General features: G+C 38.1%; 1 protein-coding gene across 2 annotated transcripts; it reads left to right on the top strand.

Moving 5' to 3' along the window:
• The first annotated feature begins 40963 nt into the window (after positions 1-40963).
• On the top strand, positions 40964-55521 carry LOC104215122 (COP1-interacting protein 7-like). 2 transcript variants are annotated; one of them, XM_009764869.2, is made up of 11 exons: positions 40964-41133; positions 42494-42577; positions 42658-42840; positions 42917-43016; positions 43106-43133; positions 43997-44039; positions 44126-44278; positions 49646-51884; positions 52021-53422; positions 54358-54441; positions 55041-55521. In XM_009764869.2, exons 2-11 carry the CDS (start codon positions 42519-42521, stop codon positions 55103-55105), a joined length of 4356 nt encoding a protein of 1451 aa, XP_009763171.1. In that variant the 5' UTR covers positions 40964-41133; positions 42494-42518; the 3' UTR covers positions 55106-55521. The 2 variants fall into 2 exon arrangements, with proteins under 2 accessions (XP_009763171.1, XP_009763170.1); XM_009764868.2 differs by having other exon boundaries at positions 42441-42577.
• The last annotated feature ends 16568 nt before the right edge of the window (positions 55522-72089 follow it).

Here is a 72089-nt window from a genome sequence, read left to right as displayed (position 1 = left end):
TTCTAGGCAATAGCGACCAATCTTGGTCGCTACCTGCCCAGATTTGTATTAAAAAAAAAATACAATTTCTGAAAATATAGCGACCAATGTTGGTCGCTTATCTTTAAAAAAAATTAAATTCTTGAATTTAGCGACCAACTTTGGTCTCTATTGTCCAGATTTTAAAATATAATATTTGGATTAGAGACCAAAGTTGGTCGCTTTCTAATGATTAATGATAAATTAAAAACAACGTATTTCATATGTAGAGACCAACTTTGGTCGCCAAATTTATATTATTAAATTAATATAGCGACCAAAGTTGGTCACTAAAGTCAAAATCAGAATATTTGGCCCTTTTAGGTTAGAGACCAAAGTTGGTCGCTAAATATAACGACCAACTTTGGTCCCTAAATAAAAGGGACCATCAATATAGCTACCAGGCGTGTTTGGTCGCTTTTTGGTCGCTTTTTGAGCCATAAGCGACCAACTTTGGTCGCTTTTGTCCGGATTTCTAGTATTGGTCGCTTTTGTCCGGATTTCTAGTAGTGGCAAGGAACTCCACGAGGAGGAATTAGTAAGTCTCCTGAACTAGTATTTAATTAAAGCAAATGTAATATGGTTTCGTTTAGTTCGTGAAGAGGATAAACAAGACGACTATATATGCAACACAAGTACAATAGCCAGAAAATTAAATCATGAATGATATTGTAATGTGTTTCAAATATTAAGAATTACGTTATGCGATATGTGTTTCATCTTTTATATGTTCTGATCAATGTAATTATATATATATATATAAAAAAATTATGATGATCAACTAAAATTAAAGTATATATACTACCGCGCACAAGAACTAACACTAGGTACTGATTACGTCTTAATACGTTTATTTTTCTTAGTAGAACTTAAATTACTAGAGGAATATGAAATAAAGGTGAAGAGACAACCAAGGATCTTTCCAACAGTTATAGAGTCATAATTTATTTTTTTTATTTTTTTTAAAAAGCATGCATGCATCCAGAGGCGGACCCACGAATTTAATGTCACGGGGGCACAATATTCTGTTTAATCAGTGCCCCCTAAAGACTTTTAGCGTTAAGGGTGCCAATTGATTTAAATTAATCATTTTCAAAATATATACATATACTAGATTTCTATCGAAGCTTACGGGGTCCAGTGACTCCTCAACCCATAGGTCCACCTCTGATGCAATCTGATAATTCATAAATAATAGTGTGCAAGTAGTTTTCTAAATAATTACAAATGATAAGCATTGAATACAATTTTTTTAATGAAATTGAAGTACAAAGTTGTGTATTCCTTCACGATGTAAGACAATAAATAGAAATATGACAAAAGGGGATGTAGCTCCAGTAAAGTGCTGTTACAATGCGCCCCATTTAAGTTTTTTCTTCTTCTTTATTTTTAAAAAAATTACGGACTTGTTACTGGTTTTCACGATCAATTTCAGGTAAAAGTAACCAGCAGAAAGCAAAGCTAATAGAGGAGCAATCATATGAACAAACTGCTTTGCAGCATTTTCTTTCTTCAACTTTTATTTGACGGATCCCTTTTCCCTAAACTACTATTTTTATTTTCTTACTGAATCATTTTAGTAATACAGCAGTATATATAATGTTTTCCGCATACGACTTACTTGACCAATATTTCTCATGACTAAAGGTTTTACTATGGAGGATTGTAGTTGGATGAATATGATTGTCTGCTTTTAATCAGAAGTATCGGATTCAAATTTTGAAAATAAAAATCATGGTGCAATGTTCCCTTTATAATGGACTTTATATGACGTGAATTCAGATTAGTCGAAACCTTAATATAATTACCTGACACCGAATGGCCGAAAAAAAAGGTTTCATTTCACGACAAAAATCAACGACATATATATACATGTGCCAAATGACTGATGAGTAATGACTATCCCAAGTGTGGCCAACTTTCTCTTTCGAAGAAAAACTAATTAAAAGAAACAAATCCTTCCCATCATGTGACAAGAATGCCTCATATGGTTTTACACTTGAAGCGTCGCACTGAAAGGGACTAATAGTGCTTCTTGAAACTGAGAAGCTAATAATATAATTGTGACCATCAAAGGATGTGGTGAGTGGATGAGACTGTTCTTCCCTTAATTAGAGCTCTCGAGTTCGAGCCCTGAGTATAGAAAAATCCTTGGTAGGAAGCGCTTCCTCCCGAATGAGGCCCTACGCGACGCGAATCCGGATATAGTCGGGCACCAATGCGGGTAACGGACACCGGGTTGAAAATAAAAAAAAAATATAATTGTGTCATACTTTGATTTATTTCGTGGTATTTAATCTACTAAAAAATTAGAAATGACAAAAAATGTTGCCGTTATTATTGAACTGCCTAAATGGTTTATAAAGTCAAGCGTATCTTTTTATTTTACGGGAAGCCGACTTAATCATCTTAAGATTAAACACAAACATGTTACAGACATTTCAGGGTAATTTCATTTTGAGACTACATAAAATTATAATGTCAAATAAGGTTTTATGTGAAAACATCAATAACTTTGACACGCAAAACCAAATTTTTTAACACGAGACAAAGTGAGGAAATTTTAAATTCATCTGATCATTTTGTAAATCTTCATCCCCTAACTCTTTCCATTTCATTTGAATGACCGTGGTGTATTGATAAAGTCTGGCTTTGACACATGGATAATTTACATGACGACACGATGCTACTTGGTATAAGTGTCATTCCAGGGATGGATAAATAGCGAAGTTTACCTTCACGAGAAATATCTTAGACTCGGTAGCTCCTTTTCCGGGAGATGGGAGCAGTGCTCGGATAAAACGCTCCAAAGACGGTTCTGGGGATTCATTGATGAAGCTATAATTCTGAGTCTACTTGATCTTTACTCGCCTCTAAAATATTTGTGATCCACTCATATCCACTACACCTGATGCCTATCCCACAATCGGCAGAGTATCTCGGTCACTGACAACCACTTAGAGGAACGTGTGGGAGCGAACTAGGGATGTGGATGTGAGGCACAGGCTATAAATGCATTTGGTTCTCTCACTTATGATTCATTCTAATTCCACTCTACTTACTCGCTATTATAAGCTATTTTGTTTCGCTCTTGTCAACTTGGGCCACTACTTTGTAGCATTGCGGCTCATAAACAATCTCAATAAGATTATTCTTTCTTTTGCTTCTTTATTTTAATCGCATTATTATTATCATCATTTATTGCTTATTTAGCCTAATAACCAAGTGTTTTATTCAACTAAGTGTATTGGGAAAAAACTGAGTTTATATTAAAGATGACGTGGCATGACACGTGGTTTGGTTAAATGGTCAAAGCGCAACAATTGACTAAGAGGCACGGATGGATACAGCCACGGGAAGAGGAATTTAAATAGGCACGAGACGAAGTGCAGATACGAGTCTCGTACCAATTCAAGTCATTTAAAGCCAACGGATTAGAAGGCATTAAAGACAAAGATCTGATGATAGAAAGGAGTCCAAATTCATTATTAAATACCTGATACGTTAGAAAATTGGTATTTAATAGGAATGATTGTATAACGGCTTATTTAATATCATTTATTACTCATAATTATATCATTAAAGTTGAGGCTTCATTCATTTACCTAGAATTACCTATAAAAGAAAGAAGTATCATCATTTGTAAGGACACGGAATACTATTGGGAACTTATTGAAATACAAAACTATTTGCTGTTTTACCATCATTCTCAAAAGTATTTTATTTTCGTCTCCTGATTATCAGTAACCCGAATTTCTTTTTAGTTTTGACCAAAGACTCAGATTTTTGGTTAAACAAATTGGTTTCGTTACCGGAAAACTGATAATCTTTTCTTTTAAGCTATATCTTGTCCATTGTCGTCACCATGTCAAACAACACCGACAATAATAGTAATAACACATTGGGAAACCATGAGAATCAAATACATCAAAATCAAAATGACGTGGTTCCCTCCCCTCCAGATTCACCACGTCAATCTCGTGAAGGCACTCCTATTACTGAATCCCGTGCTGATCAACAAGAACAATCTGAACACTTTGAAGGAGTTACAACTGAAGCTTTACAAAAGCTAATTGATGCACAGGTCGGCAAAGCTCTTCAGGCACTTGTTAGTCGATTGCCTGCTGCACCACCCACACCAACTCCTAATAATAATACATTGGAGAATCCCCGTTCTGGTCTTGATAATTCTGGAAACGGAGCAACCCCCAGTGAACCACAGGAAGGGGGACCAGGTAATTCAAATAATTCATATTTGCAAAATTTAGTACTAACCTTGCAGAAACAGATTAAGGAACAAAATGAGCGTATTGAACAAATTCCTGGAGTTCCGCCTGTAATAAAAGGAGTAGACATGGACAAATACTCACAACAACTATGGAAGCCAAGTGCTGTTCCCCTTCCAATTCCAATAAAGTTCAAAATGTCTGACATCCCGAAATATGATGGTACTACAGACCCACGTGACCACGTGACTGCATTTACAACAGGCATGAAAGGCAACGACTTGACCAAACAAGAAATTGAATCAGTACTGGTCAAGAAATTTGGAGAAACACTCACCAAGGGTGCATTAATCTGGTATTCTCTTTTATCTGAAAATTCTATTAATTCTTTTGCTGAGCTTGCAGATTCTTTTATTAAAGCACATTCGGGAGCACAAAAGGTTGAGAAAAGAATGGAAGATATTTTCAAAATCAAACAAGGGGATTCGGAGTTGCTTAGAAATTTTGTTGATAGATTCCAACGGGAAAGAATGACTCTACCTCGTGTGCCTGACAATTGGGCTGCAATAGCCTTTACAAGTAATTTAAATGACAAAAGTTCTGAAGCCACGAGACGACTCAAAGAAAGCCTTCGAGAATTTCCTGCAACCACGTGGAATAATGTTTACAACAGGTATAGTACGAAGCTGCGAATTGAAAAAGATACCGTACCTAAGTTTCATCATGAAGAAAGGGGTGGTCCTCGAAGATCAGAAACCGAAAAAAGATCAGGTAAAAACAGGTACGATCCATATATGGGACCTGCAGGAAAAGACCCACGGTCGAAACAAGATAGCCAGCAATATGATCAAAAATCGAGGAACATGGACTCTGGTTCTTCTTCAAAGTTCAGGAATGATCGGAACAGACAAGAATCACGAGATGATGACAGAAGTTTAAAGGCACGATTCGGCGGATATAATTTTAATGTCTCTACCTCCGAGCTCGTAGCTATTTTAAGAAGCATGGGAGATAAGGTACGGTGGCCAAAAGAGATGCGGTCAAATCCAAATAGACGCAATCCAGATCATTGGTGCGAATTCCACAATGATCACGGGCACAAAACTTTAGAATGTAGATTCTTGCAGAGTGAAGTGGATCATCTATTGAAGCAAGGTTACCTCACTGAGTTATTTAGCGAGAAAGGAAAACAAGCTTATATGAAAAACAGGCAAGAGCCACCACAACCTCCTTCACCCAAGAGGACAGTGAATGTCATAAGCGGAGAGAAGATATTCACGGCATAACCTACACAGCCTCCAACAAGGTTTCTAAGGTAACAATTACACATAGGAAACGGGTGCGGCAGGTCCTAGAAAATGAAAGTATTTCGTTCGATGACGCAGATACCGAAGGAGTGACAACTCCACATAATGACGCACTGGTAATATCTTTACTTGTACATAATACTAATGTAAAACGAGTTTTGATTGATCCAGGGAGTTCTGTAAATATTATATTACTAAGGGTATTACATGAAATGCAAGCTGAAGACAAAATGATACCCAAAGCGCACACCTTGTCAGGCTTCGATAATTCAAGTGTAGTAACAAAAGGAGAGGTAATTCTAACAACTTTTGCTACGGGTGTTATTAAAGAAACTAAATTTCAGGTAGTTGATATGGAAATGGCCTACAATATGATCATGGGGAGACCATGGATACACGATATGGATGTTGTCCCATCAACTTTACATCAAGTTATTAAATTCCCATCACCATGGGGAATTTGCCAAATTCGTGGGGATCAGCAGATGGCTAGAAGTGTCAACGCTGTAACAAGTACAAGCACCATAAATAAAGAAAAATAGCAATTACAGGAAACAGTTGAAGGTAAAAAAGATCAAACTTCAGCTGAACAAGAAAAGACAGATTTGGACTCAAGGCCTGACACAATTCAGGAACCTGAAGAAAATGAAAGCATCAAAACGACAATTGAAGAGCTCGAGGCAGTGATATTATTTGAGAAATGGCCTAAACGGAAGGTTTATGTCGGGGCCAATTTAAGCTTAAACATGCGAGGTATGATAATCGAATTTTTAAAAGCTAACTTAGACTGCTTTGCTTGGTCCCACGCTGATATGACAGGGATACCACCGGATGTGATGACTCACAAACTCAATGAGGACCCTTCTTTCACACCAATAAAGCAAAAGAAAAGAAAGCAAGGTGCTTTCAAGAACCAGGTGATTCAGGATGAGGTCCAAAAATTATTAAAAATCGGATCGATCCGTGAGGTAAAGTATCCTAATTGGTTAGCTAACAACGGTGGTCGTACCCAAGAAAAATGGTAAGTGGCGTGTTTGTGTGGATTATACCGATTTAAATAAAGCCTGTCCAAAAGATTCCTTTCCCTTACCGCATATAGACCAACTAATTGATGCAACCGCAGGTCATGAACTTTTAAGTTTTTTAGATGCATACTCGGGATATAATCAAATTAAAATGGATCCTGGTGATGAAGAAAAAACTTCTTTCATCACAGACAGGGGGACTTACTGTTATAAAGTAATGCCCTTTGGTCTCAAAAATGCTGGGGCAACCTATCAAAGGTTGGTCACCAAAATGTTCCAAGAACATTTAGGGAAAACAATGGAGGTATATATAGACGATATGCTCGTCAAAACCCAGCAATCTCATGATCATATTTCTCATCTATCTATTACTTTTGAAATTTTGCGAAAATTTAATATGAAACTCAACCCAGAAAAATGTGCATTTGGAGTTGCATCAGGTAAGTTTTTGGGTTTTCTTGTTTCTAACCGTGGTATTGAAGTGAATCCTTCTCAGATCAAAGCAATAGAAGAAATCCCTGATATCCTTACTAATAAAAAGGAAGTACAAAGATTAACGGGAAGAATTGCAGCTTTGGGGAGATTTATTTCCAAATCCTCAGAAAGGTGTTTTAAGTTTTTCTCTGCACTCAAAAAGCAAGATCATTTTGAATGGAATGAAGATTGTCAACAAGCCCTTAGAAATTTGAAACTTATTTGTCAAAACCACCGTTGTTGGCAAAACCAAAGGTGGGGGAAAAACTTCTCATCTATCTGGCCGTATCTGAAGTTGCGGTGAGTGTTGTTTTAGTCCGCGAGGACCAAGGTAAACAATCTCCTATTTATTATGTAAGTAAGTCCTTACTGGAAGCTGAGACACGATACCCACAGCTAGAAAAATTAGCATTAGCTTTGATCATGGCATCTAGAAAATTAAGACCTTATTTTCAATGTCATCTCATTAATGTAGTTACTGCTTTTCCGCTTCGAAATATTTTGCATAAACACGAACTTTCAGGAAGATTAGCAAAATGGGCTATAGAACTAAGTGAATATGAAGTTGTTTATCAACCCAGGACCGCTATAAAATCTCAAGTACTAGCTGATTTCGTGGCTGATTTTAGCCAGGGGATGCATTTAGAAGCAGAAAAAGAATTACTAGTTTTTAATGGTACAAACCCGGAGACTTGGGTTTTATTCACTGATGGTTCATCTAATGTAAAAGGGGCAGGCCTAGGGATAGTCCTCGTACCACCTGCGGGTGAGACTATTAGACAGGCTATAAAATGTCATTCTATAACTAACAATGAAGCAGAGTATGAGGCTGTAATTGCAGGTTTAGAATTGGCACGAGAACTCGGCATAACACAGATTATAATCAAGAGTGATTCTCAACTCGTGGTCAATCAAATGCTGGGGACTTATACAGCCAGAGAGACACGAATGCAAGAATACCTCGCAAAGGTACGTGAGTTAATAAAGCAATTCCAAACTTGGAAAGTAGTGCAGATCCCAAGAGATGAGAATGTAGAGGCAGATGTTTTAGCAAATCTCGCATCTGCAGCAGACGTAGCAAACGATACAAATGCTTCAGTCATACATTTATTTCATTCCGTTCTCGAATCTGATAAAAACGAGGTAAATTTTAATCATTTAACATGGGATTGGAGAAACAAAATTGTTGCCTTTTTACAGCACGGTACCGTGCCTAATGACAAAGGAAAGGCTCACGCGCTTCGCAAAAAGCTGCTCGGTATTGTTTATATCAAGGAAATCTTTATCGAAAGATGTTCGGTGGACCACTAGCAAGGTGTCTCGGACCCTCTCAAACAGAATATGTGATGAGATAAATGCGCGAACATTGTGGGAATCACGCAGGGGGACGGTCACTGGTAAGAACATTAATTCGCACAGGATATTATTGGCCTAAGATGGAAGAAGAAGCAACCAGTTTCGTGTCCAAATGTGATAAATGTCAAAGGTACGGCAACAATATGCACAGACCAGCTGAGTTACTACATCCGGTTATAGCCCTGTAGCCCTTTATGAAATGGGGAATGGATATCGTAGGTCCACTTCCACAAGCAGAAGGTCAGATAAAGTTTCTACGTGTACTTACAGATTATTTCACTAAATGGATAGAAGCAGGGGCATTTAAACAGGTACGAGAGAAGGAAGTTAAAGACTTCATATGGCGAAATATAATATGCCGCTTTGGAGCACCAAAGGAGATCGTGTGTGACAATTGACCACAATTCATTGGAGCTCAAATCACAGAATTTCTTCGAAGTTGACAGATCAAAAGGATAACGTCTACGCCATACCATCCAGTAGGTAATGGACAAGCGGAATCTACTAACAAAGTCATTATCAACAACTTGAAGAAGAGGTTACAGGATTCAAAAGGTAATTGGCCTGAGGTGTTACCTGGAGTATTATGGGCTTATCGTACAACGACCAAAACAGGCACTGGAGAAACACCATTTTCAATGGTCTATGGTGCGGAAGCCTTAATTCCAGTTGAAATAGGTGAGCCAAGCACACGGTACGATCAGGCAATGGAGGAATCTAATGATGAAGAGATGCGAGTCAACTTGATTTACTTGAAGGAAGAAGAGAAGCTGCATTGATAAGGATGGCAGCACAAAAGCAAGTAATTGAACGATATTACAATAGGAAAGCACGCCTTAGATTTTTCAAAATTGGGGACTTCGTGCTTAAAAAGGTGTTCCAATCTGCAAAGGCTGCTAACTCAAGAAAGCTAAGTCCAATATGGGAAGGACTGTACAAAGTCCGTAACATTGCGGGAAAAGGAGCATACCAGTTGGAGACAATGGACGGCAAAGTTTTACCCTCACATTGGAATGCCGTCCATTTAAAAAGATATTACTTCTGAGAAAGTACCCACGGTCAGGTATCACCATGTTAAAATTTCTCTTGAATTATTAATGTTTTACTAACGATTTTAGATGCTAGGCAAAAAACCCTAACTCGTGCCAAATGATGAGTCACAACCTGCAAGGCAAAATGGAGTATTCTTAAATTCCTAGCCCATGGTTACAATTATCTGATGGAAATACACACAAGTTAGGCAGTCTTCATCTATAATCGCACCTTCGGGTCCCGTATATCTTTCTGTTTCAGGAAAAGGGCCAAAGTAAAAGAAATAAACAAGTGCTCAAGGCTTCATACTTCACCGCTCAAACACTTGGGGGACTACATATTGTACACAGATATGTGTAGAGAAATATATACGAATATCGAACAAAAGTCGGGCACAAAGAGACAAGTGTTGAGTAAAAGTTACGAAGTCTTCAGCATTCATGAGAATAACAGAGTCATCTCTCAAAACTCATAAACAAAGTCACCTCTCAAACCCTTCTTAATATATAAAGATAGGGTCATGACTATGTACTGAAACAGGTTATGAAGAAAAACCTTGTTTATTCTATGTTATGTACAAATCTGTTACACAAAAAACAGTTACGAGAAAGTTGTAGATGTACTGTAATACATGTAATAGTCAAACACTTGTTAAAGTTTATGAATAAGAACTTGCCAAAGTTGTTTCATACAAAACATGTGTATTCCTATTTCTTTCATCGTATTATAACACCATTATGAAGTTGAGACGTCTTCTTCATTAAGTGTCGATAAAATAAAAGGGCCCTCTTTTATAAGCCTCATGTTGATAATCCATGAGAAGAATCATAAAGCATTTTAAAAGAATAAAAATGCTAAGCTATTCTATATGTCCTAGATAAATGGGCAAGAATAAAATATATGGAAGTACCAATAGAAACTTCTTAATATAAAAGACTAAGTACAAACTTAGTTAGCAAAATATTTGTTTTTTACAAATGCCCCATTATGATAACTGGGGACTTCGTCAAAAGATCCCTTAAAGTTGCCAAGGGATAACACCACCAAGTAATAAAAACAAAAACAACAATTTCATTTTTAGCTAGTCACTAAAGGGTTTGGAACATCAGGAGTTTTACCCTCGGGTGCAGGAATTGCAACCCCAATTGCTGTAGTAGCCACTTCTTCATTTAAAAGCTCTTCCGTTCTAGGAGCTTCAAGTACAGGAGAAGGAGTATCAGTAGATTGTTGACTTTTCTCGATAGTATCTACGACTTTGGCCAATTCAGACTGCAAGTCAAAGCCTTCCTGAGCAGCTTCCATCAAAGCATCACGGCGAGATTTTAGGAAAGCCCAACTCACCTCTATGTTGAAGTTCTCCTCCAGAAGTCCATATTCCTTTTCCCACATAGCAAGATCGTTTTTCAAGATTTGGTGCTCAGCTAAATGGGAATCAAGGGAAGCTTCAAGAGAGGCATGAGAACTCTTCAAAGCATGAATCTCGTCAGAGGAGGTCTGTAAGTCAGCTTGAGCTTGAGTCAAGCTTTGCACTAACTCTCCTGCATACTCTTCTTTCTTAGCCAAAAGTGCCTTAAGCTCCCTAACTTCTTCACTAGCCTTTGATAATTGTTCTAACAAATAGCATTCCAAAAGCTCTTTGTCTCTTTTAAATTGGCTTGAAGAAGCCTTGGCAGTTGCCATTTCAGAAGTCAAACCACGGTTTTGCTGCTCCATGAGGTTTTTATTTTCTTGCAACTCCTCTATGGTCCCTTGAGCATTCTCAAACTGTTCTTTCCAATTGGTTGCTTCAAGCTGGGCTCCCCTGGCTATTTCTTCGGCCTCGTGGACAGTTTTTTCAGACTCACGGGCTTTTCTTTCTAGAAGGAAAATTCTTCCCATTAATTCCGTACCAATGAAGTTAGCCTACAGAGACAACTCATAGAAATGAGGGATTGAAGATAATAAAAAAAACTTGTTAGTAAGAAGAGGAAAAATACCTTCAAAGTAGAATGAACTATGTCATTCATCAGAGTCAAGCAGCTATGGCTCTCCATCTTCTTCTTCTCAATATCTCCAATTAGGGGCTCGAGCCAAACATCGGCTCTACCAGTCTTTCTCAAGAGGCTATGGTTGGCAGGAACTTCAAGAGTAACACTTCTCATAGTCATACTTCCACTACTAGAACCCGTCTCTGTATGATGAATAGAGGGAAGAGGAGCAATGGAAGGAATGGAAGGAGAAGATGTAGAAACAGGAATGGAAGGAGAAGATGTAGAAACCAACGCAGGAACGGAAGCAAGTGCAGTAGAAACTGCCAAGGGAACGGACATAGGAGCGGTAGAAATTGGCAAAAGAACGGAAGTCGTCAAAACTGGTAAAGAAATACTTACGGTTGGCAGTGGAATGGAGGAAATAGGAACGAATGAGGAAAGAGGAGCTTCATCAAAAACAGGGCCGAGCTCGCCACTCTCGAAACCACTATCAAAAAGATGCTGAATTGACTCATTACTATCTTTTGGTTCGGTGTCCTCGTCAGAATGAATCAAAACAGGCTCGGTGGTTGAGGTTCGAGCAGGAGTGTCTTCAATTTCATCATCAGTTATTATTCGCCTCCTGACCCTTGGCCTGATAATTAGGGAGGTACCCTCCCCTTCCTCAGAACTTTCTTTTATAGCTTTCCTTTTTGGCAGCAAGGCTCGAGCCTTATCCAAATCAAGAGCAGCATTAGCAGACATACGAATGGCCATAGCTACTTCAGCTGTCATTCCTCTAACGCCAAATCCTAATTAAAGGAAGGATATACATGATCAAAATTGAAGAAAAAATGCTTAACATGTAAAAAGAAAAACACATATAAAAAGGGGCATACCATGTGTTTTCACCTTCCAGCCATGTAAGGAAGAAATCGATTTCCAAGTTCTTTGCTCCCTAGAAGCAATCTTCAAAATTGAGTCTACCCAACCACGGAAATTGGGAATAGGTTCCACATTTCCCATGGTTGCTATAAAAACCAAGAAGAGACGAGGTTAAAAACAAATTTCTTTTGAAATTCTCAAGAGTAGGTACGGTAAGTAAAAGGAAACCTACGTGCAAAATTCCACTTCTCAAGGAAGGGAGTATTTGTTTGGCCAATCAAGTCCACCGTACGAACAACAACGTAACAGATATACCATCCACGATCTTTGTCATCTTCAAGATTTACCAGAACTTTTTTGCTCCTTGCAGTTAAGGTAAAAACCCTATGGCGTATTAAGTTAGGGTGGTATAAATGAATGAGGTGAGAGAAGGTGAAATTGACATTGGCTTTGGAAGATAAGTATCTCAAACAAGCCACTGTTCTCCATACTAGGGGACCGATTTGGGCCAAACAAATTGTAAAGAAACGGCAAAAATCAAGAATAACTGGGTCAATCGGAGGATTAAAACCTAAAGTGAAGGGGTAAGTATAAACAAAAGAATACCCACTTCTAAAGGAGGAAATTCTCTGATTTGGGGAAGGAATTGACATTCGAAGACTATCCTTCCAGTTACAATCTCTTCTTATGGTGGGGATTGTAAGCTCGGTTACTATTGTAGGATAAGTATCGGCTTTTTCCAACTTTGCAATTTGCTTTTGAAGAGACGTTTTGTCACTTTCAAAAGACAACTCGCTGGGAACTATCTCATCAACTAAGGGTTCTTGAGAAGAATCAAGAATTTCTCTACTTCTAGAAGAGGAGGCCTTTGGGATAAAACTCCTTGAAGAAGAACCAGAGGAGCCGCCTTGAGTAGATTCTAACCCTGTTCGAAGCCTACCTCCTCCGCCTCTTCTGTGTCTAATAGGGGCGTTGGGGAATTGGTCTAGAATCAGAACTTTTTTATGGTTAGGGTTTGAAGATGACATTGTTAGGAAGTATAAGTCGAAAGAAAGTAGAAATAAAGAAGAAAATATTTGCTGAAGATTTGTGAAGAAGACAAAGGAAGAAAAAGTTATGTATATAATGGGAACCATCAAACTTAGAAGTGTAATGATGGAAAGCCTATAATAAAGGTAACTATCACTTCGTGAATAGTGAGAATGAAGAAGTCTTGAAAAAGGGTGTAAATAGCAGAATCAATCAGAAAATGACACATGGGCAGAACATTAAATGGAAAAGACGATTGAGGCGTTAATACTGTCATAAGCATTAAATGTGGCGAAAATTCCTTTTTTATGAAGATCCACTTCCCAATTATTTAATTGATAAATAAATGGAAAGTGGGGAGACTAACTGTATTGGGAAAAAACTGAGTTTATATTAAAGATGACGTGGCATGACACATGGTTTGGTTAAATGGTCAAAGCGCAACAATTAACTAAGATGCACGGATGGAGACAGCCACGGGAAGAGGAATTTAAATAGGCACGAGACGAAGTGCAGATACGAGTCTCGTACCAATTCAAGTCATTTAAAGCCAACGGATTAGAAGGCATTAAAGACAAAGATCTGATGACAGAAAGGAGTCCAAATTCATTATTAAATACCTGATACGTTAGAAAATTGGTATTTAATAGGAATGATTGTATAACGGCTTATTTAATATCATTTATTACTCATAATTATATCATTAAAGCTGAGGCTTCATTCCTTTACCTAGAATTACCTATAAAAGGAAGAAGTATCATCATTTGTAAGGACACGGAATACTATTGGGAACTTATTGAAATACAAAACTATTTGCTGCTTTACCATCATTCTCAAAAGTATTTTATTTTCGTCTCCTGATTATCAGTAACCCGAATTTCTTTTTAGCTTTGACCAAAGACTCAGATTTTTGGTTAAACACTAAGCTATGAATTAAACTGATTTTTTCAATTATTTTATCCTAAAATTATTTTCGGTTGACACAAGGTACCATAGATAAAATTGGTGTTAATTGATTTTGTAACTCTTTACAAATTGTTTTAAAAATTATGTCTTTTCTACAAGAGCTTTCAGAATAACATACAAAAGATATTTATAAAGTCACTTTCATCTATTCATATTGTAAAAGTTGACACAAGAGATCATTTCGTCATAAAAATAAAATTGAGCCGAATTTACGTGTAAAGACTACTTCATCGATGCATTCGGATAAACTAATATTCTCAAGATTGTACTACAAAGGTGTAGACATCAAAATTTTATCGGATCAAATCCTTATGAAATTTGGACAAAATCCTAAATTTAAAATACTACTAGTAGAATCCATCAAGGTTTCTTGGAGGCTACTCTACCTAAAACCCTAGCTATACTTATAAAAGAGTGCCACATATTCCCTTTGAAAGGATCTCGAAATTCCATAAAAATTCATGAAATATTCATAAAGAGATCAAAGGCATCAAATATTGTCTTTCTCAAAGCCGCCGAAGCGATCAACAAATGTTCTTTTCTTTTATGGAGATCAAATACATCCTAAGGAAGTTCGCATCATTCTATATTCGAGAAATACACTGGTTAAGCCCTCGAATCATGGAGTAATTTGTTGCAAATAAATTAGCATGTCCAGTGAGACAATCTCTACATCTCATCTCAACTTTTCAATCACCAAAATTCAAGAACATTGAAATGGCTTTAAAGAAAATCAACTCTAGTTCAACTTCCACCAAGGCTGCTAATTCTAGGTTCTATGCTGACCTCGATGTTACCTTTGGAAGATTTGGACCAGTTGCGAGGAGCAAAGCAAGCTCGTTAGGACAATAATCACCCCCAAGTGCGGTCTGTATTAACCCCTGTTTTCGGGTCTTCATCCTCAAAAAGAGCAAAATCTTCCACAAACACACCCAAAGAAGAAAGTGATGTTGCTGAAAAGATCAAGAAAACTCTTGCTCTGCTTGACCTCTCCGGATCCAAGTACTCTGCTGTGAAGGAAGATGATGATGCTTCAAGTGATGGATCCTCCTCACTTACACCACATAGCGTGAGCCAATCGAGGATCAATCTGTGTGACAATCCATGCTACTCTCCATCGTCCACAACAATCATGCAAGCCATGGTGACAAACACTTCATCTGTGGAGGAGCAGTTGGCAAACTTGACGGAAGCAGTCGTTGGCTTGACCAAGTGAATGCAAAATCAAGATGCTAGAATCGACAAGCTAACAGATAGGGTGGGAATCTTGATGGAAGAAGAATCCACCCACGCACCTGGCAAGCTCCCAAAACTTCTAGAGAGTGATTCTCCCCCAAGACAACTAACATCCGCTAAGACTATCCCTGTTTCATCTGAAGGGATGATTCCAATTGATCAACTGAAGAAGTTCATTGAAGGAACCATTAAGAACAAGTATGAAGTTGTTGTCGAGTCCTCCCTTATATATGCAAAGCCGTACACTGCAAGGGTCGATATATTGAAGATGTTTGCAGGCTATCAACCTCCAAAGTTTCAACAGTTTTATGTTAAAGGTAATCGAAAGTAACATGTGGTGCACTTCGTTGAGACGTGCAATAATGCTGGGACCTATGGAGATTACCTTGTCGAGCAGTTTGTCCGCTCGCTAAAAAGAAATGCTTTTGACTGGTACACAGACCTCGAGGCTAGATTTATCGATAGCTGGGATCAACTAGAGGAAGAGTTCCTCAATCCCTTTTATAGTATGGGATGTACTGTAAGTATGATAGAACTTACAAATACTCATCAACGAAAAGGTGAACCAGTTATCGACTTTATCAATCATTGGAGGAATGCAAGCTTCAACTGCAAAGAGAGGCTTAGTGAAGCTTCTTGCATAGAGATGTACATCCAAGACATGTATTGGGGACTCTGCTACATCTTGCAAGGTATCAAACCTAGCACATCTGAAGAACTTACAACTCGTGCCCACGACATGGAGTTAAGCATGGCCTCCGCTGGAAACGAAATACTACCTATTTATGAGCCTCGCAAAGGGAACGACAAGCAAAAAGTCAGGAAATAGAGCAAGTTTCTACCCAGGTCTGAAAAAAAAGAATCTATGAAATGTCGAAACATCACCTGTGAAGTTCACAACGAAGGTCAGCAAGAAGCAGAGTATGAAATCCACTTCTTTTCAAGATAAACCAAGTGAAAAGTTGACTCTAAAAGAAATACAAGAGGAGGAGTACCCATTTCTGGATTCTGATGTGCCAGCAACTTTTGAAGAGCTCCTCGAGTTAAATCTCATTGAGCTTCCGAAAATGAAGCAACCAAATAAAGCTGGGAAAAAGAATGATCCAAATTACTGTAAATATCACTGACTTGTAAGCCACCCTCTAGAGAAATGCTTTGTCTTCAATGATAAAGTTATAGACTTGGCCCGTGAAAAGAAGATCGTGTTTGAAGATGAGACGACAAGTGCGAATCAAGTCTCTATCAGCTTTGGCTCATTCAGTCTAGATGAGTTAGGTAGTTTAAAAGAAATCAAAGATTAAGAATTACTGGAGAATAACAAAGTCAAAGTAGACCACCATGATGATTATGAAGGTTGGATGTTGGTGACTCGCCGTAGGCGCCACAAAATGAGCCCACGAAAAGAATCAATAGAACAACCAAAAAGGAAAATGATGGTGAAAAGACCAACGAGATGGAATCCAGTTAAGCATTTGAAGAAAGCAAAAGTGGAGGTGCACCATCCTCAAAAGCCACGACATCCAGTGATCTTGGAAGAGTTCTTACCAAGTTGGTTTCGTATGAAGATTTCCCATGAGAGTATTGATGCCTCTTGTTGCCATGCTGACAAAGGGGAAGAAAAGAGCGATGACCTACCATCGACACTATCTTCAGAAAAGATCGTCGAGTTCATTCCTCAAGAAGTTAATGTTTGTGAAGAAAATTTTACGTTCACAAATGATGATCTTCTACTAGGTGACACTCCTCATAACTGCCCATTGTACCTGGTTGGCTATATGTGCGATGAAAAAGTAAATAGAATTTTGGTTGATGGAGGATCCTTAGTGAACATCTTGCTAATTCGCACTGTGAAAGAACTTGGTATTCTCAGAAACGAACTCTCAGAAAATCGTGTGATGATTCAAGGATTCAACTAAGGGGGACAAAGAGCCATAGGTGCTATCAAGTTGGGAATCACCATTGAAGATATGCAATCAAGTGCATGGTTGCATGTGATCGATGCAAAGACTTCATACAACGTCTTGCTTGAGAGGCCTTGGATACATGAGAATAAAGTAGTTCCATCTACCTACCATTAATGTTTAAAATACTACGAGGGTGAAGTCGAGAAGAAGATAGTTGTTGATGATGAGATATTCACCGAGGCTGAGTCATACTTCGCCGATGCAAAGTTCTACTTGAAGAACCGCATTATGAAGGAGCTAAAAGCTAATGATGCCATAAAAAGCAAGAATGAAAAGCCCACAACTAAAAGAGCTGAGGTGACTATTGGTAGAGCCAAAGTTGTTACTGAGGAGGTACAACCTAATTTGAATAAATCTTATAGAGGGGATATTGCGTCTTATGGCAAGAAAGTAACTCATGCGCTCCAATATGTCTCTAAAAGGAAGAAAAATAAAGGTGAATCATCTAACTCCAAACTAACATGATAAATGAGTTAATTCTTTCGGTGAAGCGAATTGAGGCAGTAAAGTTATCCTCAAAGCCACTTATAGGGTTTGTGGCCTAAAATCGTTTGCAGAATGTGGCACTCCCTACAAAGCAAACAGATGAAGGTTTTGATCCTAACGCTTACAGGCTATTTGCAAAAGCTGGATACAATCCCAATGAGCTGTCAAAGTTAGGAAAGCTCCTATCAGAAGCTTCGACGAGGAAACCACGTGAAGGTTTGGGATACAAGCAACTATCATCAGTGCACATCTCCAAAAGAAGGGTGAGCAGCAATTATATCACTGTAGAAGATGAATCTGCCACTTCTAACAAGCCTTCTGTTTTTTATCGACTTGGAAAATCGACTGTGAAAACTTCCGTGTTTGAGAGATTGGGTCCATTAAAGAAAGGGAATAAGTTCCAGATAAATTATCGAAATACAAGAACACCCGCTTCGCCCAAAATTTGGAAGATCTCTAAGGATTTCCAATGTCTGGTTCCTTCTAGAATGAGGCGACAAACAAAGTCAATGTTTTGTGTGATGAGATTGTCACACCTCCTTTTTCCGCCCCCCGCGAGGGGTGAAGGAGTTTTTTTCCAATTAAAGGACAATCGAAACGGGATTTGTTTGTTTATTTCAGAGTCGCCACTTGGGAGATTTAGGGTGTCCCAAGTCACCAATTTTAATCCCGAATCGAGGAAAAGAATGACTCCATATTACAGTCTGCGCACCAGAAATCCGGATAAGGAATTCTGTTAACCCGGGAGAAGGTGTTAGGCATTCCCGAGTTCTGTGGTTCTAGCACGGTCGCTCAACTGTTATATTCGGCTTGATTATCTGATTTTATACAAATATGAACTTATGTGCAAATTTTATCTTTTTACCGCTTTCATAATTATTATTATTATTTTTACAAGAATGTGAACATTGTTTAAAACACGTCTTTGGATTACGTCACATGAAATGCACCCGCGATCCGGAACACATTTTCATTCAATGTTTTGGGATTTGGATTTGGGTCGCATGAAATGCACACCCATGTTTAAGAAAGTAAATTATTAAACACGCGCCTAAAGAGACTATCATGTTATTATTATGGGAAGGCCGTGAAATTTGCTAAACGGCCCGTCCCGAAAACTAAGTACTTTAATATATACATTTAACGAGGGCCCCGCAATCTGTGCATTTTATTTGGCGAGGCTCGTCTCATTTTTATTTAAAAAGATGAACCTATAGTGACTACATTTTTTCTATTAGGTTCGTCTCTAAAATAAAAGAAAATCCCTCAATTAATTACATGCTGAAAAAGACGTAACTTATTAGTTATTAGTTTACGGTTAATACAAATGGAAAATTGCAACAGAGTTTATACAAAGAGAGCTTGCTTTGGTTTTATATTCTATTATTTAATAACACTGGAACGTGATATGGACGCACAATAATATCACAACAGCTTTGATTAATTTAAACTAATATTATTAGATGAAGAAGTTATACATATGCAACCCCATTACTCATTAATCAGTCAACTACATTTTTATACAAAGAAAGGAAAATTCTATTCAAATACAAATCTAAACAAGAGGAATTCAACAGGAACAGAGCCTGATTAATATTTCATTTCGCTTCAAGCCGAGAGTGTACAAATGTGTACCTGGAAATGGCAGTACAAGAAGAAAAGAAGGAGGAGTCAGCAATAGTAATAACACAGCAACAATAGATTTAGCAACACCGCAAAACCAGTAACGACCAGTAGACTAACCCAGTAACAGATTGAAAAATCAGCAATATCAAAGTGCAATCGCAGTCAAAGCAGAAGAGAGACGGATACAAGATGCAGTAGTTTACTGATTTTGAATAACACTCGAGGAAAGGCAAGCGGAAATTATTCAAGTGAAAGTTCAAATTGTCTTTCTCTTTTACTCTCAAATTCTGATTTCTCAAAATTCTTTCAAGTTCAAGTCTCTTCTCTCCTCTCCAGTTTTAGTCTAAAACTCTCTTTCTTTTTTAAGCTGCCCGTTTTTTTTCCCTCTCTCAAGTGTCAAAAGTCTGTAAAAGTCTGTGAAACTCCTAAGTGTAAAAGTCTGTCCCTATAATGTGTCAAATGACCCTATATATAACAAAACTCTTGTCTTGAATCCCCAACCCTAAATATTCCCCAATGCATGCTTTGCTTCCCACTTTCTTAAACAAATGAATTATTCCTCACTATTTTGTGTCTTGTCCCCCACTACATTAAACTAAAGGATTATTCCCAACCCATTATGTCTTGTCCCCCATGCCTAACATAAATAATTACAATATTCCCCCACTACATTATGTCTTGTCCCCCATTAAATTAAACAATTATATCAAACCTCACCCCATTACATTTTGTCCTCCATGCTTAACATAAAGAATTATTCAAAATGTTCAATTACCAAACTACCCCTCCGACCTTATTGCAATTACCATTTTACCCCTGAACATACTGCAATTTACCAAACTACCCCATCAGCTATAACCAATTCAACTAATCAATCTTAACCAAAATATAGCCAATATGACCAAATTATAAACAATTTCAACAACAAATCATATGAATACAGATGAACAACATCAAATTAATGTGAATAAATTAACCATATTGGGAACCAATCCTGGTTAACTTAGACTAAAAATGGATGAGCAAGGAAACAACAATACTAACAACACAATACATGATTCAAACTAAATCAACAGATCAAAAACCAAAACAAACTCAAATTAAATTACTGGATGAACTTCAAACAAAGAATAAACATGCATTAAAATCTATTTTAAACAACAAAACATGATGGATTCAAACAACAACAAAACGATTTAACAATTTCTGGAAAAAAAAAATACATAACAACACATGAAACAAACTGAAGAAATAATTAATTAAACTTCAATTTGAATCTAACAACATTAAACTAACAACTTCACATGAACAAACTGAAAAATTAACAAAACAATGAACATGAACAAAACAAAAATCAAACATTTACCGATTTTAGATTTGAGAATATCAAAAACAAAATACGGACAAAAGTGAAACTCAAAATCTACTAACCGGATCGAAACGACGAACAACGACTGACCAACGACGAACTCGAACTATGTATGGACTGTTTTGACGAGCCCAACCAAAACTCGAACAAACGACGGAGATGATCCTAAGAAGTAATTGAAAGAGGTGAAGTAAACGTGAAGCAACAACGATGGGGTCTGTTTGGACGGAGACAAGTGAAGCGAAGCCCCACGTCCATGATCGGAGCTCGGTAACTCGACCACTCAACTTGAGCTCAGACGAAATGAAGGAGATGAAGCAGACGACGCAGCAGTGGAGGTTTGTTTTAGCCTCAGCTGCTCGACGTGCACAGTAGGGTTGTTTGGCTGGGAGCAGCTGCTCGTCGAAGGTCGTTCATGGCGGAGCGACAGTGGAGCATGGTGGGTGTTCATGGCTGGTGGTTCTTCGGACTGAAGGAGTAGTGTTGGCGATGAAGGAGAAGAAACGCAGCAACAGCTGCTCGGCAACGTCGTAATGCAGTAACAGCTGCTCGCTGGACTGGAGCAGTGGTTGTGGTTTTCCGGTGGCGTTTGCTGTTGAGTGACAGTAGGGTCGAGGGGCAGTGACGACGGGGGAGCAGCATGTGAAGCTGAAGACCCGGCGACCAACAGCCATGCGAGCTCATGCTCGAGTTTGACGAAGCAGCTGAAGATGAAGCAGTATGGAGCTTAGCCATGGTAGCCATGGCGACGGGTTGACGATGATGACGAAGATGAAGCAGGGGGATCGTTCATGGTGGTCGAATCAGGAGATGAAGCAAAAGCGGGGTTTGGGCAGCCATGGATGTGTGTTTTGGAGTTTTTGAGAAGATGAGAGGGCGGAGGGGGCGGATGGATTTCTTAGGTTTTTAGGGTTTTGTTTTCTTTTTCTGTTTTTTGTTTTGTTTTGGGAAAAATGAAAAATGAAGAGGGGTTGGGTATTGGGATTATGGGGCGGACCGGGTCGACCCGTGTGGAGATGGACCGGGTCGTAGGGGAAGGTTGGGCATTTTTGGGCTTGTGGTTTACAATTGAAGAAGTGGCCCAATTTTGATTTTTTTGTATTTTTGCTCTCTTTTCTTCTTTTATTTTTTTAAAACTAAATTCTAAAAATCCTTAAATTATTATTAAGAACTAAATTAAGTTATAAAAGCTCAAATTAACTCCCAATAATAATTAACGCACAATTAAGCATAAAATTGTACAATTGGACATTAAATGCTAAAAATGTAAAAGATGCCTATTTTTGTAATTTTCAATTTTTGTAAAACAAACTTAATTACTAACAATTGTAGAATTAAATCCTACATGCAAAATGCGACATATTTTTGTATTTTTTATTAATTTAACAAATAAACATGCACAGACAAATACAAATAATTATCCAAAAATGTCACAAAAATTCTCAAAATTGCACACCAAGGAAAATCATTTTATTTTGAATTTTTTGGGAGTAATTCTTTCATAGGGCAAAAATCACGTGCTTACAGCTGCCCCTCTTTGCCCGAAGACACGAAGGGTTTTCGTGCAAAGATAAAGTGAGCGATTTTTGCCCATCCGAGTACTCCGTGTGAAGCATTTTTTTTGAAAAAGATTTAACCGAACCTTTGCTTCAAAGGTTTCCTACATATCCCTAGCTAAAGGGGAATCGGGTTAATGTAGTTCGGGAAGTTTTGGTAGCTGGGACTACCATGGGACTGCAATGTTACTGTTGTTGCATGCTATTTCCACTGCTTACCGATCTCCTCGTTACACCGTGCTTAAAAGAAAACAAGAAGCTAGGCTAGACTACGGATCATAAGATCTCATCTATGTTCAACTTGTTCGTGTTGCCTTGCTTTCTTGTCGGCTTGTGTTTCTTCCGGTGCGTTTCTTCCGAGAACTTGGGAATGACACTGGCCTTTTGCTTTTCTGAATACCAGTTTACATCATTTTGTTCGGTCTGCTGGGGATATGGCTTCCTGCTTTAAGCTTTTCGGTGGCTCCTCTGGGGATACGACTTTCTTCATCAGATTTGTTATGCTGGGCATAATTTAATGTTCACAAGTCGCTTCTTTCAAGACGCGTCTTTTCTTCCTTTTGACTCATGCGCTTGAATTTGTGCTGGGACCTCTTGTTGCAATCTTCTGCTTCCCGGTGCTGGGATTTTTGTTGCTTCCTGCTGGGGATTCCTGTTGTAACCTTCTGCCTTCCGATGGGGTTACTGATTTCAAAATCTGCAGTATAAGACTCAAAAGTATTCCTCTCATTATACAGGTGGGCGTTTGAAACATAAAATGTAAAGACTGAAAAGTATTCCTCTCGTTATACAGGTGGACGCCTGAGACATAAAATGTAAAGACTGAAAAGTATTCCTCTCATTATACAGGTGGTCGCCTATTTAAACTAAGACATAAAAATATTCCTCTCATTATACAGGTGGGCGCCTAATTAAACTAAGACATGAAAATATTCCTCTCATTATACAGGTGGGAGCCTATGTAACTAAGACATGAAAATATTCCTCTCATTATACAGGTGGGCGCCTATTTAAACTAAGACATAAAAATATTCCTCTCGTTATACAGGTGGACGCCTATTTAAACTAAGACATAAAAATATTCCTCTCGTTATACAGGTGGGCGCCTATGTAACTAAGACATGGAAATATTCCTCTCGTTATACAGGTGGGCGCCTATTTAAACTAAGACATAAAAATATTCCTCTCGTTATACAGGTGGACGCCTATTTAAACTAAGACATAAAAATATTCCTCTCGTTATACAGGTGGGCGCCTATTTAAACTAAGACATAAAAATATTCCTCTCGTTATACAGGTGGGCGCCTATGTAACTAAGACATGAAAATATTCCTCTCGTTATACAGGTGGGCGCCTATTTAAACTAAGACATAAAAATATTCCTCTCGTTATATAGGTGGGCGCCTATTTAAACTAAGACATGAAAATATTCCTCTCGTTATACAGGTGGGCGCCTATTTAAACTAAGACATGAAAATATTCCTCTCATTATCCAGGTGGGCGCCTATTTAACTAAGACATACAAATACTCCTCTTATTATACAGGTGAGCGCCTATTTAAACTAAGACATGAAAATATTCCTCTCATTATGCAGGTGGGCGCCTATTTAACTAAGACATAAAAATATTCCTCTTATTATACAGGTGGGCGCCTATTAAAACAAACTTAGGAGGAAATGCATCTCCTATGGGTAAAAACAAACTTAGGAAGTGCGTCTCCTAGGGGTAAAAACAAACTTAGGAGGAAATGCATCTCCTATGGGTAAAAACAAACTTAGGAGGAAATGCATCTCCTATGGGTAAAAACAAACTTAGGAAGTGCGTCTCCTAGGGGTAAAAACAAACTTAGGAGGAAATGCATCTCCTATGGGTAAAAACAAACTTAGGAGGAAATGCATCTCCTATGGGTAAAAACAAACTTAGGAAGTGCGTCTCCTAGGGGTAAAAACAAACTTAGGAGGAAATGCATCTCCTATGGGTAAAAACAAACTTAGGAGGAAATGCATCTCCTATGGGTAAAAACAAACTTAGGAAGTGCGTCTCCTAGGGGTAAAAACAAACTTAGGAGGAAATGCATCTCCTATGGGTAAAAACAAACTTAGGAGGAAATGCATCTCCTATGGGTAAAAACAAACTTAGGAAGTGCGTCTCCTAGGGGTAAAAACTCTGTCGAGGACTCGATGATCCGCTGGGGATAACACTGCTGAGGATAACTCTGCTGAGTAAATATGTTATCTTACTCCTTCCAAAATTACTTCCTTTTAAGTAGGATGTTTCATTCCTCTGCAAACTACTTTCCTTTTTTTTTTGTATAGTTTCTTCCTTCGAAGACTACTTCCCTTAAGAGTCGTTTTGCCTTTCCCCGAAAGGAACCGCTGAGGATACCGATTTTCACCAAACTTGTGTTGGACTCCTCGAAACTGCTGGGGATAACACTGTTGGGGAATTATTTACTTACCTGTTGGGGGATAAAATGTTATCAGCTGGGGATAACGCTGTCGAGGATAACACTGTTGGGGGATTCTGATTCCTTCAGAACTAGTGCTTCACTCTTCGGAAGGCTGTTGGGAATGATGCTGGCCTCTTACTTTTTCTGAGCTCAAGTTTCATCCCTTTGCTGGGGAACAACTTCCTCCGTTGAAACTTATTATGTTGGGGGCAACACTGGTTCTAAGACCACTTCCCTTGAGACTGGCTCTTTATTCTTCCCCGAATGGGTACCTGACTTCCAGAAAATTTTCTAAATGGAAGGAAAATTTTCTGCCCCAGTTTGATAATATCCCTTGTGGCAGGCATTTCTGGCATCAATGCCATTTCCTTTACCTATTTCAAATCAAACAAAATTTGTTAGTTAAAACATGGTGGTTGGTTATGATACTCCTACTGGGATGGCTTTTTCCCTTTCTCCTTCCTTGCTCTGCGTTCCACAACTTGTTGGGGATGATATTATTTGCTGGGGATAATCCCTTCCTGCTGGGGATATTCCTCTTCTTTTGTGGCATAGCTCGGAAACTGGCATTTCCCCGACCTTTTAGTCTAGTATGAATTTCCCAAATCATGCTCACTGCTTTCCTTGCTTTGTTCACGGGCCTTGGCCTTGAGGTTTATAACCTTTGATTTCGGCAAGGGTATCCCTCTTGACACTCGTCAATCCTTTTGTCAATTCCCTTTTGTTGGGGATATCTTTCTTGACACTGGCCTCGCGCTTGTTCCTTGCTGACTATACCACTTGGATGTACTAGCCAGATCTCATCTTGCATAATTGTAAAGCTGATGGCATATTTTGAAGTCAATTCTCACATGTTCTGACCAAACAGACTCTACTGGGGTATTTTTCTATGAAAGGAAAAGATAAAAGGGAACAAAATAAAAAGACAAAGGAAAAAGATGACTCTTTAACAAAAGAAACTATAAATAAAAACCTATCAAACACAGATACCGACTCTAATGGTCATGACATGCACCTGCGGCCTATCCTCCGCCGTCAATCGTCTTTCAAGACCTTCAATTGGCGATTCCCCATTTGATTCTCAATCTTATTCGACTTGTAGTGCCCGAAGGGTTTTCACTATCAAGTCTCTCTCATTTGTTTTCCCAGCTTTCATCGCCTTACGGTGTCCGTAAAGATTTTCACCGATAAGACTCTCTCATTTGTATCACTTTCCTGCTGGGGATTTGGAGTGTTGCCGGTATGACTCTCTCTGCTGGAGATTAGAGCACTTTCTGCTGTGGAACGGAGTGTTATGTTCACCGGTAAGACTCTCATTTGTCTGACTTGGCATCTTTTGAAGACTGATCAGAAGGTCTTTATTTGGACCGTAATGTGGGTTTTTGGATAGGCTAGAAAGAAAGGGTTTTAAAGGCTAAAAAAAAATCAATTTGGGGTTCAAAATTACAACATTCGGAACCAGCTTTCTTTACATCAAGCACAACTTCTGTCCCAGTTTCTTGCTTGGGTATTTTTATTTTTTGCTTTACACTATGTTACACTATGCACATTATGCACACTATGACCGAGCTGTGAGGCACCTACATATCCTTTTTGAGGAATCAGGTCAAACGTAGTTCCCAATTCCTCCGTTTTCTTCTGACTTTCTTTTGTTTTTTTTATCATTTTTCTCTTCTTTTCTCTTTTTCCCTTTTTTCTCTTTTTTTTTTGTTTCCCTGCCATGCTTGTGTTTTCTAGTCGTTGCTACTGATTCCGAACGAGGGGTATGAAAGAAAATAAATAAGGCTCAAAAAGGGGTAACGAAGGATAAAGTATTTAGGTAGCAGAACAAAATGCCTTCGTCATTCCAGTCTTCAAAACATGCCAAGTGCAAACAACACAATTAAACAAAGATTTGTAGCCTCTTCTGATGGTGCTGGACTTGACAATTATATTCACACATTTGCTTTTTCATTTGTCATTTCTAAAGCACCGTTGGGCGACACTCTCACTTCTCATTATCATGAAGACCCTTATGTCAATTTGGTGACTCTTGCTTTTAACGGTTTTCTTTATGTTTTACTTGCCCCAGTTCCATATGACTCGAGCTCTGAATAATCTCAAACCGTCCTTATTTTCTTTAAATGTTCTGATCACCTCTCCAGGGTTTTATAATTAACTTTTAAGATTAGGCCAGAACTGTGTGCGCATGTCATGTCACTAGAATCGGTATTGAACAAAAATGATAAAAGGACTAAACAAAAAAGATGACTGGAAATAATGAAAGACCGGATTTTGCATTAGACTATCGGTGAAATGGTTTGAATAACAAAACAAAACAAACCAGAACAAAACCCAAAAAACAAACTGGACAAAACTTAAACAAACCGCTATGACAAATGGAAAGATAAGAAAGTTTGACACAACCCTAAGAATAATCCGGTCAACAGAAATGACAACAAAATAAACCATCAAAAACTTCTCTTTTGATAACCAAGGAACGAAGCGCCCTCCCAATTATCAAACTTGGCATCTTAGCCACTAAGTTTTGCGTCGATATTGCCAAAACCATTACCAGCTTCAACATCATCAACCTTGGTCAGCGAGCTCTCAAGAGGATTCGCGTGCTCCATGTCACTGTCATTGATCATAATTGCCCCTCCCTGAATCATTCTTTCTATTTCTTTTTTCAAGGAATGACAGTCTTCAATGCTATGTCCTCTGACATTGGAGTGGTATGCGCATCGTGCTGCCGGATCAGAGTTCCTTGCACGTGGATTTGGAGTACATGCGGGGAGTGGCTCAATCAAGCCAGCATGCCTTAGCCTTTCAAACAGACTGGCATAAGATACTCCGATAGGGGTGAGAGCCTTTCCTCGTTTCAGCAACCTCTCGTTCCTAAATGCTTGATTGGGCCGGAAACCTGATCCAGGGGGCTTCCGGTAGGCTTGTGAGGGTGGATAGGCCTTCTGTGGAGCTGGGTATTTGGACAGTGAAGTCCGTCCTTGGGAATCTCGTGGAGAATAGTAGCGTTGGGGAGGGGAGTAGTGTTGATGAGTGATGGAGCTACTCGGGTAGCTGGGAAAGCTGCCATAAGTGGGTTGGGATGGAGAGTATGGGGGATCTTCCGTTATGGTGTTGGGTGCTTGGGAAATGACAGAGTTCAAGAGGCTTGGCGGTGGAGGGGGCGGTGTTTTCCCAGTTATCCATGCCTGATACATGTCTGCCACATGTTGTCTCAGCATTTTCACTTCTTCTACCAACCCGTTGTTCCGTTCGACCAATTGTTGTCGGTCATCAGTACTGACCCACTCTGTTCTGAGGTTGTGTGTCATTTGCTTTGCAGGGAGGAGTTACCACAACCAACCACTTTTCTATATATGAACACAGCAAAGGGAAGCCATCACGTTAGTCTTAGGGCATTTGACAGACAATCATATATCAGAGATGCAATGCACCTAAGCAGTTAAACCGTTCTATCAGAGATGCGATGCACTCGCGCTTTCCTTTATTTTTCTTTCTCTTTTTTTTTCTTTTTCAGTGGTGGTCGAATCTTATGGAGATTGCCTACGTATCATGACCCCGCATGAATCAGACCTTGCGTAGTTTGGACCAATAAAAGATAAACAATGCTAAATATTTTTTTTTCAATTTTCATATTAAAACAAACTGGGTTTCAAAGGTTTGAAGATGACCTACAAACTCGAAAATCAGACAACCCACATATTCTAATTAAAAGATTTACAAACTCCAAAAACAAATGGCCAGCTTCCTTTCTCCGTTTGACAAATGCAACCGAACAGTTATTTTTGCAAACGTGGCCCCTTCCCAATTTCTCATGAATTTTGAGGTCGGGGAGGATTATTTTATGATACTCTACAAACTTGTCCGTTCTTTTACGAAAATAGCCTTTCGACAACTGAAAGATACTCTAAGGCTATTTCGGCAAGAACGGTTCAAGACGTGGCCGAAGCTGGCTCGACTTATTTTTGACTAAAAATCAGAACGGTATTCACCTGACCGCTGACTCTTTGTTTTTTTTTTCAAATTACAATAAAAACCTGGTGTTGCAAACATGGCCCTTCTGCGCCTCGGGGATGAAGAGTTTTAAGGCTGTGTGGGTCAACTGGACCAAAATCCTAAAAAATGACCCAAGGTGGCTATTTATACAAAGTCAGCCCTCCGACGTCCCTTTCAGGAACATTCGGCTATTTTTGACAAAAACAACATCACCCGACTTATTTATGACTCTTTTTTTTTATCATTTTTCAAAAATAGAAAACTCAATATTGCAAACACGGCCTTTTAACGCCTCGGGGACGAAGATTTTTAAGGCTGTGTGGGTCAACTGGACCAAATCTTAAACATGACCCAAAAGGTGGCTATTTATGCAAAGTCAGCCTTCCGGCGTCCCTTTCGGGAACATTCGGCTATGTTTTGACAAAACAGCGTCACCCGACTTCTTTATGACAGAATTAAAATTTTGACATGTTTTTTATTTATTTATTTATTTTTGGCTATTTTAGCAAAAGGTGGGGTTGGACCCGATGAGGGTTGCCTACGTATCTCACATCCGGTGAGAATCAAACCCGCGTAGTTCGGGCCATCATAAATAAATAAACTGACTTCTTTTTTTAAAAAAATTATTTTTTATTTTCATTTATTTTTGAAGGAAAGACTTATAAAGAAGAATTGGAGCATTTTTTCAAAGAAGGATTTCTAAAAAAAATTGAATTTTGAAAGAGAAACTTCTAAAGAAGAAAGAAAATATTTTTTGAAATTTTATTTTCAATGAAAGAAATGCTTCTAAAAAATATTTTTGAATTTTGACTTTTCTTTTCAATTTTGAAAGAAGAATGAAAATATTTTCGGATTTTTTGGAAGAAATTCAAAGAATTTTTTTTTTTATTTAAAACAATTAAAAAGACTTTCTAAAGATATCAATAATGGAAAATATTTTTGGATTTTTTTCTTGAAAATTGGGGGTCTAAAAAACTTTTTTAGAAGGGAAACAAAAAAAAATACTTTTTGGATTTATATATATTGCAACAAATAATAAAACCACGTTCAACGCAAGACTCTTTTTATTTTCATTTTTGGCGTTTTCATAAACAACTAAATAAATAAAAAAATATTTTAAAAACAGGACTCTTTTTTCATTTTCATTTTTCATGGCAATACAAACTATTTTTCTTTTTCTTCTTTTTCATTTTGAAGACAAGACAAAGTGAAGATTTTTTAGTTTCAACAAAATGACCAACCTATTCTTCAACCTAAAAATAAGGGACTCTTTTCTATTTTTTTCTTTTGCTTTTTGAGCAAAACAAACTATATATACAAAATATTTTTTTCTTTTCTTTTCATTTTTCCCAAAATTTCGGCAGAATTTCGCCAGTATTTGGACATTGTTATTTTTTCAAAACAGAAGAGTAACCCTATACACTGCTATTTTCCTTTCTTTCTCTTTTTTTTTTTAAATTTTTTCCCATATTCAAAACCGGTCATCATGCAAGTTCAAAGCAAATAAATGCACAAGTAGTGAGTAGGATGCATCAGGATGGTCTTTCTGTTTCAGGTTGCTATTCCTAGACGGACCCAACCCCTGTGTTGAGTCCCCTAAGTCAAAAATGCACATGATGCAAATAAGCGTTCCTACTAGGGATCCGGCATGAAGTTGAGTTATTCTAGGTTCAGAACCTGGGTGTTTGTTCTAGACCTGGCTTACCCGAGCGGACAGCTCGAGCCGAGGAGGAGGCGGCAGTCCGGGAATACAGAAGCTTCACCGGCTTTGCGACTTATCCAAACCTCGTTCTAAATTGGGACTTGACACTATACAGAAAAGAAGTCGTACGAAGTACACCCTTCTTCATGATTCAGAAGACTCAGAGAGAAGATGGGTTTCGGCACAGTTTATATACAGTTCACAAAATATCAAAGCGGTAAAAGCAATTAGTTAGCACATTAAGCACAGATCATGTAACAAAATCAGATAAAGCTGAACATAACAATTTATTCTAAGCTCGATTTCTAACCCTGAACCAGTGGTTCTGGGTTGTCTCCCCAGCGGAGTCGCCAGAGCTGTCACACCTCCTTTTTCCGCCCCCCCCCCCCCCGCTAGGGGTGAAGGAGTTTTTTCCAATTAAAGGACAATCGAAACGGGATTTATTTGTTTATTTCAGAGTCGCCACTTGAGAGATTTAGGGTGTCCCAAGTCACCAATTTTAATCCCGAATCGAGGAAAAGAATGACTCCATATTACAGTCTGCGCACCAGAAATCCGGATAAGGAATTCTGTTAACCCGGGAGAAGGTGTTAGGCATTCCCGAGTTCCGTGGTTCTAGCACGGTTGCTCAACTGTTATATTCGGCTTGATTATCTGATTTTATACAAATATGAACTTATGTGCAAATTTTATCTTTTTACCGCTTTCATAATTATTTTATTATTTTTACAAAAATGTGAACATTGTTTAAAACACGTCTTTGGATTACGTCACATGAAATGCACCCGCGATCCGAAACACATTTTTATTCAATGTTTTGGGATTTGGATTTGGGTCGCATGAAATGCACACCCAAGTTTAAGAAAGTAAATTATTAAACACGCGCCTAAAGAGACTATCATGTTATTATTATGGGAAGGCCGTGAAATTTGCTAAACGGCCCGTCCCGAAAACTAAGTACTTTAATATATACATTTAACGAGGGCCCCGCAATCTGTGCGTTTTATTTGGCGAGGCTCGTCTCATTTTTATTTAAAAGGATGAACCTATAGTGACTACATTTTTTCTATTAGGTTCGTCTCTAAAATAAAAGAAAATCCCTCAATTAATTACATGCTGAAAAAGACGTAACTTATTAGTTATTAGTTTACGGTTAATACAAATGGAAAATTGCAACAGAGTTTGTACAAAGAGAGCTTGCTTTCGTTTTATATTCTATTATCTAATAACACTGGAACATGATATGGACGCACAATAATATCACAACAGCTTTGATTAATTTAAACTAATATTATTAGATGAAGAAGTTATACATATGCAACCCCATTACTCATTAATCAGTCAACTACATTTTTATACAAAGAAAGGAAAATTCTATTCAAACACAAATATAAACAAGAGGAATTCAACAGGAACAGAGCCTGATTAATATTTCATTTCGCTTCAAGCCGAGAGTGTACAAATGTGTACCTGGAAATGGCAGTACAAGAAGAAAAGAAGGAGGAGTCAGCAACAGTAATAACACAGCAACAGCAGATTCAGCAACACCGCAAAACCAGTAACGACCAGTAGAATAACCCAGTAACAGATTGAAAAATCAGCAATATCAAAGTGCAATCGCAGTCAAAGCAGAAGAGAGACGGATACAAGATGCAGTAGTTTACTGATTTTGAATAACACTCGAGGAAAGGCGAGCGGAAATTATTCAAGTGAAAGTTCAAATTGTCTTTCTCTTTTACTCTCAAATTCTGATTTCTCAAAATTCTTTCAAGTTCAAGTCTCTTCTCTCCTCTCCAGTTTTAGTCTAAAACTCTCTTTCTTTTTTAAGCTGCCCGTTTTTTTTCCCTCTCTCAAGTGTCAAAAGTCTGTGAAACTCCTAAGTATAAAAGTCTGTCCCTATAATGTGTCAAATGACCCTATATATAACAAGACTCTTGTCTTGAATCCCCAACCCGAAATATTCCCCAATGCATGCTTTGCTTCCCACTTTCTTAAACAAATGAATTATTCCCCACTATTTTGTGTCTTGTCCCCCACTATATTAAACTAAAGGATTATTCCCAACCCATTATGTCTTGTCTCCTATGCCTAACATAAATAATTACAATATTCCCCCACTACATTATGTCTTGTCCCTCATTAAATTAAACAATTATATCAAACCCCACCCCATTACATTTTGTCCCTCATGCTTAACATAAAGAATTATTTAAAATGTTCAATTACCAAACTACCCCTCCGACCTTATTGCAATTACCATTTTACCCCTGAACGTACTGCAATTTACCAAACTACCCCATCAGCTATAACCAATTCAACTAATCAATCTTAACCAAAATATAGCCAATATGACCAAATTCTAAACAATTTCAACAACAAATCATATGAACACAGATGAACAACATCAAATTAATGTGAATAAATTAACCTTATTGGGAACCAATCCTGGTTAACTTAAACCAAAAATGGATGAGCAAGGAAACAACAATACTAACAACACAATACATGATTCAAACTAAATCAACAGATCAAAAACCAAAACAAACTCAAATTAAATTACTGGATGAACTTCAAACAAAGAATAAACATGCATTAAAATCTATTTTAAACAACAAAACATGACGGATTTAAACAACAACAAAACGATTTAACAATTTCTGAAAAAAATACATAACAACACATGAAACAAACTGAAGAAATAATTAATTAAACTTCAATTTGAATCTAACAACATTAAACTAACAACTTCACATGAACAAACTGAAAAATTAACAAAACAATGAACATGAACAAAACAAAAATCAAATATTTACCGATTTTAGATTTGAGAATATCAAAAACAAAATACGGACAAAAGTGAAACTCAAAATCTACTAACCGGATCGAAACGACGAACAACGACTGACCAACGACGAACTCGAACTATGTATGGACTGTTTTGACGAGCCCAACCAAAACTCGAACAAATGACAGAGACGATCCTAAGAAGCAATTGAAAGAGGTGAAGCAAACGTGAAGCAACAACGATGGGGTCTGTTTGGACGGAGACAAGTGAAGCGAAGCCCCACGTCCATGACCGGAGCTTGGGAACTCGACCACTCAACTTGAGCTCAGACGAAACGAAGGAGATGAAGCAGACGACGCAGCAGTGGAGGTTTGTTTTAGCCTCAGCTGCTCGACATGCACAGTAGGGTCGTTTGGCTGGGAGCAGCTGCTCATCGAAGGTCGTTCATGGCGGAGCGACAGTGGAGCATGATGGGTGTTCATGGCTGGTAGTTCTTCGGACTGAAGGAGTAGTGTTGGCGACGAAGGAGAAGAAACGCAGCAACAGCTGCTCGGCAACGCCGTAATGCAGCAACAGTTGCTCGCTGGACTGGAGCAGTGGTCGTGGTTTTCCGGTGGCGTTTGCTGGTGAGTGACAGTAGGGTCGAGGGGCAGTGACGACGGGGGAGCAGCATGTGAAGCTGAAGACCCGGCGACCAACAGCCATGCGAGCTCATGCTCGAGTTTGACGAAGCAGCTGAAGATGAAGCAGTATGGAGCTTAGCCATGGTAGCCATGTCGATGGGTTGACGACGATGACGAAGATGAAGCAGGGGGATCGTTCATGGTGGTCGAATCAGGAGATGAAGCAGAAGCGGGGTTTGGGCAGCCATGGATGTGTGTTTTGGAGTTTTTGAGAAGATGAGAGGGCGGAGGGGGCGGATGGATTTCTTAGGTTTTTAGGGTTTTGTTTTCTTTTTCTGTTTTTTGTTTTGTTTTGGGAAAAATGAAAAATGAAGAGGGGTTGGGTATTGGGATTATGGGGTGGACCGGGTCGACCCGTGTGGAGATGGACCGGGTCGTAGGGGAAGGTTGGGCATTTTTGGGCTTGTGGTTTACAATTGAAGAAGTGGCCCAATTTCGATTTTTTTGTATTTTTGCTCTCTTTTCTTCTTTTATTTTTCTAAACCTAAATTCTAAAAATCCTTAAATTATTATTAAGAACTAAATTAAGTTATAAAAGCGCAAATTAACTCCCAATAACAATTAACGCACAATTAAGCATAAAATTGTACAATTGGACATTAAATGCTAAAAATGCAAAATATGCCTATTTTTGTAATTTTCAATTTTTGTAAAACAAACTTAATTACTAACAATTGTAGAATTAAATCCTACATGCAAAATGCGACATATTTTTTTATATTTTTATTAATTTAACAAATAAACATGCACAGACAAATACAAATAATTATCCAAAAATGTCACAAAAATTCTCAAAATTGCACACCAAAGAAAATCATTTTATTTTGAATTTTTTGGGAGTAATTCTTTCATAGGGCAAAAATCACGTGCTTACAGAGGTACTAAAGGTGAAGCCATACACTATGGTCTACACTAAAGAACGTGATGAAGATGAAGAAAGTGTGGGTTCTTCGTATCATGTTATTGCAGAAGGCGAGCACGATGTTTCATCTCTAATGGAGGATGATGAGAAATTGGACGATGTTTCACCGTGTTATCACATATCCTTCAATGATGGGGACACTCAAGAAGATGAAGATGTGAAAGATGCTCCCCTGGAACTTGAAGAAGGGGTGAAGGAAACTATTGATTCCTTAAAAGAAGTCAACCTTGGCATTAATGAAGAACAAAGACCCACCTACCTGAGTGCTTTACTAGAAATTGATGAAGAAAACACTTATATTGAGTTAATCAAGGAGTTTAGGGATGTCTTTGCTTGAAGTTACAAAGAAATGCCTGGCTTGGACCCTAAAATAGCAGTCCATCACCTTGCAGTTAAGAATGACACTCGTCCTGTTAAGCAAGCTCAAATGTGCTTTAGGCCGGACTTGGTTCCCCTGATTGAAACCGAAGTTAACAAACTCGTTAAAGCGGGATTTATTCGGGAAGTTAAATACCCAACATGGTTTTCAAGTATTGTCCTTGTAAGGAAGAAAAATTGTCAGATTCAAGTAAGCGTTGACTTCAAGGATCTCAATAATGTGTGTCCCAAAGATGAATTCCCGCTTCTTATTCCAGAGCTGATGATCAATACTACTACTGGGTATGAGGCAATGTCGTTTATGGATGGTTCGTCGGGCTATAACCAAATTCGCATGGCACCAAAAGATGAAGAGCTTATTGCATTCCACACCCCCAAGGGTATTTATTGCTACAAGGTAATGCCTTTTCTCTTGAAGAATGCTGGTGCTACTTATCAAAGGGCTATGCAGAATATTTTTGACGACCTTCTCCATAAAAATGTCGAATGTTATATGGACAACTTGGTGGTAAAATCAAGAAAGAGGTGCGACCACTTGAAAGACTTAAGAATGGTGTTTGAGTTGCTCTGGAGGTACCAACTTAAGATGAATCCATTGAAATGCGCCTTTGGAGTTACTTCCAGAAAGTTCCTTGGTTTTATTGTCCGATATCGAGGGATTGAAATTGATCAAGCCAAAGTAGATGCAATCTTGAAATGCCCGAGCCTCGAGATATTCACGAATTGAAAAGTCTACAAGGAAAGTTAGCGTACCTTAGGAGATTCATCTCAAACCTAGCTGGGAGGTGCCAACCATTCAGTCGTCTTATGAAGAAAGGTATCCCTTTCAAATGGGACCAAGCGTGTAACAATGACTTTGAGAACATTAAATCCTACTTGATGAAGCCTCTAGTTTTAGCAGCCCCTGTACCTAGAAAGCCATTGATACTATACATTGCGGTGCAAGAAAGGCCTGTTGGAGCACTGTTGGCCCAAGAAAATACTGAGGGGAAAGAAAACTCTCTTTACTACTTGAGCAGGATGATGACACCAAACGAGATGAATTATTCGCCAATTGAAAAAGTTGTGTTTGACGCTAGTCTTCTCAATTCAAAAGTTGAAGCACTACTTTCAAGATCATATTGTTCATCTTGTTTCTAAACCAAATCCCATCAAGTTCGTGATGTCAAAACCTGTTCTTAGTGATCGACTAGCGAAATGGTACCTTCAATTTCAACAATTCGAGATTTTGTACATCCCTCAGAAGGCTGTAAAAGGACAAGCATAGGCAGACTTCTTGGCATATCATCCGATGCCCGATCACTGGGAGCTAACTGACGAACTACCTAATGAGGAAGCAATGGTCGTTGAAGTTTAACCTCCATTGAAGATTTACTTTGATGGTGTTGTGCATCGCAGATGAGCTAGTGTTGGCATGGTATTTGTCACTTCCCAAGGTGAAGTCTTGCCCTACTCCTTTACCTTGACACAACTCTATTCCAACAATATTGTTGAGTATCAAGCATTAATACTTGGGCTTGAAATGGCTGTTGATATGAAGCAGTTGCAATTGCAAGTCTTTGGTGACTCCCAGCTAGTGGTCAATCAGCTCTTAGGTAGTTACGAGGTCAAAAAACTTGAACTACGCCCTTACATAATTATGCTAAGAAATTGATGGGGTGGGTCGACGACGTGACTATTCAACATGTGCCAAGGAAAGAAAATAAGAAGGCTGATGCTTTAGCTGCCCTAGCTTCATCGTTAACCCTACATGATCAAGCGCAAGTTACTGTCTGTCAAAAATAGGTAGTACTGCCGCCAATGTCATCTTGTCGCTGTTTTTGAAGCTTAGAAAGAAGAATGGCGACAACCCATTATCGTAATTGAGCTATGGGATACTTCCAAAATATCCGAGGAGATGGACTAAAATTCGTCGTCGTGCACCTCACTCCCTTTACTACAAAGATACTCTATACATAAGGTCATTCGAGGGAGTACTTTTCCGATGCTTAAGGGAAGAAGAAGCACTCCAAGCTTTGCAAGAAGAAGATTCTGGGGTATGTGAGTCACACTAATCTGGACCAAAGCTCCACTTCCATATAAAATTGATGGGATGTTATTGACCAATGATGGTAAAAGATTGCTTGGACTACGCTCAAAGATGCAATGCTTGTCAATTCCATGCAAATTTCATTTATCAACCTCCTGAAGTGTTGCACTCGACTGTTGCATCCTGGCCGTTTGACGCTTGGGGATTGGATGTTGTTGGACCACTGTCAAAGTCCTCTAGTAGGCACCTATACATCTTGGCTGCAACTGACTACTTCTCAAAATGGGCTGAAGCTGTTACTCTTAAGGAAGTAAAGAAGGAAAATGTTGCAAGTTTCATCCGAGTAAACATTATCTATTGCTTTGGCATTCCTTGCTACATAATAACGGATAATGGCTTACCGTTTGACAATAGGTTGATGAACAAGATTTGTGAACTTTTTGGCTTCAAGCAACCTAACTCTTTTATGTACAATGCTGCCGCCAATGGTCTAGCCGAGGCATTCAACAAGACTCTATGCAACTTATTAAAGAAAGTCATCTCCAAATCCAAACAAGATTGACATGACCATATGGAAAAAGCTCTGTAGGAATACAAGACAACTCACTGCATGCCAACACAAGTGACCTCTTATGCACTTGTTTATGGAGTCGAAGCCGTCTTGCCACTCGAGCGTCAAATACCTTAATTACGATTAGCTATTCAAGAAGGAATCACTGATGAGGAAAATGCTCGACTTCGATTAGCAGAGTTGGAGGCTCTTGATGAGAAGAGGTTGGAATCTCAACAGAGTCTTGAATGTTATCAAGCTCGATTATCTCGCTCTTTCAATAAAAGAGTTCGCCCAAGATCCTTTCAAGTAGGAGATCAAGTCCTTGCCGCACGAAGACCCATTATTACTTCCCATAAACCTGTAAGGAAGTTCACTTCAAAATGGAATGGGCCATATGTCGTGCAAGAAGCTTATTCAAGTGGGGCTTACAAGCTGGTTGATGTAGATGGCATGAGAATCAGCCCAAGATACAAATTTTTTATGGTGAAGTCGCGCTAATTTGGAACTGTTGGCATATCGAAAACCAAAATCAACTTCGAACTATCATCTGAAACTATCCTTAAGGCATTAGACTTTACATTTTAGATATGTTTTAGATTTTGAAGTTTAGTTTCCAAGAAATCAAACGGCTCATGATTCAGACGCTCCTAGTTCAAAATGCGGTTTTTTTTTTGCCAAAAGTACGCAAACTAGAAATTATAACAAGAAGCAAGAGAGAGCTCATGGAGCAAACGCCACAAATTTCTCTACAAGTTTCAAGCTTCAAGCAATCAAGTTCAAGTTCAAGAAATCAAGTTTAAGCTCAAGAACGAAGAACAAATCAAGATTCAAGGAGTACAAGTTCAAATCAAAAGTTCATGCTAGTTGAATTCAAGATCATCGTTCGTGGCAATAACTACATATTCAAGATCAAGCTCAAAGACCCTAGAATTTATTTACTATTGGAAAGAAGAATCAGGGGATTCATAAAGATTGTACAGTCATATTATTTGAAATAAAATACTACGATTGTTGCAATATTTTCGATCTTGATTTTATTTTCTCGACGCAATTTATTGTCTACAAAAGGGACTTAAAAACTACTTGTAAAATTGTTTGTATTTTGCGTGAAACACTATAATTAAGATTAAACTACATTAATTAGCAAGTTTCCATGATTTGTAGGTGGTCACAATATGGATGCAAGTTGAAAGCGAAAGGTCGTAGGCTCGTAGCAGTAGCGGGGAGCATATTCAAAATCAGAATCAGCAACTTTTTAGACGAATTCTCTCCCATCGTTGTCTTAATCACTACGACTCTAATGTAATAATGTCAACATCTCATAATTAAATTTGGCTTAGTTTTTGCTTTTTCAAAATATTTATCACATAGGAGAGGTGGGTGGAAGATAAAGAGAAAATGGGAGAAGTGAAAGAAAAGGACATGAGGCATTTGCTAAATGATTTAATTACTTTGTGGTATAATGTAACATTAGGAGTATCGTGTTCGGGTCATAGATATGAAATCTTCTTTTGGTATGAAATATTTACCCTCCAAAATGAAGTTTTTCGTTGTGAATTTGGACTAGTTGGGGTCCAAAGCAAATACCGAACATCTAATATAAATGACAAAAATGTTTAGGAACATGCTGTATAATTAAAGTCCAAGAAAGGATACTTCATCTATATAAATCAGTGTTAGGAATTGGTATGAGAAGTCATTTTGGAGGAAAATATTTTTTTGATGAAGTAATTTTCTGATGTTTCGTTAAAAATTATTTTCCTTACATATGGTGGACAATATTATACTTATAACTATCTTAATTTTTTACTTATAGTATTACTTTCCTCCAACTAACGCTTAGACATTACTATTAACTTTTAGTCCTCAAAAATTTCATCAAAATACTTTTTGATTTACTATATTGTTATTAACATATATATATTTAATATATTTGTTACTCACCAACCAAATATATTTTCTATTGAAATGACTTTTATCATACTAAGTTCGGGTATAAAATTTTAAGTACAAAACTGAATCTCTTGAAAAGCTAAATGAAGTCCCCACAAAAAGTCCTGCAGTGGTCCAGTTTGGATCGAAAAGAGGTATTTTTTTTGGAACAAATTCATTTTTCAAGCTTTGAGATTGTGTTTGTTTGCTAGCTTTTGTGAAAACATAATAATTTATTTTCTTAAACTTTGAAATAATTTTTCAGGTTATAATCAAATTTATTCCCAGTTATTACCAAGAACCTTGATTTATACATATTGAACTACTATGTCAAATATTTAGCTAAAATAATTGTTAATGTGCAACTTACTATTTAAATATCACTATTAGTCAAAAATATTAATTTAAAGTAAACTATGTAATAATTCAAATAAATTGTAAACACTATTATTAGAGTATTGGCAACATTATCATAAACTAGTACTACTAATTTATATGAAGTTTGTGGCGAATTTTACTAATCTAGTTTCCTGCAACCAAGTTTAATTCATTTTTTATATTTATTTTTGCGTAATCATCATATACGTTCTGCGCTACGTTTTACTTTTATTTGAGCGACGTATGTTTCAAAATCCTCAATAATTACCTTGAAGACATTCCTATATTAACTATTTCCATCTCCACATAAGGAAAAATGCAGCATATATTTTGAAAAAGGAGGAAATATCTTGAAAGTTGTTAATATTTTTATTGTTAGTATATTCTAAGTTCTAAAACAATTATTTAAAAAATATTGATGGAGAGCTTACACGCATGACACGTCACACACACGTCCATGACCACGAGCAAGATTAAAAATAGTGACCAAAAAGGAACAATTTGAAATTGGTTGGCTTAAATAGAAAAAATTGGAACAAATGTCAAACAATTATTGGTGCATTTGAAAACATAAGCCGCAGGGACTTTTTCTAAAGTTTAAGATTACAACTCAATAAAATTACGATTTTGTCCAACGCACAACACCCTACCCCTTCCCCTCCACTCAACACTTCTCTCTCTCTACTGTATCTCCATTTTCACCATAATAAAGCTTTTTTCTTCAAAAGAAATAAAAAAACGAAAATGCTGGTTCAGAATTAAACTAAATTATTACGATCAGGCTAAGAAATCGAAGATATTTACCTTCACATTGCTAAGGTGCTTTTTAATTTCCACTACCTTTTTTTCCGATTAATTGTTATTTACCCTAATTTCTAGGGTTCTTTCAGTTGCTTAAGGTCATTATTTGGTAATTTTATGTCAATCTCGTTGCTTGCATTTATTTTCGGGTGCTTAATAGATCAGTTGTTTGAATTTTGCTTATCTAAGAGCTGTGAGAACTTAATTCCGATAATTTTGAAATTTATTTTGCATTTTACTACTCTATTTATCTTATACTGTGTTACACATTGTATTTGGCTATTTGAAATATTTAGGGTTTTTATATCTAAACAGCTAGAAAATCAAAGGCTCTAATAGGAGGAAGCTATTTTCGTGCTAGCTAATAGAGCGCGGAAAAAGCAAGAACAAAATGCTGGTTCGGGTATGACCTGAATTAGGATGATCTTGCACTGTAATTGAAGATCTCTGCCTTCACATTGTTAAGCTGAGTTCTTATTTCAAACAGTTTAAGTAATATATGCAGTCGGCCTAAGGAATTTTTACGCCATTAGGTCACCTTAACGTATTGTAGCAGGTCACCTGTTGTATTTTCAAGATGACAAATTTCACATTGTAAGGAGGCTTACCTTAGATGTCCTTTTCAGGACCTGATAGTGTAAAATATATTCTCACTTTCATATTTCTGAAAATTGTTAGTCCCCCTAATTGCTAGTGTATTGACTTTCATCATTTGTTCAAGTAAGCTCATCAGTTTGCTAATACAATTTCATTCTCACTGATTGCTTTTTGTTGCTCGATGAATAAAGTTGTTTGAGCTTTTCTTATCCGAGACTTTTGAGGACTTCACTCTGAGTCTTGCAAGCTTATTTTGTATTCTTACTTGTTATATTTGTACAGAATTTCACATTGGATTTGTCATTTGAAATTTGTTTTGCCTAAACCGGATTTGGCGCTTGAAAATTGATATTGAGGATCCATATATCTAGCCAGCTCCCGCTAGTTTGGGATTTAAGCATAGTTGAGTGATTGATGTATAACCGTGATCTGAAGGAATTTCACATTATAGAAGTGCCATATCAAATCTTGCTTTAATAAAGTTCTACTCTTCATGCTCATTTTGCTTGAAGATCTATCATTTCCCCAGACCCCACTAGTGAAATTACAGTGGGTTTGTTGTTGTTGTTGTTGTAATGTGTTCTTTCTTTTTAGTTTGCTTATGAAATTATCCAATACTCATTCTGGCTCTCAAGCTTATGTAAACTCTAAAAGTTACTAATTTTCTGTATATACTTGGGATTCTGTATGTTGCTCACGCTTTTTGTGGATTTTTCATGAAATTTAAGAGGGGGCGAGGGTATATATGAAAGAAGCCAATCTGAAGATTGTACTGTTTTAGTCAAGGAGCGGAGAGGAGGGGGAAGATGGAATCCAGTACGCTGCTTGATTTTGCGGTTTTCCAGCTGTCACCAAAACGCTCTCGGTGAGTTATAGCTATGCACTTTTTACATTTCTGGCGAAATTTTATGAATTTTCCTAATTTATTCTAAATTGATTGGACAGATGTGAATTGTTTGTTTCCAGTGATGGAAACACGGAGAAACTGGCATCAGGATTATTAAAGCCGTTTGTGACCCATTTAAAAGTTGCAGAAGAACAAGTTGCATTGGCAGTTCAGTCTATCAAGCTTGAAGTTAAAAGGCGTAAAAATTCTGAAACATGGTTCACGAAGGGAACTCTAGAAAGGTAATTACCTGTTCAACTTCTCCAGGAAAAACTGGGAAAATGACGAATGATGTGATTGATGTCACATGTATTCCAGGTTTGTGAGATTTGTTAGCACACCAGAAGTTTTGGAGCTTGTCAATATCTTAGATGTCGAAATGTCTCAGCTTGAAGCCGCCAGAAGAATATATTCCCAGGTAATGAACTCTGTCATTGTAAACTGTCATATACAACTAAGTGACTAAAATAATTAGTAAATTATAAGCTTCTTTTTCCGTTATTTCAGGGAGAAGGATATCAGTTTAATAGCACAGGTAAGAATGCTAAGTGACCTATCTTTCTGTTCACCATTTGTTAAGTACCTTGCTTCTGCAACATTAGCATAATAATAGTCCACATTTCACACCTCAAAGTAACTCTTCTACATATAGAAGCTTCTTTCTCTCAATCCAAAACAATTAGGGGTCGGCAATATAATCTTATACATCGAATTCTATTTTGTTCAGGCCGCTTTCACTCTCTATAACTCAATAACTCTTCAATGTAAAGGAGTCGACTTCTCATTAGGTTGTCATTTCCTTAATTTTGTCTCCTTTATTCTGCCCATTCCCTCTTTTGATTGTTGTTGTTGTTCCATTGTTTTTAACACTCTTATGTTTTGTCATTGGGACTACAATTTTTACTAGGAAGTGTATGCAATCTTGGCATTATCTCATACTTCTCCTTTTCCTTCTTATTATGGTCTAGCTTTGGAGGATAAGAAAAAGTCTAGAATTGATGGTCATGTCAGATATTGTTATTTATAGTTGGATCCCTAGAGAACTATATTGTGGATAATTATGCGTTAAAGAACGTTCTTCTGTGTAGATACCATGAAATTTTGGGCTCATTTTTGGGTGGCGATGAACGCCTTTACACATTTGATAAACATTAATTTCAATAAGTTTTCCTGGTTTCTTTAGTTATTACTACTTAATAAGCTCTCTTTGTTGTAAACTCGAGTGTGATAAATGCTTTACCAAGTTTGTTGATCCATTATTCACGTGTTACTAATTTTGGCTATTAGATCCGAGATTCAAGACCGAATTTCATTCTAAATTACTGTATTTAACCCACTAGTTCTGTGGCACTGTGTTAGTTTTCTCTGACATTGCTATCGGCTTTATAATTCTTCCAGGAAGTGGTGGATCTGGAGTTATGGTAGCAGCTGATGCAACAAAGTATGGCCTCTTTTTGCTTCTTCATGCATGGTTTGCTTGTAGCATTTGTTGCTTAATTTCATGTTCACTACTGCATGTTTACACAGGAAGGAGTTACTGCGAGCTATTGATGTGAGGCTTACTGCAGTTCGACAGGACTTAACTACAGCTTCTTCTCGTGCAGCAGCTGCCGGGTTCAATCTAGACACAGTATCAGAACTTCAAATGTTTGCAGACCAGTTTGGTGCCCATCGCTTGAGGTAAGGATCTCTTGAGCCTTTCTATGTTCATTAGCTCTTTCCAAACCTTCCTTCTCCCCCCATGTCTATCCTCTCGCAGAAGTTAGTCTTGGATTCAATATATCCTAATATCCTAATTGTTGTAGCTTAAGCTTGTATAGCATGCAGTTCCAACTGGCTGTCTGCACAATAAGTGCCCTCATTCTCTTGGTGTGCCATTGTGTTTAAATTAGCTGGTTACTCAGAGAAAGAATTGGAACTATGAGGGCAAATGCTGGTTTTGGTTTGTCATTGGCGAATGACAAACAAATCCTTGAACTGGTCTAAGTGATTCCTAACTCATAAAAGCCAAAATTGTCTAAAGATGACCTGAAATATATCGAAGTAATAGCAATTTGGAACTCGTATTACCCAACGCGCCTTAAGTTGTAGTGCCTGGTTTCAAAGGGCTTGGATCATGTTTATTATCCATAATGGGACTGAGCAGTTCGTCTGATTTTTTTGTATAATGTGGTTGCAACTTGTGAGCACCTTGATTATTCTACTGCTACCTGCACCCTCCCTCCAATACAGATACCAGGTAACTATCACTAAAGCTTAGGTGGATGGAAAAAAATAATTTTTCTGATTTAACCAGGAAGAGTTTACCTCTCTGGTCCAAGGATATCGCCTTGCACTCATGTAGCACTCTTTCCTTTCAGTCATGCTATTTTAATTTTATATGTTACATTTTCATCTATCATACACTATACTAGCACATTGTGTCTAGATATCCGAATTATTTACACTTAGGCACCACAATTCCTTATCTCATTTCAACTTCATTCTTCCTGTGGGGCTGAACTCGTACGCTTTTGTTCTGCTAGACTTCTATTGAAGCTAACACTATCTCTTTTGTTGATGATTTACGCTCTAGACTCTTTTCCACATTTCAAGCTTTTAATGGACCGCTCGATAATATTGTCAATTAACACAATATTGTCTGCAATATAAAACCTCATCTTGTATACTATTAGATTGCTCATCCCGAGCCTCAATTTTTAGATTATTTAAATATCGCCAACCTATACCGAGTGAACCATTATTATGTACCTCTATCCATTTCATGCCCATATGCACACATTATTCATTATTTTGTTTAAAAAATAAAATAAATAAATATCTTTCCATAACATGGCATAAGAATACATCATTCTTTAAAATGAACATTTAAACATAGCTAACAACCTTGAATGGCCAAACATCATCATCAAAGATTACACAAAAATAATAGTAATTCACCAACGTCATACGAGTACCCATCCCCCAAAATACCACTCGTCACCATCTATTGAGCTTATCTGTGACACTTAAGAACGAAATATGAAATATTACATGCTTAATCCGATTATTCAATAAGTATAGGTGGCGTGCTGCCATGATCAAAATTAGGCTAGCCAAAACAAGGATGAAACAAGACCCTAGCTTGCATGTCGCTTGTCCAGCATTGGACCTATGCCTGCAAAATGGCAACATAGGATGGAGCCTACGTATTGGAATACTCGGTATGAATCATAGCAAAACCACCTCATGGTGGTGCAAGAGTTATATAAATCAATATGCATGAATGAAATTAGTAGCATCCAGTGTTTTTGAGAGCGAGAAGCGCAAAAAAGCGACAGGGGCTCGCTTCACCTCAAAAGCGAAGCGTGAAGCGTAGCGCACACTTCATTGAAGTGAAACGCAATTCTTAGAAAACATAAAGTGAACCTTGCAAAGAGACAATATAAATAATCAAAAGTTCAATTTAAAAACTTAAAAATAGGTACCACAAAATCCTCCATAAACCATAGGATAAGCAAAATCAAAAGCACTAAATTACTGAAATCAATAACATTTCAAAGAAAAAGGAAATAAACTGGAAAAAATAATAATAATTAAGATTAATATACTAAAATCAGCAAAGCAGCAACATTCCAAAATATAATAATTAAGTTTATAAACTGAAATACACACAAAAATTAATAAATAAAGGCTGTATACGTAGAATAAAAGGAAAAAAGAAGGATCGCTGCCTGCCCTACCAGTGAGCAGCAGTAGACGGGAAGAAGAAGAAAGAAGAGAGAAAAAAAGGAGAAGAAAAAAGGAGAAGAAGAAGAAAGAAGAAAGAAGAAAGAAGAACAAATTACCTAGATGTTGGACGGACTTCTGGAACCCTAGCAACAACGACGATGCTCGATGGAATGGAGGAAGAGAAGAAATGTCTCACTTTGGGGTCTATGTTTTGAATAATTAAAAGACCCAATCTTTTTTTCAAAAAAAATTGACCCTTTTTGACTGAAGCGATCGCCTTTTCGCTTCTCGCTTGTGTGTTACTTCTCGCTTCAGGTGATGAAGCGATTGCTTTTGATGGTCGAGTCGCCCCAGCTTCAGAAAAGCGATGAGTTGTCGCTTCGCATTGCTTCTCGCTTAAGGCAACGAAGTGATCGCTTTTTTAAACACTGGTGGCATCATAGATGAATGTTTGTAAGTGGGGGGATATTGTGGCGACCTTGAAACTTTCATAAGCTTTCAACCTTTTAAAGTGCGCTAATGAATGTTAAAACACTTATTTTTGCATGCTAATGAGAGCTAATATTTTGAAGAATATTGTTCGAACATGAAATATAAGTGGACATGGTTTGAAAGGTATTAAGGATGTTCGGAAGTGTAGAAAAGTGTTTCGGAGCAGTTGAAAATGTTAACGGGAAAGAACACCTAAAGTAACATATGCCCCAACTTCAAAAGGGCACAACTCCTAATGTATTAAAGAATTATGTTGTGAATTATATATTAAGTTAAAACTCTTGAAGTCCAGTTTCAAATGCTTCAAATTGTTCGTCACTTGGACATTTCTAAAAAAAGTTATGTGTGTTTTATAGAAAAGTGTCCAACAGAAAAAAATTGGATCACGAGGTACAAACTGCGAGCGCAAGGTACAAGTCGTGCAAGCACTTGGGCCTATATAATAACATGCAACAACTACTTTTTTTCGGAATTTTTGAGCTAGGCTTTGAGCTAAAGAGGGAATTGGAGCTTGGGACTTTGTCTACCAATTAAAATGAGTTTTATATAGAGTTGAGTTCATTTTGCTCATTGTATATAGAACATAACACCATTTCATCCTCTCAAACACTAGATTATTGGTCTAATCTTTCAAAAGCACCAAAAAGAGGTTTATGTCAAGTTCAGTAAGGGAGACGTTGTATAGCTGGAATTTCAAAAGGAGAAAGAGAAGACTCCAGGTGTGGGATGTAGCCCCACTAGCTCTTATGTTGGTTGTGTGGAGGGAGAGGAATATAAGAGCGTTGGAATGATTTGTACATATAATGAGTAGCCTCTTGTCTCTAGTTTCTTTTTGGTGCACCAATGGGGTCTTGTTAGTATAGATGAGTGGGTGACTTTTGTAGTGAACCATATTTTGGTGTAGGTTTCTATACTTTTTGGTATACTTTTCGTAACGGAGGTTTTCCAACACTAATAAAATTATTTACCTTTAAAAAAAAAAGAACTAAAAAATTCCAAAGTTTGAATATTTCAAAAGAGCTTCAAGGAGGTAATTCCAACAACTCAAATTCATTTATTATGAGCAATTAAGAGTATTTAGAGAACAATTTTGAAGTTGCATTGGTTGGAAAGTTTAAATCAAAAACCCTAGCTTATGGCATGAATGATGTTTTTTAGAAATTGGTTAAGATGATGAATAGTGTTTTGGGAATTAAATTGTGAAATATAATGACCATATTTAATCTATTGAATCATTTATTAGCTAAGTTATATGTGAACAATTAAGAGTTCACTCAAATAAAATATTTTGGTTTGTTGGAGGAATATGGATTTAAATGGAAATAAATAGAAAAACGCCGAGAATTGAATTGTTATGAGTTAACATTGATGAAAATGAGTTTAAATTATTGGAATTACCTTCTTGAAACTTTCATAGAAATTCAAAGTTTGGCAATTTTAATTATTCTTGGAAGATTAGACCAATAATATAGTGTTTGGGAGGAATGATATCAATGTATAATGAGTAAAATAAACTCAAACACCATACCTTAATTGGTAGACAAAGTCTCAAGCTCCAATTCCCTCACTTAAAAATCCCATAAAGTAGCTGTTGCCTGTCACTGCCTTATATAGACTTAAGTGCCTGCGCGACTTGTACCTCACGCATCACGGGTTGTACCTTGTGATCTAAGTTTTTTCCGGTTGGACACCTTTTAGTAAAACACACAACTTTTCGTAGGAATGTCCAAATGACGAACGGTTTGAAGCATTAAAAATCAAACTTCAAGAGCTTTATTTTGATATATAATCCACAACATAATTCTTTTTACATTGAGAGATGTGCTCTTTTGAAATTAGTTCATGTGTTAATTTGGGTTCTTTCTTTTTAATATTTCAACTTGCTCCGAAACACAATGCCTTCCTTAGGCATTTCAATCAAACTAGTTATTTTACCCAAGCTTCACATGAGATTTTGATATCCTTTTCTTGCACTAGTTCATTAGGGAATATGTCAAAATTCCAAAGGAGGAATAAACGTTTGCAAGCAGTAACAAAGAAATGGGTTTGCTGAAAGCCTGAACCATATAATCCCTCCGCCCCACTTTATCTTAACCAAATTTTCGTGTATATATTTAATATTTTAAAATGTAAAAACTTCTATCTTTTCATGCATTTCAGGTAGTTTCCTAGTATCTATTTTATGAAAATAAGTAATTATCTTTTGAATTCATTACAAGTAAGGTCAAATTGCCTCTCATAACGTAGTGGGGCACTCAGTTTGGGAAACAGAGACTCTGTGGGTGCAGTATTGCAAACTGTTGTGTGGACTTTATTTGTTGTGCCGATTCCCATTTTAGTTCTGAAAAAAGAATGTTTACACAGTGACTTAAATGAGATATTTTTGAATATTAAATTTAAATAGCAACATACTTTTATATTAAAAAGTTTAGCTCGCTAAAATATTTTAGTATATTTAATTTCCATTTATTGAAAAATGGGACGGCAACTTATATGTAATATTTTTTGACAAGTAGCTTAAATAGCAATGTAATTTTACTTTTTAAAAGTCTTGGCTCACTAACAATTTGACTAAATGTAATTTGTATTAGACTGCAATCAATGTGGTGTAAGCCTAAACTAAGGAAACAAAGTGATTTTTTTATTCAAAAGTTGCTTGTATTGCCAATGAAACAAGGAGCACATCAATGCTTACATAGCAATCATATATACAACTTTGTATTATATACTGGATAATATGCTGTCAGCATTTTTAGTTTTTTCATCCCCTTTGGGTTATGGAATCAGGTCATTTTATTTTCTTTTACAATTTCAAATATATAAATGGATCTCTTTCTTTTTCAGTGAAGCATGCAACAAATTTATATCCTTGACAGAGAGGCGGCCAGACTTGATCAACCCTTGGAAAGGGGTGCAAAGAGACAATCAAGCTGTTCGGTGCTCTTATGGATCAGACATGTCCATTGACGATGACCCTGCTATTTCCAACCAGCCACCCACTCTGCCCCATTCTACCAGTCGTGGAGCCTATTCTATCAAACAGCAGCGACATCCCCAGCACCTTGACCAATATATGCCCTCAATATGTCAGCAACCGACACCCCTTTTGCAACATAGCAGAGAATCAAGCGTGGAATCAGAAGAGAAGAGTAAGGAAAGGGATGTCATTGTTGAGAAAGAAAAGGAAGACGACACTTCTTCCCAGAAAGCCAAATCAGCTGAGCTTAGTAGACATAAAAGGCGGCTCAGCGTTCAGGATCGTATCAGCTTGTTTGAGAACAAGCAGAAGGAAAGTTCTGGGAGCGTCGGCAAGCCAGTTGTTGGAAAGCTTGCAGAGCTTCAGAGGTTGTCATCTGATGTCTCAGCCCCACCTGTCGTTGAAAAGGCGGTGTTGAGAAGATGGAGTGGTGCCAGTGACATGAGCATTGATTTGAGCGGGGACAAGGACACTGAGAGCCCTCAATGCACCCCATCTTCTGCCTCTGTTTCTCAGTCCAATTCAAAGGACCAAAAGACATCAGTTTTGACTGATGGAGTAAGTTTTGGTGGGTCAAATTCATGCAATGTTCCGTCTATGGTTAGTGAAAGCAGATTGAATGAACAGACAGACGCTAATTTGAGGGTTGCATACACAAATGAAAAGGAAGAAGTTGCTGGAGCAGAACGATTAACTGGTTCTTGTGGGAATATTGATGATTCTTCTGAATTTACACCAAATTCTAATTCACGTATCTTTGATAGTGATGGATGGAAAGATCAAGCTTGCGGGAAGACTAAGTCAATCTCACTTATTAGAAGGGATGAGGATAAGAGTCTGAAAAATCAACTGAAACCTGGAGGGCAGTTCCTCACATCCCCTGAGAGTAAGAGCGACGAAATTGCTTTGACTTCCAACTCAGAATTCACAGGGTCCCAAGGGGGTAATGAGCTTGGTGGGAGTAAAGTCCTATTGGTTCATCAGGTTCCTGGCCTGAAAAATAATGGTGCTCAGCAAGGGCCTGAATCTGTGCAGGCCAAGATTCGGAATCATCAGGAGGTACTTGGATCAAGTAATCATTCGGTTTCACAATTACGAGATAAGGCCTCTCAAAGGACTACAGAGGACTCTGTGCAGTTGGATAGTAGTTCTAGATTAGAAGTTGCAGAATCTTTTGCTGCTAAAGGCGTCGAAAATAATTCTCGTTATCTTCAATCAAGAGGGCGATCACCTGGCAAAACTGAGGAAGTTGAAGAAGATGAGGTGGCTCCATATGAGAAATTAGCTGGTGCTTCTGCATCAAAGGGAAAGGATTTCAGCCAGCAACTAGTGAAGCTTAAAAAACAAGGTGCTTCTGCCCAGCAGATCAAGAAGGCACAAGATAGCAGAGCTGAAAGCAATTCTGGAACTAGCGACGTGCTGGTGTCTGGTAAAGTGTTTATGGAGGCTCAGGAGGGACCCAAGTCATTTTTTACATCACCTATAGGGCAAGTTCAGAGGGTAAGGCGGTCAAAAGGAAACCAGGAGTTGAATGATGAATTGAAAATGAAAGCGAATGAGCTCGAGAGGCTTTTTACCGAGCACAAACTACGTGCCTCTGAAGACCAATCTAATTCTACCAGGAAAAGCAAGGCCAGTGACATGCAAGGCCGGCCAGTTGCAACTTCTTCCAACAGGAAGCCTGTTATAGATAATGCTGTTGTTCAATTCTCTGACAATTACATGTTGAATGAACCTGCCACAAGTTCTGATGACATAGACAGATCTGCTATTACTCCACTGACTAAAGAGGCTGACAATCAGACTTATGGAGATGTTTTAATTATGACTTCCTCTGACCTCAGTTTTTCAGATAGTTCTCGAGGAAAATTCTATGAGAAATATATGCAGAAAAGGGATGCAAAACTTAGGGAAGAATGGAATTCTAAGAGAGCTGAGAAGGAAGCCAAACTAAAGGCTCTGGAGAACAGCCTTGAGAGGAGTATAGCTGAGATGAAGGGCAAGTTTGCAGGATCCACTGACAAGGAAAGTGCTGTTTCTGGTGCCCGTCGACATGTCGAGAGACTTCAATCATTTAATTCGAGGTCAATTTTGAGGAGGGATCAGGTATTTTAGTTCTGTTCTATTGATAAATTCAGCAATACTACACCCACATATGTACAATATCTGCTTCTTGTTCTTAGAGTTGATTGGTTGTTTTTCTGTTATGTGTAACCAACCTTGAAGAAGTTTCCTTTGACAGCAACGATTAGTTTTTGAGCAAAGTGATGAAGAAGAAGCTATGTCTGAATTTTCAAAGCAGAAAATATATGAAGACAGGTCTTTTGATGAAACATCTATTGGGGAAGATGGTTCTAGAAGCACTCAGAACAAGAAACTTTTACCTGTCAAAACTTTTTCTTCATCTACACCTCGCACCTCAGTATTAACTGTTCCAAGGTCTGCCGGAAAAGCTGCTACTAATACTTCAGGTAGACGAAGATATCAATCTGACAATCCTCTTGCTCAGTCTGTCCCAGACTTCTCTAACATCAGAAAGGAAACCACCAAGTCTTCTTCTGCAGTTGGTAAAACAACTCGTTCACAATCTAGAAACTATACCCGTGACAAAAGCTCCAATGAAGGAATATCTCTTGTCAAAGAGGACAAATTACGGCGATCACAATCCTCGAGGAAAAGCTCTGCCAATGTGGGAGAATTTAGGGAAGCATCTCCTTTGAGTTCAGAGGGTTTTGTGGCACCTCTCCGTTTTGAAAAGGACGAGATGGACCAAAGTCTCAGTGATAAATTTTTAAGGTCAGACTCGAAGACGTTCTTAATAAAGAGTAAAAACCCTGTCTTCAGCACTAGAGGTGGCCTGACTCAGAAAGGTGCTTCTATCATATCTAAGGTTGAGGGCAATGAATATGAATACAATGACATGGTTGTTGAGCCTGAAGATGCATCAGATAGGGTCCAGAGTAAAGAAGAGGAAGAATTTGAAAACGCGAAAGCTGAAGTTCAGGAAAACTTTGATAATGGGGAGCCAAGACTGAGTCATGATTCAGAGAAGATGGTGACCTCTGGATCAGAAAATGGTGATGTTTTGAGATCATCTTCTCAGTTAGACTCTGCTTCTGAAGCTGTATTGCCTTCTGTTGTTCCTTCTGAGTTTCTTTCTGGTGAAATTGTACAAGATTCACTTGGAGAAAGTCAAGGCTCATGGAATTTACATGCTCACCACCCTTTTTCTTATGCTCGGGAGATGTCTGATGTTGATGCATCTATGAACTCGCCTTTGGGGAGTCCTGTGTCCTGGAATTCACAGTCTCTAAGTCAGACAGAGAGTGATGCAGCTAGAATTAGGAAGAAATGGGGAATGACCCAGAAACCTATGTTTGTTGCAAATTCTGGTCAAAGTCAATCGCGCAAGGATACAGCCAGAGGATTTAAACAGTTACTGAAATTTGGGAAGAAAAATCGTGGCACAGATAACCTAGTTGACTTGATTTCTGCAACTACCTCTCGAGGAGACGATGACACAGAAGATGGATGTGATCCTTATAATCGGTCTTCAGAAGATCTTAGAAAGTCAAGAATGGGCCTCTCGCAAGGGCATCCACCCGATGATAGCTTGTATGAGGATGAGTTTTGCAGTGAACAAGGTGAAATTTTGATGTTTCATTCAATAAAAAAAGATTTCTTGTTTCTGTATGGCAAATATTTATTGATTGCCTAAAATTCGAATTAACTGTTCTGATTGTTAATTGTTTGATCAGTTCAAGAGTGGCCGGTTACCATATATTATAAGCTCGGGATACTCAGATTTTTTGTGTGTTTATTGAGGAAAATTTGACATCCGAACAAACAAAATAGTACTACAGTTACACCAAGACATGTGTGATAGGAAGTGCATAAGTGAATATGAAAATAAAGGGATCTTTTTTAGTCATAATGACTCTTGTAATGGATAAAAGGTAAGAGTGAAACATCCATCACGTTATTAGAAGTAGATGGTTCTTAAGGAAAATAAATGTGCTTATTATCTGTAGCTTCAGCTGGTCTATTTTAACTCCGTTACCATTGAGCTTTAAAGCTCCTATTATTTGTTTTTCTACATCAATCAATCAGCTATACTAAATCTGGTTGGCCATATGAATCCTCTATATCCATTCAATTCTATTTATGTCCGTTCATTCCCCTCAAAATAATGTCTTTCTACATCAATACATGAAAAAAGTTAGAGCTCGCAGATAAGTATTCAGTGGAGATCACTGTTTCTTGTATCTAGAGATAGCTAGATTTTACTATATAGAAAACTTGGAAGAAAAGGAGATCCTCAGTTTTTCTTTTTGCCAAGTGGTTAATTTCAGTTTTGCTCTATCTTATGTTAAGTCAATTTCAAACCAGGAGTTTTTGGGTCTTAACTTCTATCCATCTAAATGTGAATGAGAATGTTTTGGAAGGTTCAGTTGGTGATTTACTTATTCACTTACCTTCGGTTGTATGTTTGACGGAATTATCCAGTCATCTTTTCCAGCTTTATTATTAAGATTCTGGATAAAAAAGTTACTAACTGAACATTTTTTTCTTCTGGCAGTTCAATCCTTGCACGCTTCTATTCCAGCACCTCCAGCTAATTTCAAATTGAGGGAGGATCATCTATCAGGGAGCTCAACTAAAGGTGACCTCTTAGTAAATAAAATTGGTCTTTCCTGTCTTCTTCTTTGTGCATTCTATTTTCTATCAATTAAATGCCACCATGTGAAGAAACTGTGCACCAGAGATATGAGCAAAAACTTTTAAAAGGACAACTGAAATGGTAAAAAGCTTCTCGTGTTAGCATAGTTGTGACTTTGCTTCATAATAATAGAAAAGAGCTTACAGAAATTTGATTTTTTATCAGGTAAATAATTTTATTGTTAACGAGAAAATTGTAAACAAGCAGTATATCAAAAAGAAACTAGGAATGAGAGGCCATTCCTCAAATGTACATAGTCCTTTCTCTTTGAATGCTCTCCTATTTTTTTACTTCCACAGGACCCATATGAGTGCAACGTCCTAGACTCTTTGACTTCTGTTGATATCTCTTGGTATTTTGTCACTTAAACTTTTCATGACTAGGATCTGACCAATTTTGACTTCTGCATATTATCATATTTACAGCACATCTGGTATTTGTCAATATTACTATTGCAGAATTTGAAGTCTGCAAAATTATTATGCTTCAGTGATCCGAAGTATTTTACATGCTAATTTTTGTTTAATTTACTGCTTGTACAGCTCCAAAATCATTTTTTTCCTTATCGACATTCAGAAGCAAGGCAAGTGACTCAAAGCCAAGATAGCTCTTTCAAAGGATAAAACTTCCACTGGGTCAAACGACAATATTTACTAGAGATTGACTACAATCAGCTGTGTATGGTGTATAGTTAGTATATCATGGGGCTTTGAGAGGCCTCGCTTCCACTTAGCTATCTGTAGCAATTTTCTCAAAATAGAGTGTTGTATATTATCTTGAGAGGACAGTTCCCTGTGGGGGAATGTTAATGTGATTTTGTTAGTCAGAGCATTCTTTTCTCACTTTCTTATATACCTTGATTTTGGGTAAATATCAGAAGTGGAAAATTTGTTCAAAATAAAATTTTGGGAGTAGATGGATAGCTATTTGAAACTGCTGTATTACAGGTTGTGATATAAAACATATTGCGACGTATGACCTCATTGTCTGGTGCCACAATAAGAGGCGTATTCAGGATTTAAATTTTATGGGTTCAACCTTAAGGTTTATAGCTTTTAATCCATTATCTTTTTAAAGTTATGGGTCACATCTGCTATTAGTTGAACCCGATACCGAAGGGCTGGATCCGCCCTTGCCCACAATGCCATTTTGCATTCCCTGTATTAGAGCAAATGTTTATTGAGTAAAGAAAAGTTAAGAGGAAAAAACAGCTAGAAGATATCAATAGCATCAATCAATGAGCGCAAAATTTAATACGAACTTAAATAATACTAAAAATAATTTGAGCTATAAATATAAATTAAGGAAAATAATTTAAGTTCCTAAAAAAGTGATATCGATCCTATTTGATTTACTCAGTAAAGAATGAATGCCACATCTTCGATGAGTTGACTTGCAGACTTCTAGCCAAATAGAAATATCACACAAAAGTACTTGAAAATGATACAAAATTCTACAAAGAAATATACTACCTTCAGACATTAACAAAATGAAATGTTATTTATATTCTTCTTAATATTTACCAATGGTATAATTTCACATTTTTGTCCTACTCCACGTTACGTCACATGTTTCAGGTACCTAGGATATGCTACGTGAGCCATGTCTGCCAAAAGCAGTTGATGCATGAAAAATGGTGGATGATGTAATATTAAACAATTCTTGGTTTTGCTTTCTTCCCAACTTCGACAAGTGGTCAATGCAATTGTTACCTTGTCTCAAAGTATGAACTAGACAAATTTGAAGTTCGGGCATGAGACGCCTACATTCTTCTATCACATCATGATTAGGGTGACTTTCGACATCATTTCTCACCGTTAGCAGCATTAGGGCATCATTTGAGTCGGTTTCAATGATAACCTTCTTCAAGTTGTAATTTTTAGCTAGGGTTAGACCACCATGTATAGCCCATAATTCCGTTGTAAGGCTTGATGTTGCTTTCATACTAAGTCTGCCATAGAATCCGCCTATCCACCTTTCTTTGTCGTCTCGTGCAACACCTCTATATCCCGCTAATTCTGAATTGGATATAAAACTGTCATCCGTGTTAATATTGATAAATCCCGAAGGAGGGAAAGACCAGCTAATATAGACGGGTGCATTGCTCTGTTTGATTGTTGACTGAACATGACAGCCCCGAACTGTGTGTTCAGTACCGAGAAAATGAATAACTTGCCAATTAGTACAAGGCACATAAAGTGCCATGTTTTACGCACTGTTTTTGATTACTAAAAGTGTGTTGTAAAATCAAAGTGAAAGGGGACTATAAATAATAGTATTAAGGCTCTAACGTCCGTATGCCAACTGCCAATAAATGGATTTGGATTATTCCATTTAGGAAAATCGAAAAATTCCAAAACGTTTTAGGATTAGGTAAATAGAAAATAGGAAACCAAAGTGACACTTTCATTATTAACTGCAAAGTCCTCATATTAATTTATTCAAAGTTTAAAATATCAGTTACAAGTACAGTTCTATTTTATATGCATGAAGCAGAGCTCGAAGTGTTGATTGATTTTTTTTACCCTTTAAAAATATTTTATATTAAATAAAATAAATAATTTAATTAATTTTTTAATATTTAATACTTTAGATTAATTAAAGTATTAATTATTATATTTTTTTTCTTATTTGCATTATACGTAGAAGTCCTAATATTATTAGGATTTAAAAATTACTTAAGATTTTATATTATATAAAGCATTTTCTTATTAAACTATACATAGCAAAATTATAATACATAGTTTTCCCCCTAAGATTTGCTATCTTGAATGTATTCTCATGTGGTATGTATCTTCAATGACTTGACAAAACAAAAGAGTTCTTATTGGTATAGTATTAATTGACTTTACCTCTATTAATTTAAATTGAGTTTTATGAATTAATTTATTCTTTAGTTATCTAGGAGGAATGCAATTTAAAATTTGATTTTATTTTTGTCTTACTAATTCTTATTTTATGTAATTTATAGCTAAAAAAAGATGACGAATTTGATAGTTTTTTGCTAAGGTTTTTCAATTACTTCTTTAAATACTTTTGATTATAGACATAATATTTTTATAATATCTATAATTTATAAACTAAAAATTTATTTTCAAAGATTAAAATTAAAATTAAATAGTTGACTTTCGTATTGAGAAGTCGAATGAAACTTAAAGGAGATTGTATACGGTCAAAATCAGGTATGCCCGATTTCACGGGTTCGAGGGGTCGCCTTAAGCCCGAGTTCAGGATGAGTCGAGTTCGAGCTCGATGGACCAAGCTCGAGCCCGAAGACTGTGATGATCCAAAAGGTCATCACTTGTTTTAAAAGTAAATTCTGTGTTCCGAGGCCTTAAAAACCTCTTTGGGCATCATCTCGATTTGCGTGCGCAGTCCGGGCGCGTAGTCGGAAAGCCATTTTGTAAAAATATGTTAAAAATGATGAATTTTGCCTTTAAAATGAGTTTGAGTTGACTTCGGTCAACATTTTGGGTAAACGGACCCGGACACGGACCCATAATTTGATGGTCCCGGAGGGTCCGTAGGAAAATATGGAACTTGGGCGTATGCCCGGAATCGAATTCCGAGGTCCCAAGCCCGAGAAATAAATTTTTGAAAGAAATTGTTTTGCTGAATTAATTATGAAGTAAAGAAGAGAATTTATGTTTGAAACCATTGATATCGGGCCCGTATTTTGGTTCCGGAGCCTGGTACAGGTCTTATATATGATTTAAGTCGAATCTGTGAAATTTGGTAAGAAACGGACTTGAAATGACGTGAATCAGACCTTATTTGAGAAAATTGGGAAATTTGAAGTTCTTAAGAAATTTCATGATTTTGATGCTAAATTCATAGTTGTTGATGTTATTTTAGTGATTTGAATGCACGAGCGAGTCTGTATGATGTTTTTAGGTTGGGGTGCATGTTTGGTTTGGAGCCCCGAGGGCTTGGGTGAGTTTTGGATAGGTTATAGAGTGAAAATTTCACTTAGGAATTTGCTGGTATGTTGCAGGCCTGCAAGCTTCGTATTTGCGAAACCTGGCTCGCAAATGCGAGCATTGTATTGCAAATGCGAGAAGTGGCCTGGGCTGCCTTATTCGCAAATGCGAAGAACTGGTCGCACATGCGAAGGCACAGTCGCAAATGCGAAGAGGCCTGGTTTTCCTCAGGGTTCGCAAATGCGAACCCATGTTCGCAAATGCGAAGGTAGCAGAAGTCTGGTTCGCAATTGCGAACCCTGATCGCAATTGCGAACCCTGATCGCAATTGCGATACCTGCAACCTGTAAGTTCATAACTTAGGCGCATTTTCAACCATTTTTCACATCTTCTCAAAACATAAACTCTCTAGGGCGATTTTTCAAAGGCAACTTCTCTTCTTAATCGATTGTAAGTGATTTCTAACTAGTTTTCTTCAATCATTAATATCTTTTCACATGATTTCAACTCAAAATCAATGATTTTTCATGGGGGAAATTGGGTGTTTTGGGTAGAACCTAGATTTTTCAAAAATTGGGGATTTGGACCTCGATTTGAGGTCCGATTTCAAAATAAATTATATATTTGGGTTCGTGGGGGAATGGGTAATCGGATTTTGGTTCGAACCTCGGGTTTTGACCATGTGGGCCGGGGGGGAGATTTTTGACTTTTTGGGTAAAACTTTAGAAAACTCATTTTCATGCATTAGAATTGATTCATTTAGAATTTATTGATGTAATTAAGTAACTTGTGGCTAGATACGAGCAAATTAGTGGTGGAATCAAGAGGTAAAGCGGTAGTAGAGACTTGAATTGTGTTCGTGGCATCGAGGTAAGTGTTTGGTCTAATCTTAGCTTGAGGAATTAGGAGTCGAGTCCTATTTTCTATATGGTATTTGTCGAGTACGACGTATAGGCATGGTGATGAGTATCTATACGTTGGTGTCAAGCATGTCCGTGAGTCTTATATTGTGGTTATTATGACTTTGTGGTATTATTCGTGCTTTGATGATAATTTCTATTGTTGGGCTAAGTTTGTAGAAGTAATTGTGACATTTGAATATTGAGGAGCGTTGACTCAAGTTGTATAATGAAATGTGAAAGTATAAGTGGTAATTGAACCTTTTAGAGCATTGGCTCGAGTTGTGAAGTGAGTTGAGAAGTAAAAGTGAAAAAGAGAAGAGAATCATTATATTATCTCCCTTATCGGAAATTTATTGTTTTTGATGTTATCTCCCTAGCCGGGATGTTGATGCTTCTTTTGATGTTATTCCCTTGCCGGAACCTGATTGTTGAACTATTGTTCCCTTGCTAGGATTCTTATTGTAATTTCATTTACTCCCTTGCCCTATTATTTGTGATTGTTGTTTGGGCGAGGAAGAGTGTTAAAGCACGAAGGGTGATGCCGTGTATGATTTGTGAGAAAGAGTGTAAAGCACGAAGGGTGATGCCATGCCGCATGATGTACCATTCCGTGCCGATTATATTGATTATATGGTGAGGACGAGAGTAAAAGCACGAAGGGTGATGCCGTGCACATTTTCATTACTTGATTTTTTTGGTGAGGACGAGTAAGGGTGTATTGTGGGCCGGGCCCAGCCCGGGACCGCGGGCCAAACGGGCTGGTCTCAAATGGGCCGGTCTCTAATGGTGCATAAGCCCGTAGCGGATCGGTCCAACCCAAATAGCCCGTGAGCCCGGGACTGTTAAGCCACCGGCAAACGGGCCTAACGGGCCCCAATGGCTATTTTTTATTTTTTTTTTTTAAAAATGACCAACGGTCAGATTTTTAAAATCTAGCCGTTGGTCTTCAATTTCCAACCGTCTGGGAGTTTAAAAAATAGTCATTTGGCCCCCAAACTTTTTATAATTACACTTTTTCCCAATACATACATATATATAAGGCAATATATATATCTCTAATACATATAAACTATAAGGCAATATATATATATAAGCTATATATTATATAAGGCAATATATAATTATATATACACACAATACACCCTTATATATACATACTATACATACTATATATACTATATATATTTATATATATATATATATACATACTATATATATTTATATAGCTATATATAAACAATTTATATTAGTATATACATATATAGTTTACAAGAAATTGCCTTAGATAAAAAAAATTAAAAAAATAGCCCGGAACGAAAAAGCCCGTTAGGCCCGTTTAGGCTCGTGGGCTCAGCCCATTTAGCCCAGGACCATGTGGACTTCGGACCACCGTGGGCCGGTTCCACCCATTGGGACCGTGAAGACCGACACCGTTTGGCCCGGGACCGCCAAAGCCCAGCCCGCCAAGGCCCGGGACCATTTGGCCCGTTTAGGCCCAGGCCCGACCCACAATACAGCCTTAAGGACGAGAGTAAAAGTATAAGGGTGATGCCGTGCATATTTTCATTACTTGATGCTTTGGTGAGGACGAGAGTAAAAACACGAAGGGTGGTGCCGTGCACTTATTGATTTCTGATTCTTTGTTGATATATGAGATATGTTGTTTCTTTCAATTACCTGTTGCCTTCTATTCTAAATTGATAGTTTCCCCACAGTATGTTACCCTCCCATACTTGACTGTATATTACTATTTTTCTTTCCCATTGTTTATAGTTGAATTGCACAGGTTTATTTGGTAGTCTGGTCCTAACCTCGTCACTACTTCGCCGAGGTTAGGCTAGGCACTTACCAACACATGGGGTCGGTTGTGCTGATACTACACTCTGCACTGTGTGAAGATCCCGAAGTAGCAACTTTTGGACCGTAGATTGGGTGGCTGCCTTCAGTCCACGCGGAGATCCAAGGTAGTCCTGCAGGTGTCCGCAGGCCCTGGCGTCTCCTTCTATCCCTTTACTCCTGTTTCCTTTACTCGGTTCAGAAACAGTGTATCTTTTATCTTTCAGACTTTGTATGTAGCATTTTTAGATTGTCTATGAAACTGTGACACCAGTTCTGGGTGGTTGAGGCTCAAAAGTTGTATTAAATACATATTTCAGATAGTTTATTGTATTTCTTCCGCTTATTGAAATTTTCGCTGTCTACACGTTATTTCTTTATAATTGTTAAAAAAATATAAAATGGGTAAAAAGGTAATTTGTTCAAACAGTCGGCTTGCCTAGCTCACATTAGTAGGCACCATCATGACTCCCGAGGGTGGGAAATCTAGGTCGTGACAAGTTGATATCAGAGCTCTAGGTTACATAGGTCTCACAATTCACAAACAAGCTTAGTAGAGTCGGCGGGATCGGTACAGTGACGTCTGTATTTACCACAGAGGCTATAGAGTTAAGAAAAAACTTCATATTTATTCTTTCTTGTCGTGCGATTTGGTTTCTCAGTGCTAATTGAATTTCTACTGTTCTTTCGCAGATGGCGAGAACACACGCTTCCTCATACACTGACTAACAGCCCGAGCCCCCACCAGCAGCTCCCACGAGGGGCAAAGGGCAAGGCCGAGGCCGAGGTAGGGGCAGAGCTCAGCCCAGAGCAGCAGCACCAGCGGCGGATCCTCAAGTTGACTTTGATGATGAGGTTCCGGCCCCGACAGTTCCGGTGGGCCCAGCTCAGGTCCTAGAGGGGTTTATTGCTTCCCCGTACTCTAGGATGCTCTGGTTCGTCTAGTGGGCCTTATGGAGAGTGTCACCCGAGCAGGCTTGCTTCCTGCAGCACCAGCCGTCTCTTAGGCTGGAGGAGGAGCCCAGACTCCTGCTACTCTCACTCCGGAGCAGGTAGCTCCCTAGTTCCAGACTCCAGCAGTTCAGCCAGCTGGAACAGTTCAGTTGGGTGTGGTAGCTCCGACCGGTGATGGAGCAACTATGTCTGCCGATGCTTTGTGGAGGTTGGACAGGTTCACCAAGCTCTCCACTACTACTTTCAGCGGTGCATCTTCTGAGGATCCCCAAGATTATCTAGACAGCTGTCATGAGGTTCTCAGGAACATGGGGATAGTGGATACCAATGGGGTCGATTTTGCTACTTTTCGCTTGTCTGGATCCGCCAAGACTTGGTGGAGAGATTATCGCTTGGCTAGACCAGCCGGATCACCAGCTTTGACTTGAGAGCAGTTTACTCAGCTATTTCTGGAGAAGTTTCTCCCCACCACTCAGAGAGAGATCTATCAGAGGCAGTTTGAGCATCTCCAGCAGGGTTCTATGACTTTTACTCAGTATGAGACCAGATTCATCGACTTGGATCGTCATTCTCTTATCATACTTCCCACCGAGAGAGAGAAAGGGTGAGGAGGTTCATTGAGGAACTTATTCAGCCGATTCGACTTCAGATGGCCAAGGAGACCGGGAGTGAGATTGCTTTCCAGGAGGCGGCCAATGTGGCCAGGAGAGTTGAGATGGTTTTATCATAGGGAGGTTGTCAGGGGTCTAACAAGAGGCCTCGTCATTCAGTCCGATTCAGTGGTACCTCGTCTGGAGGCAGAGATTCGTATGGTAGAGGCTATCATCCTAGGCCTTTTCAGTTAGTGCTTCAGGTTTCTTACGGTGCTTCAGGTGGTCATGGTTCTTATATGCAGTATTCGGATCAGCAGTCCTATAGTGCACCACCAGCTCCTGTCAGTGCACCACCGCTTCAGAGTTTTCGGGGTGGTCATTCAGGTCGTCAGGGTCAGCAGCCTTAGCAGCCGAGGGCTTGTTACACTTGCGGTGATATGGGTCATATTGCTAGGTTTTGCCCTCGAGCACCGAGTAGCTCTCAGCATCAGGGTTCCCCTGCCATGGTTCAGGCACCGAGTATTCCACAGCCCGCCCAGCCAGCTAGAGGTGGGGGTAGAGGTGCTAGAGGTGGAATTAGAGGTGTTAGAGGTGGAGCTTAGGCCGCTAGAGGTGGAGGCCAGTCAGCAGCAGGCCATCCCAAAGATGTAGTTTAGGGTGGTGGGGCCCAGCCCCGATGTTATGCTCTTCCAGCCAGACCCGAGGCTGAGGCTTTCAATGCAGTTATCATAGGTACTGTTCTGGTTTGTAGCAGAGATGCTTCAGTTTTATTGGATCCGGGATCTACGTACTCCTATGCGTCATCTTATTTTGCACCGTATCTGGTTATGCCTAGTGATTCTTTGAGTGCTCCTGTTTATGTGTCTACACCGGTGGGTTTATTGTGGTAGATCGCGTCCATCGTTCATGTGTAGTTGCGATTGGGGGTCTTGAGACTCGTGTAGATTTGCTTCTTCTGGACATGGTTGATTTCGATGTCATATTGGGGATGGACCAGCTATCACCTTATCACGCTATCTTGGACTGTCATGCCAAGACTGTGACCTTAGCCTTGCCGGATTTACCTCGTTTAGAGTGGAGAGGGACTCCTAGTCATTCTACCCGCAGTGTTATCTCTTATATGAAGGCTCGGCGTATGGTCGAGAAGAGGTGTTTGGTTTATTTGGCCTATGTTCGTAATTCTAGTGCTGAGGTTCCTTCTATTGATTCTGTGCCCGTTGTTCGTGAGTTTCCTGAGGTATTCCCTTCAGACCTGCCGGGTATGCCACCTGATAGGGATATTGACTTTTGCATTGATTTGGCTCCGGGCACTCAGCACATTTCTATCCCTCCGTATTGTATGGCCCCGCCTGAGTTGAAAGAGTTGAAGCAACAATTGCAAGACTTGCTTGATAAAGGTTTCATTAGACCGAGTGTTTCACCTTGGGGTGCGTCGGTGTTGTTTGTTAAGAAGAAGGATGGATCGATTAGAATATGTATTGATTACCGACAGTTGAACAAGGTTACAATCAAGAATAAGTATCCACTGCCGATGATTGATGATTTGTTTGATCAGCTTTAGGGTGCCAAGGTATTATCGAAGATTGACTTGAGATATGGCTACCATTAATTGAGGATTAGGGCATCCGATGTCCCTAAAATAGCTTTTCGCACTCGGTACGGGCATTATGAGTTCTTGGTGATGTCATTCGGGTTGACAAACGCCCCAGCAGCTTTTATGGATTTGATGAACCGAGTGTTCAGGCCTTACTTGGATTCGTTCGTGATAGTCTTCATTAATGATATTTTGATCTATTCCCGCAGCTGGAAGGAGCACGAGCAACATCTTAGGGTGGTTCTTTAGACTTTGAGGGATAGTCAGTTGTATGCCAAGTTTTCGAAGTGTGAGTTCTGGTTGAGTTCAGTTGCATTCTTGGGTCATGTTGTATCAGCAGAGGGTGTTCAGGTTGATCCGAAGATGATTGAGGCAGTCAAGAATTGGCCTAGACCAACATCAGCTACAGAGATCCGGAGTTTCTTGGGATTGGCAGGCTACTATCATCGGTTTGTGGAGGGGTTTTCATGTATTGCAACCCCGATGAATAGGTTGACCCAGAAGGGTGCCCAGTTCAGATGGTCAGACGAGTGTGAGGCGAGCTTTCAGAAGCTCAAGACAGCTCTAACAACGACACCGGTATTGGTTTTGCCTATAGGTTCAGGGCCTTATATGGTTTATTGTGATATATCTCGTGTTGGACTTGGTGCGGTGTTGATGCAGGATGGCAAGGTTGTCGCACCTCCTTTTTCCGCCCCCGCGAGGGTGCAAGGGAGTTTTCTCCAATTAAAGGACAGTCGAAACGAGATTTGTTTGTTTGTTTCAGAGTCGCCACTTGGGAATTTTAAGGCGTCCCAAGTCACCGGTTTTAATCCCTGAATCGAGGAGAATATGACTCTGTCTATTTAACAGTCTGCGCACCAGAAATCCGGATAAGGAATTCTGTTAACCCGGGAGAAGGTGTTAGGCATTCCCGAGTTCCGTGGTTCTAGCACGGTCGCTCAACTGTTATATTCGGCTTGATTATTTTGATTTGTTAAATACATTTTTATTGCATGATTTTATTGTTACCGCTTCTATTTAGATTTAAAGACCCTTCTTTGAATCGAATCACGCGTACGTATATTCGTGTTATAAATTATATTTTTTAAAACATGCGGAGTTGTGTCACGCGCACGTGTACACAATAATATAGATAATATTTTTATTAAAATAATTATTTTCGAAATTATGCTTTAAATAAAATCAAGAATATTCGCCCTTTTGGTATAATTAAGTAGTGAACCTCACATCTCGGGTTTTTATGAAATTAATAATGATATTCTCCGAGAAATCCCTTTTATTAAATATTCGATCGAAGTCACGCGAACGCATAATCCGAATTGCTTTTAGAAATATAATTAGGTTACGCGAACGTATCCCTAATCACAAAAATATTCTTGATGGTAGTATAAATTTTCCACAAATTGTTTATTACATCCATACATTTTTATGTGAAAGTCATGAGAAATAAATATTCTTCTAGTCTCTAAATTCCTTAAAAAGAATTTACAATTTATTGGACGTTGATCGCAATTTATATTTTTTCGCGTATGAATTATATTCCTCAAACCATTCGAATTTGAGGAGTAAAATAAACAACGTGTGATTAATACTACCATTTAGTGAATACAATATTTGCCTACCCAAATAAACAACGTGCAAATTACGTATAAAAATTGGGAAAGAATGGATGTAAGAAAGGAAGTGATATTTTTGAAGAATTTTCATTATTCTATTTGTAGCAAACGCTATTTACACATTTTTGACTTAAAATGTTACAATTTATAAATCTCATCTTTCTTTTACACCACTTGTTTTTAGTCCGAGGTTATAATTATTTAGTTAATTTTTGATTACGAAGATTGAGTTTGAGATAAACACTAACTCTGCCTATGCGAATATTTACAAACACTAACTCTATATTTTTGTAAAAAAAATCATCGACATTATTTCATACATTAAAAGAAATGAGTTGATCGCGTTCCTAAAATAACTATGCCATTTGTTATTAAGAAAGAGAACTAATCTACCAATTGATTTAATAAGACGACATCATCTAGCTTTAAACAAAATTGGATATTTGACAAAATAATCTAGTAATGTAATTTCTGGGTATTTCCGTACTTATTCTTTACTTAGCTAACAATATCACAAGATTTAATTAATGGCCAATTTTCTGCAATGTTCCCTATCTCAACAATTTAAACAGTAAATGTCATCACTAGTCCTCAAAACATATAAGATTATCGTGGAATTTACTACTCCAGAAGGTTAATTAGTTAACAGTTTATCATGTCAAGTATAATACTATATTAACCAACTAAAACAAAACTGAAACTTAAACTAATAAAATTTAAATGAGTAGAAGACATCCTTATAATTCCAAACTTCATTTACTTGCCATGTTGAAGCTTTTCATGCCATGAATTTAAAATATATACCTGATATTGGAAGCAAAAGAAAATGATGATGAGAATCAGCAGCAGTAATAACAGTACAATAGCAACAACTGCCCAGCAACAGTAACAACCCAGTAACAGACCGGTGGAGTAGTAATCCCAAAAACAAAAGCTTTAAGCTTTAAATGAAACAACAACCATTAATACTAATTTCAAACAAAGAAAGAAAGCAGTAGATTTTTTTTTAGTTTTATTTTATTTTGAAAGCTTAAATATTTTTCGGAATTTTTCTCTCTTCTATTCTCTGTCCGTTTTTTTCTCTCTATCTGTGTGTGTATTTTTTTTCCGTATCTCTCTCCCTATTTATGTTCTTGTCTTGTGTTCAAGACTTCACATATATATAATCCCATCCCATAAATCTTTTAATCAATTAAATCAATACTTTTTCTCTACCCAACCCATTATCTTTCCACTCATCCCCATTACATTAAATAAACATATCACACCACCCCATTATATTTTGTCCCCCATGCTTCATTTAAAATAATGCAAGATTCCCCCTTTAAATTAAATCTTGTCCCCCCTTTATATTAAACAACTATATCACAACCCACCCCATTTCATTTTGTCCCCCATGCTTCAAATAAACAATTTCAAAATGTACAATTCCTAAACTACCCCTCACGACCTTACTGAAATTACCAAACTACCCCTGAACGTACTACAAATTTACCAAACTACCCATCAGCTATAACACATCAATTAATCAAACTTAACCAAAATATAGACAATATGATCAATTTCTAACAATGTTCAAACAACAATATGAACACGGATGAACATCATAACAACAATATCACATGAACACGATTTTAACAATATTTCAACAACAAATCACATGAACACAAATTGAACAACAAAGAACAACTAAAATTTGATTGAACAATATTTTAGCAACAAACAATCCTATTTTCGGATTCAACAACTACAACAAACAAGTATATTTAGATTTCTAACTTCAATCATATTGAACTTAAAATCAATTCTAACAACATTACAACCAACAATTCCTATATTAAACTTTATGAGATAAATTCAAGAAATAATCACAAATGGTAAACAAGAAATCAAGCTATACAAATTTCGGATTCAAGAACAAACAAACATAATATGAACATGAATTAAATCTAAAAATAAAAACGATGGATTCAAATGATTAAAACCAACATACTTCCCTTATTACAACTAAATTCTTTAGACAAATAACAAGATCGACGAAGAAACAATTATGAACTTAAACTTGAACTTAACAATATTAACAATTTCTAACAATACATAAACACATGAAACAAATTGAAGAAATAGTTAATTAAATTTCAATTTGAATCTAACAAACATCAAACTAACAAATATTCACTTAAACAATAATACAAACATGAAATGAATATGAAAACAACTAATTAAACTTCTATTTTGAAATCTGAAAATTAATTTAACAAACAACATGAACATGAACAAAACCAAAAATCAAATATCTAAGCATAGACATGAACAAAACAAACATTCGCCGATTTTAGATTCGAAAAATATCAAAACAAAATACGGACAAACATAAAACTCAAAATCTACTAACCGGATCGAACGACATACGTACGGACTGTTTTGATGACCCAAGCATCGAGCGAATGACGATGAACTTGGATGGAAACAATCTGTCCGGAAACGAATCTCGCACCAAGATAACTTGACGCCGAAGACGACCACGAACGGACGACCAAAGAAGGTGGTTGTTTGGCATCGTTTAAAAACGAAAAATGGCAGCCCGTCACAAGCAGAAGGTAGCAGCAGCTCGATTAGCGAAGAAGACGCATCTACGGCAGCCATGGATGGAGGTCGAAGCTCGAGCTTTGACGAAGAACGGAGAAGATGAAAGCAACCACCATGGATGACGATGGCAGAAGCTGTGACGGGCAGTCGCGGGGAGCTTGGTGTTGAAGATGATGAGCGCGATGCAGCAGCTCGGAGACAGAAGTAGTCGCGGAAATCTCAACTGTGAGCTTTCATGGTGGAGCTCGACGGATTGGTTGTTGGTTCGGTCGCGTTTGGAGGTCGTTTGGTTGAGCCGGGGTCGTGAGGGTGACGTGCGTGTGTGTGTGTGAGTGTGACGTTGGGCAGCCATGGTTGAGCTTTGAGGGGGAAGCCATGGATGACCTTGGAGAAACTTGAGGAAGAAGAAGAAGATAGGAGGGGGGCGGATGACTTCTTAGTCTTTTTTAGGGTTTTTTCTTCTTTTTTCTTTTGTTTTGTGTTGTAAAATGTAAGACAAAGGGGTTTGGGTCTTTTGGATTATGGACTGGGTCGACCCAGTTTGAAATGGACTGGGTCGTAGGGAAGATTGGGCCATTTTTTGGGCCGGTGGCTTGAAATCGAAGAAGAGGCCCAATTCCGACTTTCTTTATATTTTCGCTCTCTTTTCTTCTTTTATTTCTCTAAAACTAAATTATAAAAAATACTTAAACTATTATTAAGAACTAAATTAAGTTATAAAAGCGCAAATTAACTCCCAATAACAATTAACGCACAATTAAGTAATAATTAAGCATAAAATTGTATATTTGGACATTAAATGCTAAAAATGCAAACGATGCCTATTTTTGTAATTTTTAATTTTTTGTAAACAAATTTAATTAGTAACAATTATAGAATTAAATCCTACATGCAAATGCGACATATTTTTGTATTTTTTTATTAATTTAGCAAATAAACACGCACAGACAAATACAAATAATTATTCAAAATATCACAAAATTGCATACCAAAGAAAAATCATTTTATTTTTGAATTTTTTGGGAGTAATTCTCATATTGGGCAAAAATCACGTTCTTACAGCTGCCCCTCTTTGCCCGACGACACGAAGGGTTTTCGTGCAAAGATAAAGCGAGCGATTTTTTGCCCATCCGAGTACTCCGTTGAAGCATTTTTTTTTTTGAAAAAGATTTGACCGAACCTTTGCTTCAAAGGTTTCCTACATATCCTGGGCTAAACAGGAATCAGGTCAATGTAGTTCGGAAACTTTGGTAGCCGGGACTACCGTTGGACTGCACTGTTACTGTTGTTGCATGCTATTACTATTGCTTACCGATCTCCTTGTTACACCATGCTTAAAAGAAAACAAGAAGTTAAGCTATACTGCAATTTTTCTTGTTGCCTTGCTTTCTTGTCTTCTTGCATTTTTTCCGGTGCTTTTCTTCTTTTTGACACATGCACTTGAGTTTGTGCTGTGACCTCTTGTTGCAACCTTCTGCTTCCCGGTGCCGGGGAATTTTATTGTTTCCTGCTGGGGATTCCTATTTTAACCCTCTGTTTTATTGTCCTCTGACTTGATCTTGAAATGTATGCCTCTGTTGTATGGGCGGGCTCCCAACTTCAATACTTGAAAATTTAAAGACTGAAATGTATGCCTCTGTTATCTGGGTGGGCTCCCAACTTCAAATAAACAACTTTTGAAATAAACGTCATTCCTTTCTTCAAGCGGGCTCCTGACTTCAACAACAACTTCTAAAATAAAATGTCTTTCCTCTCTTCAGGCGGGCTCCTGATTTCAACAACAACTTTGAAAATAATCGCCATTACTCTTTTCAGGAGGGCTCCTGACTTCAACAACTTTTAAAATAAAATCCTATTCGAGGGCGGATGAACCCGAAATATCCTATTCGAGGGCGGATGAACCCAAAATATCCTATTCAAGGGCGGATGAACCCAAAATATCCTATTCGAGGGTGAACCCAACAATACCCTATTCGAGGGCAGATGAACCCAAAATATCCTATTCGAGGGCAGATGAACCCATTATATCCTATTCGAGGGCGGATGAACCCAAAATATCCTATTTGAGGGCGGATGATCCCATTATATCCTATTCGAGGGCGGATGAACCCAAAATATCCTATTCGAGGGCGGATGAACCCAAAATATCCTATTCGAGGGCGGATGAACCCATTATATCCTATTCGAGGGCGGATGAACCCAAAATATCCTATTCGAGGGCGGATGAACCCATTATATCCTATTCGAGGGCGGATGAACCCAAACAATATCCTATTCGAGGGCGGATGAACCCGAAATATCCTATTCGAGGGCGGACGAACCCAAAGTATCCTATTCGAGGGTGGATGAACCCAAAATATCCTATTCGAGGGCGGATGAACCCAACAATATCCTATTCGAGGGCGGATGAACCCAAAATATCCTATTTGAGGGCGGATGAACCCGAAATATCCTATTCGAGGGCGGATGAACCCAACAATATCCTATTCGAGGGCGGATGAACCCAAAATATCCTATTTGAGGGCGGATGAACCCATTATATCCTATTTGAGGGCGGATGAACAAAAATATCCTATTCAAGGGCGGATGAACCCAAAATATCCTATTCGAGGGTGGATGATCCCATTATATCCTATTCGAGGGCGGATGAACCCAACAATATCCTATTCGAGGGCGGATGAACCCAATATATCCTATTCGAGGGCGGATGAACCCAAAATATCCTATTCGAGGGCGGATGAACCCAGAATATCCTATTCGAGGGCGGATGAACCCATAATATCCTATTCGAGGGCGGATGAACCCAGAATATCCTATTCGAGGGCGGATGATCCCAAAATATCCTATTCGAGGGTGGATGAACCCAAATATCCTATTCGAGGGCGGATGATCCCATTTTCAACATCTTGGAATTGTCTTACCTCCGACTGTTTTTCTCCAAATCTTGTTGTCTTGCTATCTCTTAAAACTTGAATTGATTTCCTCGTTCTTCCGAGAAAATTTTCGACCATGGCAGAAAATCTTCTGCCCCAGTTTTGATGCTTTTCCTTGTTCTCCAGGTGGACGCCTGACTTCTGATATTTCAACTGTTCTTCCTTGTTCTCCACGTGGACGCCTGACTGCTAATTCAATTCTTCATCCTTGTTCTCCAGATGATTGCTATTTCTTTTCTTCATCCTTGTTCTCCAGGTGGACGCCTGATTGTTGTTTCTTTCATTGCTCTTCCTTGTTCTCCAGGTGGACGCCTGATTTCTGATATTTCATTGCTCTTCCTTGTTCTCCAGGTGGATGCCTGATTACTAATACTTCAACTACTCATCCTTGTTCTCCAGGTGGATGCCTGATTGCTGTTTCTTTCATTGCTCTTCCTTGTTCTCCAGGTGGACGCCTGATTGCTAATACTTCCATTACTCATCCTTGTTCTCCAGGTGGACGCCTGACTTCTAATACTTCCGTTGCTCTTCCTTGTTCTCCAGGTGGACGCCTGATTGCTGGGGATAATACCACTGGGGGAGTCTCCTTTCTTTCCCTCCTTCAAATTCAATTTTTTTTTTTTGTTGTTTTTTTTTTCTTAACACTGCTGG

Source organism: Nicotiana sylvestris, chromosome 10, assembly GCF_000393655.2.
Source record: "Nicotiana sylvestris chromosome 10, ASM39365v2, whole genome shotgun sequence".
NCBI lineage: Eukaryota > Viridiplantae > Streptophyta > Magnoliopsida > Solanales > Solanaceae > Nicotiana > Nicotiana sylvestris.
This window is presented reverse-complemented; position numbering and strand designations above follow the sequence as displayed.

Excerpts from the sequence above, each read along its gene's own strand:
- LOC104215122 (XM_009764869.2), top strand. The coding sequence starts at position 42,519 with ATGGAATCCAGTACGCTGCTTGATTTTGCGGTTTTCCAGCTGTCACCA. Across the intron at positions 43,017-43,105 it reads CCAGAAGAATATATTCCCAG|GGAGAAGGATATCAGTTTAA; the intron begins GTAATGAACTCT and ends CCGTTATTTCAG. Across the intron at positions 54,442-55,040 it reads ATCAGGGAGCTCAACTAAAG|CTCCAAAATCATTTTTTTCC; the intron begins GTGACCTCTTAG and ends CTGCTTGTACAG.